Genomic DNA, 72,089 nt, shown 5'->3' on the forward strand with positions numbered 1-72,089 from the left:
GCATTCCAATCACGTTCCAACAGAATCCATTTTCTAGGAAAAACGTAACCCAGAAAATGAAAAACCACAACAGACGACGTTCGCTATAAATATGCTAGAACTATTAAGGCCATAAAATGATATTAGTAACGCCATTTTACATTTAAATACTTGCCGTGTACGTTCAGGTCCAAATACTTTTACGTAGATGTATAAGGTACATACATAGATGTATAAGGCTTAGAGAGGATACATTTTATGAATCTCTCACTGCGGTTCATTCTCCACGTGTATAAAGGTCCATGCACCATAACGATCGAATTATTCCGTGTCCACGCTTGATTTTCCGTTAAACGTCTCCATTAGCCTTCGCGCGACTTGCACAGGTTGACCACATTTAAAAATCATGCGAGAGCTGCGGTCCAGCGAATCACAAGCGTTATAGCTTACGTGCACCATAACTATGTACAGAGAGATATATTTATATATGCATGCGTGTGTGCATGTATGTGTACATGTGTGTACATACTACGTGCGTTTTCGCAAGAGCACCGCGCGAGGACGCCCGGATGACGAGTCCATTATAAAATTAATAACTATAAATCTTGGCGGGCCGGGCGCGAGTTCTACTCTCGGCTCACAAATGTTACACACCCTCACATGCTCACTCACATGCATACCGTATGGAGCACAAATTCCCCCGTTCTCCATCTTCCTCTCGCGATGCGCTACGGTAGCACGTGGCCGGCCATTTTTCATACTCCGGTTAATTATACGAGGAGTGTAAATTGAGCGAGACCAAAGTAACGAGGGGCGTACGTGGCAGAGTGAGAGAATGAGAGAAAAAAAGAGACTGCGTGGAGGATGAAGCCAAGAATATTCGCTATATGTGTACGTATGCCTTCGAGCATTTGTGGCTGTGTTGCGCTCGCGCGCGGCTGTGTGTTTGTGTGAGAGTGTGTGCGCGCGGACGAGAGTACATGTGGAAGAAAGAAGATGAGGCCTGTGAAGTTGCGGGCGGAAGGGCAGAAGGTCCAAACCAAGACTGGCCTCTCACAAATTTTCATTTGCTGCTTGTACTCGTTCCGGATTCAACATTAAAATAGCAATATTTATAAAAATCTGCATTAAGTTATTGAGAACATTTTTCCCCCGCTCATCAAATAAGCTTAGAAATTCGTTATTTTTTTATTCATCGTGCAAGCTGAAGCTCAGAAAAAATTCCAGGATTGGATATTATTTTATCGCCAACAATATCATTGCATGATTTGAAACTCACAAGCGATAGCGTCTTACGTAGTTGATAAAAATGTTTTTTATATACGAGTGTAAATATATACCTATTTATATGAAGATATAGACTTGATCCACGTGTGGGAAGACTGTGGTCTCGATCCATTCGGGTTCGCGTGCCCAAAAGGCATTATCGTACTTGCTCAGAAAAAGAGAAAGAGAGAAAGAGCAGGAGAGAGAGAGAGAGAGAGAGAGAGAGAGAGAGAAGGAGGGAAGGGGAGACGGCGAAACTGTGCGCGAACATAACGTCAGCCAGTTTGAATTTCGAACGTTACTACAGGGATAATTCCATCGACACGGGGTGTTCTAATTGGCCTCTCATTACCGATGCTCGCTTATTTCGTACACTGCCAATTCATGAATACCACGAGACGCTTCAATCTTTCGACCAATGCCGCTTGGGTTAAAGGCGTAATCGAGTCAAATTAATATAAGACGTCTTATAACGACCACGGCCTTATGTTACTCAACGATCAATATCAATAGGATATTCCAGAACACATCAGCATCGTTCATCAATTTATGTTCTGATTTTGTTTCATGCCAAGTTGAAAATACTGTTCGTACACGAAAAAGTAATGATTCGTGAACCAAGAAATTATAGACAAATTTGATATGCGTATTTTTTTCACGCGTTATGAAAAATATGCATATAATTATTTTAATAAGGTTCCTTGTAATGATATCACGAAAATTCATCGCGTCTGCACTGAATTTAAAACCTGAGCGAATTGAATGACTCAATATTATAGGTCAAATAACCAGAAACTCTTATGAAAACTTCTAACTGGCTTCGTCTGATGTAAAAAACCTTCGGACATAAAAATTTATTCAACCCATGCTAATACAGATCTTGATTTTTTCCTTTAAACTTTTTTAATACAGTTGAAAAACGGTACGACTATTCAATTGACGTGGAAGGAAAAAAATCATTTTTAGAAACTTCAATATGTGTTTTAATATCACATGGAAAAATCATTAGGTACGCAGCAATGATGTCCAAATGAATAGAGCTTTTTTCAGTAGAAAATGTTCAACTTGAGCTTGTTAATTATTCGAAAAAAATTATACGTCATTGCAAGGCTCGAGACTCAATGCGAGATGATATTTTAAGTTGATAATGTTGAAGCAAAATGAATTCGCTCCGGAACAGCCCATAGAAATCCGTATAAGCATATTTGCTGTTTGTTGGTCGTGTCCCACGATCAACCGAATAACCGGTGGCCCAACGATTATTGCTAGTTATTATCTACCGCGGGACCGTTCGATTTAATGGCCAATTGTTTCGAACGCCGGGACGGCCCGGGCGGGCCCTTAATAGAAATTTACTGGTGGCGAACCGAACGCGAAACGCTGTCCTCTAACGGACAAATTCCAAAGCTTCGTATATAAACACTCTCCCTTCTGCATACTCTGTCCATATTCTGTATCATTTCGATTGCGCATCATTAATTTTAACAATCACACACAATATTGCTTTTCCCAATCAATTGCCATTATCCATAAATCAAAAACGAATAATAAATATCTGTTCGGAATGAGGGAATGAGTTATTTTTCCATGCCCATTTATCCCCAATATCTAATTATTACAATATTCTAACTATAATTAAACACATTTTTTTTCGTTTGTAAGAAATGTTCCTTCAATGTTGTGAAATTCAGATACGTTTGTTTCGAAAATCATATGGAACTAATAGGGAAGGTTAAAGTAACTATAAAAAAAAACAAAAAATCACATAGTTTTGGTATTGAACAAGCGCGAATAAAAATCATCCGACGTGAAAATATAAGATCATTAATTTTCATATTGCTATTCTTAAAAAAGCATTATAATAATACACTATATAATAATTCTAAAGTAACATATTATAACATACCATATATGTGGCTATTTCTTACGATGAAAACGGATCGATATAAAAACCCTTGTATATAGATAGATAGAAAGGCATGTCTAATAGAGAGTACGTAGTTGAGAAAAGAGGACAAAACGCATGGTCGTCAAGATTCAAGGGTAATATAGTTATTATCCGCGAGAGGGTGCCCTCCGGGGCCCCACGAAGAAAGCGACGAACCCCGCATTAAAAACCAATTTTTAGTCCCGAAAAAACCCTCCGCCTCGTACCGTAATAACAGGCCCCGTAATCTATAGTAGGTTTTCTGTCCGCTGTAGACCCTGAGGACCTTTCTTTCGCCCTCTCTTTTTATTGTTTATTTTTTTCATATGTATCTACGATGAGAATAATGCAGACATCTGAAACTCTTTCCGGCTCTCTCTTCCTCTCGTTTAACATCCGCGAACCGAACTCATCTCTTGACTGCTTGAGAGAAGATAATCGAGCAAATTGATGCTCCTCGAACGAGTCCATCTAGAGAGAACCAAATCACAACTTTTTTCAATTAATAATCAGCCCCTATACATCTAAACGAACAGCTGTCAAACGTTCTCGTTTCAAGGTGTTGAGGAAACCTGATTGTATTTCGAGCCTCTTATTCTGATAAATCACGTTTGTAGTTCCCTCTATCATGACCAATCTCCCCACACATTTCACAGCTAACTAAAAACTTTTTTCTATTAGCAACGTTATGTTTGCACTATTGCCCTAACAACCTTTGTTATCTAATATCATTCTTCTTTCGTTTGTCAAAAGAATCACACGCTAATAAAAAATTCAGGAAAAAATGAATAATACCAGCGATAATACAAGAGGAAAAGGCAACGAAAAACGATTAGAAGAAAGGATCAAGAACTTAGAAAGACTGGTTGCGGCTGAAAGACATTAGAAAAAGAGTAAGTGATTCACTTTTTTCAGATGCATCGATTCATCGTTGTCGTCCATCCGTTTTTCATCCCTGACTCCTTCGTGTATGCTCTAACCTGCACAAAGATGAAATATTTCTCAACGCACAAAAAAGATGAGTAGAATCACCGCGAATAGTTAAAGGATCTCTTTGCGTATCGGTTTTATAGGCGGAAAGAGGATGACGTTTAAGGAGTCGACACGATACAGAAATTCCTTCAAACACTTCGATTAGTAAAGTTATAGAAGAGGATGCACAGTATCACTGCTATGATTTTCAAAATGCGAATAGACAGCAGGACATCATAAACGAGTTACAAGGAGGAAAAAAGAATATGGGGGAATCAACAATCGAACCAGAAGTACTCGAAATTATGGGAAAACGTTTCCTTGAAGATCGGACTTCAGACGAGGACACAGCGAAAGAAATATTGAAGAAGGTTTGGCCTTCATAGGAAATAGATAAAATTATTTTTAGGTATCCACATTCAAAAATTGCAAGCTTTATTAACCCTCCTTGGATGAATACTAAAGTTAAAGCCGCTTTGTGAAAAGCAATCGTGAAGTGAGATGAAAAATACAGGTTTTATATCTTTCTTTTTGGAAAAATGTAGAAGAAAAAAATAAAATCGCAAAGGCTCTTAACAGTGCATCAAAAGATTTGAAAATAGTGAAAATAACACCTTCGAATTAAAATTTTTTTAAACTGGAAAAATCCCGATAGAACCGACCTAAATAAAGGTACCAATCATAAAAAAGGACAGCGTGTCGACGCAAAGAGGCTCCAATCTTCAGAAAGGCGATTGAAGCCATAAAACAGACGATTCGTACCGAAAGGGCCAACAGACGAGGTGAGAAAAATTGGAGACAATTTAAAGAATTTTAAAAATAAATGGGAAAAAATTACATTAAAAAAAAATGTGAGATGGATAAGAGGTTATAAAATTCCTTTATTGAAAAAACCTTAACCCTCACCTTAACCTTTTTACTCCGAGAGAACGTTGTCTTTCCAGTAACGATAGAATAATCTTGAATAAATTGGTTCAAAAATTAATACAAAAATAAGTCGTCGAGATATATAAAGCAGTCTCTGATCAATTTTTGGCAAATGTTTCGTTGTCTCAACAAAGAATGGAAGTCGCATCGTCTGGTCCTTAATCTTAAAAAATTGAATGTGTCTATACACACTGAACATTTCAAATTAGAAGACCAAAAAACCGCCGTGAATTTAATAAAAAAGATTATTTTTTGGCAATGATAAATTTGAAGGACACTTATTGTGCAATTCCTGTTGCAATGACAGATAGAAAATTGTTAAGATTTCGTTTTGAAGGCAAATTTTCGATTTTACGTGCCTTCCTTTTGAACTAGTCTCGGCACCATACATTTTTACAAAAATTTTAAGGAGTTTCGGTACAGTCGATACAATGTTGTCATGCTAAGCCATGTTAAGAACATGAAAAAATTCAAAAAGTTCAGAATTTTATAAAATTTGGTGAACATATTCTTTAGTACCAAATTCGACAATACATATTTTTTTTAGATTTTTCTTCTACACCGTTATCGAGTAATTGAACTCGAAAGATCACCTGTATAAGCATAGCGTTTCAATATATATAAGTATATATTCCGGGCATAAGAACTTTGCTTTAATGCTTTATTACTCGATAACTATGTAGAAGAAAATTTCGAAAAAAATTGAGCTTTTGCACGTTATGTTGAAGAACATTATCACTAAGTTTTATCAATTTCTTAACATTTTTAACAGGTATCGAAACCCCTTAATACGTTTAATGTAAAATTAAATAACGAAAGGTTTCGATATTTAAAAAAATAGAGAATGCTTCGAAAGTCAAATGTCCATACTAGAAGGGAAACAGTAGAAGAACTTTGAACAGAATTTGAATAGTTAAAAAATTCAATAAGAAAAGCTCAAATGTCAATAAAAACTCCAAAATTTCGTCTTGAGATCCAAAGTGATACTTCTACATCTAGTTCGGCTACAATATGTGGTAACAAATAGATTCTAGGTTTTTATACTTTAGTAAAAATCGCGAATTTTTTTAGAATTGACTGCGGTTTTTTACGATTGTTAAATACCAATCGTATGCGAAACTGTAACATTCTATTAAAATTATATAATACAACGGTGATAGCTTATATTAATCGAATAGGAGACATGCGCACTGCGAACTTATAAGTACACTAGAAAGATCTGTTTTGGAGTGGTGCGAATAAAGAAAGATATTTCGAATCGCGTCACATATATTAATAAGCCGATTATGAATTGAGAATATTGGAGGAAAAACGAAATACGAGTTAGCGGAAAAGGCAATTTACGTCTTGAGTCAATTGTAAATATAAACAATATTCTTCGTGGACTCGTGATCCAGAATGCATGGTTGTCGTTCCATTTACGGTGAATGGAATAATTTTACTTTGTATCGCGCATTTCTTCCGACCGTTATAATTTCTAAAATTTTGAGAAAAATCGAATAGTCATTGTTGTGGTCCCTTAGTGGCTAGCACAACCATGTTACCCCTGATTCCGATCGTTATTAATCGAAGATTCTATAAGCTTCGATCTGTGCAGAAATCTGGTTTCTTCCAGCCCTTCGTTAATAAAACAATATGAAAGCGAGTTAAGAAAATACTGGAAATTTTGTAAGCTGCATAACACTTCTTGCCTCAGTCACTGGCAATCGAATTCAGACCCTTTCACTGATAATAAAGCGAATATGCACAGAAAATAAAAGAGATGAAGTATTAATTCGTATGGAAGATGCGATAAAAACGTCAAGAATGGATAAAGTTCAGCCGTTGTTAAGACTGCCACGATATCGGACTGATGAGAAAAATATGTCGTAAATACGTTGAAAAAATATATGGAGCGAACAAAGAATTTAAAAAATATCAGAAAATCCGAACTTACCCTGTGGTCATCGAACTCTGGCCTACTCAAAATTCTGGCAATACTTTCAAATAATTATAATAAACAGCAGCAGACATTAAGGTACCATTCCTAACATAACATTGCTAAAAGAAAAAAAAAATCTTAACTGTGAAATGTGCGAAGAATTTGGTCATGATAGAAGAGGCGTCCCATGCAATTACGATCGAGTTTCACTTGCAGGTAAGTTCCTCTAATCGTTCAGTTATTTTTTCTTTCCTTATCAATGTATAGGAAGTTTTTACGAATCCTAATCAATCAGATATGCATAAAGAAAAAACAATTATTTTTCACATTTGTGCATCAGTACAAATGAAGTATTAGAGGAAAACGATTTGATGATGTATTTCTAAGAATTGGAATGAAATGTAGCAATGGAAATCCATTTAAGTTTTTTTGGATTTTAATAGAATTCGTTGTATCGAGGAATGTTGATTTGAATAATTGATTTGAATCTCATTTCCTTTTTCTCAAATGTTAATTTAATAATTCAATTCGAAACTCAATATATTGTAGTTAATCTAATTTCAATGTAACAAAATAGTCTTTAGAGAATATCTCTTTGAGACATTCACTTGTCAAATCCGCAATATAAATTTATGAGACAGCGATGTGAATTCTCAATATCTTGCGCAAAATCTTACATTTCAAAGCATGGAGCACCGTACGGACTACTACAAAAACAGAGGCTGAAAAACGATATCCATTCTCTTAAAGATTAAAGATACGATTCATTTGAAAAAGGGTATATACGAGCGCTAAACTTTCGCCAAGTAATGTGCCAATTACATGTACAGTTACTAAATATTCTTTCCATCCAACCAACCTTTGGCGACCTCGTGATAAATTCAATATTTTTCGATTCACATATTTTCGTATTGAAAATAATTTTTCACGTATTGAGAAAGCGCACGTGAAAATACAGCAATAAAAGTGTGTCATGATATAACTCAGTCATACTAATATCCTTCTCGCTTCATTTCTCTTAAGACTCAGTGAACAAGATGCCCACCGATACGGAATGTTTATTGGACGGGCACCTTTCTTAGTCACCGCTACTTCATTTCCAAGTATTTTCTACTCTGTGAAATAATTTCGAAATATAATTGTCGATTTAAAGATTGCGGACATCGACGACATTCGAAATTGATCAATCTTACTTGATTACCATTCATTGATTTATAAAACAGTTACAAAAATTCAAATGATTTCCTTTTTTCATGTTTGAGTTCCTCGCAGGATTAGGGAGGGAGAGTAAACTATTTCAAACCGGGGAGAAAATTATCACCTTAGCTGAAGGTGGGGGGGGGGGGGGAGGGGAAGCACGTGGTTTCAGATTTCAGTTTGCTCTAAACCACACGACGACCTTTATTTGAGGGTGGTTCCTTTGACGACCTTTTTGATGGCGCTTTTATCTACCTTCAAAGCGACTAAAATTTTGTCTTCGTACTATTCCAATGTCTTAGATTAGATGCAGAGAATATTTAAATTAACATATAATTTGGAGACACGACAGCATCATGACGCCAAGTATATTAGAAAGAATATCAGTGAACTTATTCTGATCGCGGAAATACGTAAGCTTGTGATCGGAACCATTTCAAAGTTCTCTTCAAAAAAATTGTCAAAAATCCGTTTTTTACCTCCCACCCCGAGGGATACCCTTGGAGATGAATTATCAAATCGAATGTGAAATAGTATTATTTATAAAAATGATAAATCTACGAAAAAATCTGCATACGCAAATCAGTCTATGAAGAATTAGTGATTGCATACAGCGCATTCGATATCGTATACTTTATGGGTTAAGATATTCTCTATACATATGTTTTACGCTGAACAGACAAAATATGAATCAAATTTAGTGTGATGTAGAGATTAGAAAAATTCTTCATGAAACAGTAATTTATAATTTATGATGCCACGAACGAACTGGTTATGGCCGATCGTTTGTTACAAACCTTCCAAAATAAACCAGCACGGAAACATTTAAAAAAATATAAAATATTATTAAAAAATGAGAAAAATTTACGAAAACAGACCGTTCAAAAAGGTTCTTTAAAAATTAGCAGAAATATTCATATCGATATTTCGAGTTCTAGCAAAGAGTAGCTTGCATTTTCATGACCAATTCTCCATATCATGATCATAGTTGAGAACATTTTTGAGTTACTCCGTTGAACTATGTGAACGTATACATCTCAAAGGAGAATTGTTGTGCCTGCGTTTGGGAGGACGATTTATTATGAGAATATACCGAGTGGCTAGACGAGACAGCTCTCTTACACGCTGTAAACCCTGTTAAATCTTACACACTTATGCATACATACATAGTTATACAAGGAAGTCTGGAGAAAAGTCTTTCAAGTTTACCTTGATGGCCGATGCTGCTGTTTCTGTGCTATGTGAAACTGCACATTTTATACGAGAAGTAAATCCCTAGTTTCATATGATGGTTATGCATGTATATATCTTTATGTCTATATGTACATATTTATACATATATACACATATATATGAGTATCGTTCATTTGGGTGAGTGTGGTGTTACCAAAGAGTTCTCGAGGAGGTGCTAGTAAGAGGCGGGTACTGCCTCGTAAACCTTAGATTTACTTCTGTGGCTTTGCTTGGACGCCATCGAAGTACCCAAGAAAGAGAAAGAGATAGAAAAGTGCACGATGTAGATCGTGGATGTGCATCAATGCATTTTTTTCCTCTTTCTCTTTCTCACTCTCTCTCTCTCTCCTTCTTCTCTTTCTCTTGGCCTTACTTTATCTCTCTCCAACTCATCCTATGTATGCACATTTATACTTTTATATATACATGTAGATTTATACTTTGTGTACCTCGAAGAACCGTCTCGAGATACTTATCAACGATATTGCGAGGTTGGAGAATCTCTTGGCGAAAAAAAAAAGAAAAGAAAACTCAGCAAGTCTTGGCCCTTGTGCTTTTTACCCTATCGCATGTACCCGCTGTTTAACGTACATTTTTCCGTATATCTATACGTATAGAGTCTTTTTACTATACTTTATACCACGTCTTCGAACTATTCAACTCGTCAGTGAACTTGCAGGGACTAAAGGCTTCTGAATCATTTTCTTCTTTGGGAACGTTTATTTTTTAAAGAATCGAATTTTCATTTAGTTATCGATGTATATCGACAGAATCAATTATATGCGTTGGATGAAGTTTTCAATATTTTCGTTCTACGACTTTGAACACACTATTGTTAAAATAATAATGAATTTCTGGAAAACTCGAAATACTAACGAAAATATTCTGTTCGATCAACGAATTTTTTTAAATTAGAAAATGGGTACAAAGATCATTCATTTAATAAGAGACTCTCCGGGTGATTCTACAGTAAAAATTTGTTTGAGCATTATCAAGAGAATTTTTGTTTCTCAAAGCATAGCTATCGATAAGATCTTGACTGTGTACACGAATGGGAGGAGGAATAAAATTCGATAATAAAATTTGTTCCCGCCAGTTAAGCTCCAACAAAGTGGGAGACCAAGGATCTCTTTCTCTTTCTCCCTCACTTGGTCCATATGGGCCCGCCAAAAAGCAGCTATTAATTTTTTTATCTCGCATCTACGCCCACTCCTCCCTAAGGCTTGAAGGAAATACGAGCGGGAAAAAGAGAGGGAGAGAGAGAGAGATAAAGAGAGAGGAGAAGATTTTCAATATCCGAGAGAGTTTAAAAAAAAATCCCTTCCTTCCTTTGTATACGTTCCGATCAGTTTCGCTCTGCCGTTGTGAGAGATGTATCTTATCATCACAATGAGAACTTTAAATCAAAAGCTCCAGTCTGGGAACTTTTTTCTCTGTTGCTAACAGCACGAGTATACTTCCAGAAAATCGATAACGTAACCCTAACTAAGCACAATTATTCATATAGAGTGACTAATTACTCGTACCCAATGCCAAGATCAAGCAGCGAATGAGTCTATAATTTTACAAGTTTTTGAAATTTTGAAAATATATTCACACTGATTCAATCATGCTTATTAATGCGGTGACTCTTAAATAGGTTCCATATCATGGAGAATCGTCTGATTCTAAGGTGGAAAGTTCCAAACTTTTTTTTACTGTTGATACGCCATTATTTAGACACATATGGATAAACGCAAATTGAACAGTTAACCTGGTACGGCATCAAAGATTGGAGCACGTTTGTCTGACTTCATGTTCCCGGTGAAAAGCTCATTTGGCTACATTTCACTAATATGCCATTTCATCTTCGAGAATATTCCTGTACCAGTCGATGTTAATGCAATCGACTTTAGTGCTAAATTTTAGATTAAACAGAAGATTGTACTAATTTTTCCACGTGAATGTCTAAAAAACAAATGCGAATTAGTACCAATGATGTATTACCGAAATTTTCTTGTCAAATATTCCTCTCCTTTGTCCTTTTCATTCGATTAAAATATTATAACTTGAAGAAATTGGTGAAAAAAACATTACCTTCGAAAAGACTACTGTCTGGGTGTTTATAATGTTTTTCGGTAAATTGATATATAATTTCAAATAATCAATGACATGTGGACAAACTACCAGAAAGTTGACACGAACGATTCTAAATTCATTTTATAAAAAAGTTTTTTACATACGAAAATGCCGTTTCATTTAAATATCTCATCAACAGTGCGTCAGGAAAAATTTCGGTTAGTATTCTATGATCTATTGCCGTCTGTAAATTTTTGACGTAACTTTTGGGATACCCTGTATACACGCATATAAGTGAGGAACGGCAATGAAGATCCAGTTCGATCGGTTAGTCTGATAGATCAGTCGTTCGGCAGATGCACCATCGATCTTGCTCCGTGAAAAAGAGTGAGAAAGAAGAATGCACGGAGAACAGTGTCCAGTTATTACAAGGGAGGTCAAAGGTGCCTCGTTCGCATAAACCATTTGGTGGTGCCTCACGTCGATCGGGTATCGATACCACCGTGCGATATTTCCCAGAATATTTTTTTTCTCATTTCCTTTTTCATTATCGACCAATCTCCAAGAGCTCCGATTTTACGTACTCGACAAGAAGGCAATTGTTTTTTTCCCCCTCTCTCGTTCAACTCGATGGCCCCACCCACGAGGTCCGTATTAAACGTTTGGGTATCGTTTCTCCCCTTCTTTTCCTTTTCCTACCACCTCGCAATTCGTTTTCATTCTTCTTTTTTCCCATGCTCTTCTCTCCTCTTATTCGCCCATTTGCACTCACTCTCGGCGGCTCTTTTTCTCTCCCACACATCATTCAACAAGGGCTCTCACACACGAGCCTTCTCTAAAGGGCCTTTGAACGAGTATCCGAGTCATATATTATCATTTTCGCTGTGATGAAGAAATTTGGGAACAAAAGAAGTATCAAAATGGTACGTTTCTTGACGTATTAACTTATTTGATTCAGGAAATATCCAATGCAAACGGAAAGCTCAATTTTTATATTACCAGCTATACTTATAACGAATGTGATATCAATGAAAAATATCATATATCATTTTTTTTCGCAAAATTATAGTTTGCTCACTCATTCATTGCTACCTTCAGCAATGAATTAATTTAATTTAGACCAAATTCTAATTACTATTATAGTCATAATAGCAAGTATGTAATAGTGGGTATTCCACATAATATTCATATTTGCAATCTTTGATTTAGTTAGTTGATCAACAATGTTATAACATATAAAATATGAAGCTCAAAATTTTGATGCATCAGGCTTCTTCAGGGCTCACAGCACATTTATTTGTTGGAACCGACGGACAGCGATAACTAAGAGGTCAGCGAGTGGCGTCAGCAATCTCCTTTTGTTGAGGATATAAATCAATCACCTAACCTCACTTAAAAAAATTCAAGTTGACATTTTTTAAAATGATTTGACTTATTTGATAAAAAAAGTATTACCAGCGAAAGCTGGACGAGTGCTCGGTTGGATGACTGCGATGTAATCCATTGATAAGATGCCTTACTGAGCAACTGATTAAAAACATAATTCTGCAGTCATCAAAGCATTGTCAAAAAATGTATTTATTTGTATTGCTCATGTAAAAAATGGAGCTATATTCAATTTCGAAAAATTCAAGAACTGAATCGTTCTTTATATCACGGCAGTGGAACTACGAATGACAAATTTGAAATCGAATTTTCGAAGAATACCCAATAATTCCTGTTAAAAATCTTCAACATAATAACAATAATTTCATCACTGTTATTATATGTTAATAACACACTTAATATAATTGCACATAAGAAAATAGAAGTTATGAAAAGATTGTTTATTCATTTCGGGGAAGCTAAGAATGATAGAGAAGAAAAGAGAAATTTGACTTTATACTCACGAGCTGTATAATCGGATTGTAGCTTTAACTGAGTCCTGAGAGTCACAGAAGAATACAGCACCGACTTAAAGAAGTTCGGCAGTTCTATGACTAGTCAAGTTTGCAACTACTTTATGTTGATTAATTATATGTGTAAATGATTAATAAAATTAATAAACACTTGCATTGAGAATATTTTTATCATAAGAATGTAATAAAATGCTTTAAAAATATCATCAAAGATAAAATTTATACTTCAACTTGAATAGTTGATGATTGAGTCGGCACCGGTTTTGAAATACACATAACCTAGGGAACATTTTTATTGCGCGAAAGAAAGTTTATATCGATGTAATGACACCGAGAAAAAAGAATGGTCAATTCATTTTAAAATCGCGAAGCTACTAGGCGAGTGAAGCACGTGGATCAGTCACAAAAATAAATTTGATAAAATTTCCGCGATTCCCGAATTTACTAGCAGTTCAACGTAATATGACTGACATCCCCTTTCGACACGTCAAAAACTTGATAAATTTTCTTCAAAATATAAACTTTTCTCAAGCTCGAATACCGTACAATTTTTTCACAATTAATATTATTGTGAGGTCTCCAACAGAATACCGTGTTAAAAACTCAAAATTTTCGAATAAAATAATTCAAAATTTTTCCCCGTAAGAGGCCCCGGAACTGTGCTTCACGTTATCAGGGGACCTTAAACTATCATTTGCCGCAAAAAAGTAGACCTTCACCGTACTTTATCGAACAGTCGAACTACTTTAATAACAATCACTTTCAAGAAAACCCCCAACCCAATTAATTACTTAACACCAAACTTTGAAATAGAATACGCAAAAGATATCAGTGTTCTTCAAAAATAACTTCTGAAATCTAAGAAAATATAGACAGTACCGTGAAATCACACTTACTTTTTTCGATGTGCGTCATATTGAAAGCCAACCATCGCCCTTTCGAAACCCCAGTTTTACGATCATGTCTCAGCGTCACGTATCTTTGGACTTTATTTTCTACAAATCATGGTACCGTGATTTTCCTTAATATAGAATCCATTGAATCCAAATTTGAGTAATAATGAATTTTGAACCCAGACTTAAATCAAAAGGCATCGGTAAGCAAGAAAAGCGAACCACCTTCGATATAAAAACCAACAGAAATACTGTATATGAATCTACGAAAACAGGAATCTTTAAATTATGTCAAATCATTAACCAGAAAAAAAAAACATTGCAGCAGAAGTTTTTTATCAGCAATAGTAATGATAAATCTATTCTTTTCCGGTAAGACATTGCCAATAATGTATTAATGTTGTGATACCACAGGAAATACATTGAGGAAAAAATACGATCTCGAATCTGTAAATAATAATTATGAAGACGAAATACGAATGGGATTTCAATAATAATACATTTTTTACTATTTTTTGAGAATAAATTAATATATTTTGAATGAATATACGGTAGATAGTGTTCCGGACGTCGAATTCTCAATCAAGTCTACAGTTACCAGGATTTTGTTCGTTTTGTTCATTTCTCTGGGCAATTTTAAAACAATGAATTCTCTTGTTAATTTATTATCATTATTCAGCCTTCTCATCTATCTCATCTATATTTACAACATACTTATATCATTCAGGCTTTCACTCGACTATTTCACGCACTTAAACACACAAACGTACTGCATTCTCGTCTCTATTGCTTTAAACAAGATATTTTGCTCTACGAATTTCTCGTGAAACTGAAATATATATGTATGTATTTATACATGCATATAGTTAATAGCATATATATTTATAAAGTGAATTAAATAATTTCGTTTTCTCATCACTATTTACATTAAATACATAATCCGATGGGTGTTCGATCACTCTCAAAACCTCATCGCTCTTTCCAACTCTCGCATTACTTAGGACAATTACTAGGACAATTATCCTTAATAAATTGAATGAATTTTTTTCAATTATTTTTATTGCACACCATATTTCTTCGGTATTTTTTCCCTACGCTCATAAATTCATACTCTTCCCGTGGAAAATCTCAAAGTTTATTTTTTTTCTCGATATGTCGACATTTTGATATAAATTGCCTCCAGGGACAAGTATTTGTTTTTTTTTGTTTAGTTATTTCATTTCTTCATTCATTCTGTGACGAAGCAATAAAAAAATTCGACTCAACAAATGAATAAAATTCAGTATGTTTCTGTGACTTGTTTAAATATTTCCTCCGATTTACCTCCCGATCATTCTGTCTCTCGCTCACCCAACGCTATTTTTCAATTCAATTTTATTTTTCTTTTGATGGAATGAAATTCTGAGGACTAATCGCTTCATCATTTTTCACTTGATTTCGTGCTGGACTTCATCGGTAAGTTTTTACGAAACGCCTAACAAAATATTATCCCCTCGAATGATCGAAGTATTTTGAAAAAACGTGAAATTAATATTTGCCTCGTTAAAATATGTTTCGAACCATACTGCTTTGTATTTGGTTCCTTCCAACTTATTTTACTGAAATATGATTCGGTAATTTTTATACCAAGGTAATGGAATTGATCGCCCAATATTCGTGCTCCAAATTCGCAAACCAATCTATAGGCTAACGAAAGATAACTTTGAAATTCGGTTATACACAAAACTAATATATATAATTTCACCGGGCCTCCGATTGTGGAAACAGTGATGGGACTGGCTCCGCGCGTAACAATTAAAACAAGTAAAGATTCCGAACGGTTCATTTTGTCGTTGTGGGCAAAGTTTCATGCATCAGGGTTTAAAAAATCAGAATCCGAACGTGCTGGGTACATGTTCAAAGGAAAAATGAATCGATGATTTTAAACAAAATAAAATGAAACGATGTAATTAGAAGTGGTACATGCTGCTGGATTCTTCAACTCATCGATAATCTGACTTACGAAAAAAAACGAAGGGGGGAATTAATTTCGTACATGGATCATATCAATGACTACGTGGTTGAAGGTGAGGTCGGTATAGAGATCGGTGAGGTCGGTGAGGCTGCTGGGCTCGTGGATTGTCGACCATTCGACAAAGTCGAGGGTGACGAGGCACGATTATTATAGTTATTGTTAGTGCTATTGTTGTTCTCGTTATTATTGTTACTACTATTATTGTTATTGTTGTTAATATTATTACGATGATTATGATGATTATTGAAGTCCCTTTGACCAACGGGAGTGCTTGATCTCGTGTTACCAAGTAGACTCTCGATCGAAAATGGATTTAATCGTTTTCTTTCTTCGCGACCTTTGACCGACAGATCAATGCTGCCACTTTGCGGCTCATCCTCGTTACTCGTCATTTCCATACCGTGGCGCAACATCGATGCTCGGTTATCATGATTTTCGACACTACCAGCTCTTCTCAGTGATGGATTTACCAGCTCGCGTCTTCTCTCCGTTAAACTCAAACTCCAATGACGTATACCCTGTTGATGATTCAATTCCGTCTGATGGTGATTGCCCGACGAAACAACGAGACCACCAACGCTTACTTTCGTACTCGAAAGCCTCTGATCACCCACCAACGATACCGTCGATGAAACAACGAGACCACCGACGCTCATATTCGTACTCGCGACGCTCTGGTCACCTAGCAACGATACCGTCATGACACTCGGACCATTACTGTAACTTGAAGAACGCTCGATCCTTGGATATATCTCACCATCCACTGAACCATCCGCTATCGACTCCACTCTGTCACTTTCGCTTTCGCTACACGAGTCCAAGCCCCCCACTACATCAATCTCTTCATTCGCGTCCGCACCCGAGCCCGACACGCTGCTACCCTCGTTCATACCGCTCAACTGACAGTACGACGTACTCAGCTGATTCCCCAACTGATTACCACCCGTTGCTGCTGCGCTACGCGACTCCCACTCTGCTCGTAGCGTTGACAGGTCCACCGAGATACCCTGCAACAACCAATACGTCTTTTAAACTTTTGTTCGTTATATGCTTTTCTGTTCTGTTCCGTTTTCACGTGCGAGACCCCATCAGCACACTTTGTCAAAACAGAGACATCCTGCCAACACCCTGCGCTATCACGTAAAGTCTTCATCAGATTTGCTTTGATGCGTTTATTCAACACGTGACTGTTCGGTTTGAAGAGGCCGATAATTTGCAAAAAATTCTGATTTTATTCCAAATTTTTTATGATAAGAAATTTTGATAATTTTTTTCGAAAATTTTCATACACTATTTTACATTCAAAAGAATTTCTTCGTTTCTTTGAATTATATTATCAATTTGTTTGATTTAATAATTAACTCAAGCCCTGACCAGGGTGCCCAAGACCCACAAGATTTTTCAGTAAGTGTAAAAGGGACGCTTGCGACGAAGACACTATAGGGATTTCTGAAGTTTTTTCATTTTTATTTACATAGAAATATTCTACTCTGACTGAATCAATTTTTGTGGGTTTTCAAATATTGGAAAGGAAAAAAAGTTGAAAATTCATGGGTTGCAAAATTTTGTAACATTGGAACAGAAATTTGTAACGTTCGTTCAAAATGTACTATCGGTAATACATTACATACGATTGCACAGTGCTTTGACATAGAAAAAAACTTTTTTTAGTGCCTTCAATATTCTTTTTATCTCGAAGAAAAAAAAATCCAAAAATCTCATGAGTACGAATAAAAATTCTGTTCTAATCACCTTAGCGGCTAGTTTCCGTTGTTGTCGTTCGAGCGCCTTGAGTACTTTCTTGTGCCTCCTCTCGCGTTCCTTTCTTCTCAGTTCTTCAGGGGGTATCGGTTCGCCGCTACAACTTTGTGGGTGAGCATTGTGCGCAGGTCGACCGGGGCCTTTTTTTGTGTGCTCCTTCTTTCTCCATTTGGCTCGGCGATTTTGGAACCAAACCTTTAACAGTGAAATAATAGAAATGCAAATTTCAATAAATTTTATTTACATTCTTTTCTTTTCTCAAACAAATTTTTCCCCTCCAATATTAATTGTTTTCATAGTTGAACGAAGACTCTTTGCGAATTCTGAAAATTTAATCAAACTTTATGTGCGAATCGGAGCTAAATTTCAGTGGCAGCATCCTTTAAATACGAAGTTAAAATTGATTTTTACCATTTTTCAAATAACTATAGATTAATGGTGAGATTTTTATCAATTTCTAAAATGATTGTAAAAAAAAAGTGAAAAATGTATTGGCATCCATTGAAGAGCATCTATAAAAATAGTCAATAAAATCGAGTAATAGTGATTTTATCGTCATCCGTATCTCCGTAAATGTTAGAGCTCGAAATGGTGACCATTTGGTGTTTTATCTAATCTCTGAACTTCTCTTTTCGATGGTTGGTCCCTTTTGGTACCCCAACAAGTTCGACGAGCTATTAAGGGTGTCGAAACTCAATGTCACGTGGCCATCTGTATTCCGCATTACACAGTGATAAAAATATATCTCCTCGGATATCTTTTTTCTCGATTTTTTCTTGGTCCCGATAAAGAACACGTATAGGGGAGCAATTTGCTATGGCCACCGATGTTCGGAGGGTAATTTTTCCTTGAAACCGAAAATTCACTTTATTATGGATTACCAACGATATGTTTTCGTGGGTTGAGACATTTTTATATAGGAACAAAGTGTGACGGTTAAGAATCGTGTAGAAGCGTTTGTTGACACCAACACTCAGATATTAAGGGATTAGAGTAGTTCTAAAGATCCTCCTCGCAACCGGTAGTCCCACAAGACTTTGAAATGCGATCTCTTACTTCGGTTCATTTTAGGACGCTCATTCAGCCACCATGTTGGTCAGTGATGTATCGCTGACTTTCCCTTTTTTCTTGCCGTCATTTTATCTCTTTTCTTCTCACACCCGTTGCCCGTTCTCTTTTCCACTTCCTCGGTCTTTTTTAAATTTTCCTTTCGCCTTTTTTTTCTTTCTTTTCAACCGCATATCGGAATCTCCACAGGAGCCTAAACTCGCCGAGCATTATCCACGTTCGATGAATATACAAAACCCCTCGTGTCAGATTTTCAGCGTCATGTTGATCCCTCCTCAATTCCCGTCCTTCACACTCTACGGCTGCTTGCCCAGGCGTGTCTAAACGCATAAATATAAATACGTGCCGGTTCCTATATACTTGCATGTGTATTTGCGTCTAAGTGTCGACTCGCATGTCCATATCTCGATACTCTGTTATGCCTCGTATGGTGTATTTCCAATGTCCATGATCCACGCGCTGTTACATCTTTTTCTCTTGCTCTCTCCTTTTCTTCTTTTTCTTCTCTTCGTAGCTCGTTCAGCAGTCCGTGAAATTGAGGGTCGCCCCTTTTGTCTATGACTCGAACTGTGATATTTTTTGTTTTTACATTGCTCCCATTGAGCTTTTGTGAAAAGAATATTGAAAACTTATGTTCACTAGGGTAAACGAAAATTATGAGGAAAAATTGTACAGTGATCAGAAAATTTCACACTTTTCAGTGTTTGAAATGAAATTACACTTGGAAAATTACGCTGGAATAATTCGAAACAATTTCCCTTTTAATGAAAGAGAAACTAGCCACTCAGAGTTATGATATTGAAAAAACCAATAATCGATATTGAATTTTTCAATTTTCCATAACTGATTGACATGATCGAATAAAAATGATCAACTATTTTTGTAGTTTATTCCATAGATATGTAGCCCAACGGGATTTTTCATTGCCCGTTTCGCACTAAACGGGTTCATTAAAAGATGCGAACGTCGCTGGGGTTGTTTATCTCATTGCATCGTAGATCAACCCAAACAACATTCGAATTTGAATGAATGAGGGTTGAGACATGTCCGGAGAAACAAGAGAGACGCACACGCTGGGGGTTACTTCCACATTTCGAATCTTGAACAGACGTTTGAGGGTGGATTTCTCGAATGGCTGACCCTTGACCTGAGGCCCACTCTATCCTTCACTCACTCTCACTTTTGCCACGTTTTCTTCTACCCTCTCACGGGTGCAGTTATCCCATCTGTTATCCCCTTCCAGTCCGAATACCCCTGTACGCGGGACCCAAAAATGTACACACACGCTTCCTGGAAAGTTACATTTGTCTCCCGATAATTATACTCTCAGTTCAATCGTATTGACGCTTCGTGTCAACTCATATCTCGTACTTCAGATAATTAATCAAGCACATAGGATTTTATCACTGACGACTCTATGCTGATTTCTACGTAAATATTTTTTGAAAGTCCTACACACCTGTCAGACGAGCTATCCCATTCTTGATAGCGTTCAACACATTTTTCACTCTGAACATCACACATTCATATTTACTAAATCGTAAGTAGTCGCGCAATTTACTCTTTAAAGTTGATGGCGCGAACAGAAATATATGATATAATTTTTTTTCACTTAACAATTAGTGTCAATGAATCAATGATTCCGAAAAGTAAAATAAATCCATTAAATAAAATCATGTTTCGTCACATACTAAATAAACAACCGGCAATATTAATGAATATTAATTTAGTTTTCAGCAATGTTGTACAAAAGATTGTCAAAACTCGATGGCATAAACAATAACGTGAAGAATTTTTCATGCATAATTATTTATTTACATTTATGTAGATATAATTCTAGTATGGAAAAGCATGTTGAAAAATATTATTCCATCGATAGGTGCATTATTCATATGGATAGAAGAAAAAAATCTATGCCTTATTTTCTTGCGAGGCTAATGCATAAAAGAATATGTGAAAGTTGCTTTTTTCGCAGTGATCTATACATCGAATATAAAAGTTGTGACAACAATGAGCGAGAGGAATTAAATTATTGTTATTGTCGCTCCAGCCACACCCAGGTCAACCTCTCTTATGCATAATCGTGGTACATCGATGAATTCAGGACAAATTTGTATTTTAAAAATAACAAAACTAATGTTCTCGCAAATAAAAAAGATAACTCTCATTACTGAAAATACTGCACGATGAATAATTATCTCGAATTAGCCCAGTTGAAATGAAAACAATATAATCGTTCGAAGAGAAATCGAATTTTCGAAACGTTCTTTCATAATCTCAAAATCAGAAAATATCGAGAAGGACTTACAGCGACTCTGCTTTCCTTGAGACGAAGACTTACAGCCAAAGCCTCTCGCATAAAAACATCCGGATAATGACTCGATAGAAAAGCTCTCTCGAGTTCCTCTAGTTGTCGGCTACTGAAATTCGTTCTGCTTCGTCTTCGCTTGCTTCCACCTTCATCAGATTCTCCGTCAAAACCTGAAGAAGGAGAAAAATCGAAGATAAGTAAAAATTGGACGTGTGGCATTTTCAATTTGAAGAATCTCCCTAAGATAGCAAATTCAATCATCTTTATCGGAAGAATCAAATAAAAAGTCATTGAATTATGTACGGATACTGTATTGATTTATGTCTAATATGTATTATATCTTTCTACGTATCTCCGTATATGTGCATATTTTTCAAGATATGTTTACTTCATCGCCCTGAATTTTCGAATAAGAGAGGACAACTGAAGCAACAAAGCAAGCAGATAATGTATACATGTGATATTGAATAAGCATGGAATATCGAAATTTCATGGGAGACAAAAAGAGAGAAAAATCGGCATTTTCAACGTTATCAGAAATGGGGCATCTTTCCTCCAGTATAATACATACATATATGTAGAGACATAAAGTCATATGAATACAAATATATTAACAATAAGTCTGACAATCGAGAGGGGGGGGGGGGGAGAGGGATGTGAACAATGAGTGAATTTCTATTACTGATCTATTTCTGGTATAGTAAAAAAAGTGATTTCCTCAAATTCCTGTTAACTAAGCTTATTACTGGATCCGATAATACAACACCGCGAAGAGAGAAAGAAAAAATTGTTACTTAAATCCAACTACTTCACTCCCCTTTTTTCAGTGGATCTATTTCTGTAATCAATGGTAACTTTTACAATGGTAACAAAGTACGTAGGCCGTCCGGGTATTTGGCAATTGCTCTAGTGACGAATATCCAGCATGAATAAGCTTGTCCATCGTTATAGAAAATGTAGTTTTTCTATGAGATTCTAGTAGTGATAGGTGACTGAAATTGTGTCGAAATATCGCCAACTGTTTTGACACAAATTTTCCATTCATTCCTTGCGCGATTTTTCACAACCTTCTAGGGCTTTTGAGCATCGTACAAAAAATATAGTTAGAGAGTGGATTTGGGAGTAAAATCAACAAGGGGATAAAATCGTCGAAACGTGAAAACTTTATTTGGGAAACATATCAAAACGAAGGGAAAATATTTTTAGGTATTCTATAGGCGACGGTCGTATCCATGATGATCGATAATAATAAAATAAAAAACATTAGTAATTGCTAATGTAATCTTCCGAGACTTTTGAATATAATCTGGAGACCGTATTTTGAATATAATCTATGATCGTATTTGAGTCGTCTCCAAATATACAAAAATTAAAGAGTATATGATACAGCTTTAAACATTTCATTAGAATACAAATTTTGATCAATGTAAAGATAAGGGTGAGAATTGACACCAGTTTTTATATAAGCACTTTTGTGCTAAACATAGGGGAAACCGTGGCAAAATGGGATACCCGAAAAATTCAGTAAGTGTTTTTGATTTTTTTTCTCAACTTTGATATTTCTCCGAAAATGAAGAAAAAATATATTTTTTCCAAAATATCATGTTTTTTCTTTTTTTAATTTTCATTACTGTCTACGACAGTAATCGAAAATATAGAGAAACATGGCAAAGTGGATACCATAAGCAACTAAGCTAGATGTGTCGGTTTACATATGTGCTGTCAACTACTGTTGTGCTGAAAAATTGATTTTTCACAGTAATTTTTCATATTCTGTCAAAAAAAGCAATAAGGTAAAGTAAAAAATATTCTTCTGACGATTCTGACTAGATGTCTCGCATGTACGGTGAAATTGAATGAAATTTGAAATTATTTTTAAAAAAATGGGGCAAAGTGAACTTTTTGAAAAAAAAATGTTATGTCCACTTTGCTCAATTTTTTTATAAGATTCAGATTTTATTTAATTTCACCGTACATATACGAATGAAACAAACATTTCAGTTTCTTAAACCTTCTTAAAGACACATCCTGAGTTTGAAAAAAAGTTTTTGAAAACTTATATTATCTTCTACTTTTGGCACACTCCTTTGCCTCAAAATTTAAATTTTCAGAAAAATCCACTTTGCCTCGAGTGGCCACTCGAGGCAAAGTGCTCCCCTATTTTGGAGGACCATCATCGGTGGTTACACCTGCACACAGACCATGTGCCCAATCCGCACAACTTTAACACCGAATCTATAATTCGGTGAATGAAGGATACAAACTTTTATAAAATAAAAACACACCCAAGGTGCATTGAATGAAAATTGTAGTAAAAACAAATTTCACAAATTTTTGAGGGAAATTGCCCCGGTAAAATTTTTTTTTTTTTTTTAAATTGAAAAAAATTTCAGTACATTTCTTGGTTTTTGGGAGTAAAAAATAAACGGAACTTTTCAAACTCCTGAAAAGTTTAATATTTCCTTAGGTATCCCGTTTTGCCCTGCGCTCCCCTCTATATTTCTCTGTATTTATTATGGTGCAAGGAGAAGAAGAGATGAGATAAAAGAAGAATCGCATTGATGGCATATACGTATGCTAATATGAGCCTCGTAGAATTGAATAAAAGATCCGGAATTATGATTGACTCTTCATCCCTCCACGTTGCTCGATCTCCCGTTGCCGCATATATAACCAGTGAAGGAAAGATATGAGTAGATGGGAACGAAATGCCCAGAAGCAGCAACTGACTTTATCTTTATGGTGCACATACGCTGTATAAATATATATTGTATAAAATTGGCCCACGAGCGAAACAAGAAAATGGAATAAAAAGTAATGGCCACATTGTTTGGGCACTATCTCCTCTGAAACAATATCAGACTCATTTTATATATTATTTTTTTTACGATTTTATTTTTATCTGATTGCGCGATTGATTAAAGATTGCCGTTAGAAAATTTTTCTCTCTTCTGCTCTTCTTCTGTACCACGAAACTGACTACGATTTTGCAATCCTTGTAATATAGCGCGGGGAGCTTCTACACATCGTCAATTTGAGTATTAATTCTAATTCCAGCTTCAACCAACGGATGCTGCGTTACGACTTTTCTATAAAGAGAAAAAAAATATGGATTTCGTAATTTCAGTGAAATGATTCTCTCATTTACAAAAAAAAAAAAAAATAGAACGTCAGCATAACTAGAAGAAGTTGGAGAGAATTTGATCATTCGCATTTTGATTCAAAGACAAAACAGCCGATGCCGTTATGTCCACGCCGTCGGTAAATCACTCACACGATCATACTTGACGGAAACCTGAAAAGATTCAAACCTTAATTGATGATAATGAAAACGAACCAAAAATTTTGGAACAATTCAATCACAACTACGTAGAAACACCATTTGCACTTGCTGGTCAAACACCTTTCACAATTGATTATATATAGTTAAAAATCAAATGAAATACAAATGTAGGGTGGTTAGACCTTAGATATGAGGAAAGATATGTGGTTCCATTCAATTGATATCTTTTTGAAAATACGTGTTGTACAAAACCAAAGATATTTTAATCTTCGTATATTCTGTCATCAGAGATTTGGTTAGATGAAAACGCAAGAAATTCCAAATTTGGATTTTTTTTTCATTTTCATGCGAAATTGAAGAAATGAACTTGGAGATGCACAAAAGCGGACGGCCGAAGGTACGATTCTCGAGGACCGTTGACCCACACTCTTGAACACTCCTCGGAGTCATCTTTCGGATGTCTCATAAGGAGAAATCTTTTCCTTCTTTTCTCCATGTCCTTCACTTAATGGAAAGAAAGAATGAACGAGCCAGAATGCGCGATGCTTACCGGAGGCGATGAAAAATTGCACGGTTACCATTAATCTACGTAATTAGCTGGGATTTATCGGTGTCTGCCCCGGCAAACCGAGCACAAAAAATTATATGACGATATCTATACATGTATATTATTTATAAGCGAGAAATGCGAAACATACAGAGTAGATACGTCCACATATATGGGGGGATATGAGAGCTGCTTGAGAGAGATGGATATCGATTGGGTCGCTCATTATTGATAATCCATAATCCGACAACGAGAGCTCGATATGGTCGTATGCCCGCGAGTCTCGTTTTTCTCGGGCACATACGGTGGCAGCTTGAATGATCGTCTCCCGGTCTTTTTTCTGCTCTATATGCAGATATATATGTGTATCTGTAGTACATACGTCTGTCGATATAAGTACATGAGTAGTTGAGATACATGTTAAAAACGAAACGAAAAGGTTCATAAAGAAACGCCGATAGCCCTTCGGCCATATTTTCACATGAAACGATTCGGTAAATCTGTTTACCGACTCTCTGCATCAAAGAAGATAAGATACATCGATAAATTTGCATTGATTTTTAATTCGAGAAACGTTGAATTTACTTCACACAAGAACCTTTCAAAATGATTTCATAATTGTAAAAAAAATGGAGACCAAAATCTTTCCGGTATGATCCCGTATTTTAGTAAATTCATGTTTAATTGTGTTCCGCGATATGCTCCCTCAAAAGTCACGTTCGTGATACTACCATTGCATTCTACACACATTTGTCATAAATTTTTAGTAACACACATTTTTTGTCCGACTCGCTACTTAAATTTAGACTCCCGCCCATGCCAATCCCCAATAATAAGATCTCCGTTCTATTGTATTGTGTCTGTTAGGCAGAAAAAAACATTTTCGGCCAATTTAAAAAATGTAAAAAAGAAAACTGATGAACAATGATAGTTCATTTTCATAAAGTAGCGAGAAAGAAAATAAGGAATTATGGAAAATAAATGAAAAGCTTAGAAAAAAAGACGCAACGGAAAAGGAGTTGAAATCAGTACGAGACGGTCATGTTTCTCGTTGCCTTCCGCGCTTTCTTGTGTTCCCACGGGAAAAAGGGATGATTCTCATAGGAACAAAATTGGCATGCACTCAATTTTACTCGTACCGCGTATCGCAGTAAACTCCAATTACGTGCACCGCAAATTCAGCTCTACTTTATCAGTCCATCCTTGCTATTGAAGGAAAGCCAAGTGACGTTCTGTATTTTTCACATTGATCGAAAAAGACATTGCGCCCTTTCTGTTTCGATTCCATTCCAGGCAGCAAGTGGTGCTCAGAAAAATATCTTTCTCAACAGATATAAGAAACAGTTAGTTTCTAGAACCTTAACAAAAGCTCATCGAAATAGGACATACTCAAGCTATTCGGAGTATTGAAGGCCTGAATTAGTTACTCTGAAGGAGGCAGATACAAATAAAATCCACCTTGTCCTAGAAAAGAATAATGAGGCACCCTCGGACGGCATAAGCTTACCAGAGGTTGAGAGACACGATCATGACTTTGGCTCCGAAGCAAATAACTTATCGAGTACTCTCGATTCGAAAATAGGTTTCGAAGAAGTCACAGGTCCCCTAATATCCGCTAAAATGTCGCGGTACAATAGGCCAGAATAACTGACAGGGAATTAAAAACTGAAGGAAACATGGATTCGATTGAAAAATAGATGCTCGCACATTGAATCTTGAGCAGATCTTCAATTCAGCATATCGTCCCTGTCACTACCCTTGAAAACATTGACAAACGGCCCAGCAAGGTTTCAGTACCTAGACAACAGTACTCAACCATCGGCCCACCATCGAAAAATGTGCTGAAACTAGATTGGGTGAAAGTCTGAATGATAACTTGGGTCCAATGGTGAATCTCACAGTTGGCCCAGGGTCGTCTTCAATATCTGCCCATTAGTTCCCCAACAGCAAGCCAATGGCCGGATGTATCGAGGTCGTTCGTTGGCCCAAGATAATTTCATTGGTTGACCGGTCCTCGGTCACATGGTGGACCGATCATGAGTACCGGTAGAAGGATGTAAATTTATTTTTTTTTAAATATACAATCGTATCATTGTTAATGCAGATATTTATTTCAAAGCATTCTTTCATAAAGTAGCAGTGAATGGCATTATTTATTTTTTTCATCATCCAGAAAAATTTTCGGGATTCAACAAAAACTTAAAAATAAAAGTAATAATATTAAATAAATATTTATGAAGCCAAATGTGTGCAAATAAGCCAACGAAAAGAAAATATTTTTTTTACGAAATTACACTTTGTTCATATGAAGAATGTATATGAACTATGTATTACCGATTTTCGAAGTACCAGCAGAAAAGAAAAAAAAACTTTCAACTGTATCTTTTGTTAATCTTAAAAATAAAGCAAAAAAGAACATAGAAAATTATTGGGAAACGAAAACTTTCTTAGCAATGTAAGAAACCGATTATTCTATATCGGATGTCGCAACGGGTTCAGTGGTAGGCGTAGGAAGCTGATTGGTGCGTTCACGACGACCACCTTCTCGGTCACCAGCACCTGCGAACCACCGACTTAGTTTCGTTGAAAGCCCGACAAGCTCCGGACCATCAGAATACTTTTCTCGCAAAATTTCTGCAATAAAACAAGAATACGTTGATAAAACAAGAACTAAGATTGAAGAAAATGTAAAATTTTTCTATCACTTTACCTTTCATACATTCAAATGTCAATGTTGCGCTGAAATTCAATTTTGTTTCGGCGTTCTTGACTTTTCGGCCGCATCCACTGTATTTAATTTGTACAGCTTTACTCATGATCGTTGAGACCATGATACCAATGTCTTTTTGAATCGAAGTTATTCCGGCTACAGAAGACTTTAGTAAGATAATCTGCAAAGTGAAAAAAAACCTTTAATTTTTTAACTATACTCACAAGCTTGAAAATAATCTCTGAATCATTTTTATACTAACCAGTGCACTTTTTGTTTCTGCATTTTCATCCTGTAGAGACTTGTCGAATTTCAAGAAATCTTCCAAATTATTAATAGGAAGCGCGGTAGTAATTACTTTTCGTGCTTCTGACCCATGCTTCAATGCTGATTTCGACGAAAACATGATATTATTATTAATTTCGACGATTTTTTTGTCCAAGTCGTACTGGAGACTTCTTTTTGCAGAATCTATTGCTCGCATCAGATCTCGTTTGATTTCATTTAATTTTTCGTCAATATGACGCTTTAAATCATCTACGAAAGAAATTGTGTAAACTCGCAAATGATACAATAATAATAATGGCCGGAAAAGCGTTAACATTAGACCTACCATTTTCGTTGCGTTTCGAATTTCCGTTTCCATCTGATAATACACGGTCGCAGTTGATGGATCTATTTTTATTTGGCGATGGCATCCCTTGCGTATCACCTATTATTAGAATCTATCGTTAATCAATCCGAAGTACAACTGCTACACATTTTAGAATAAATAAAACATACCCAAGATATTCGATAAATGGAGACTATCATTGACAGGTAGAGGATTTTCTTTATTGAGATACGACAGTAGTTGTTTTTCCGAAACGGAATCCAAAAGTGTCAGGGTTGTTTCGTCGTTGTCAGTGTCAGTGCTTGGTGCCGTTTCAATGTTTTTTAGGCATCTTTTTAGACGTCGAAAACCTTGTTCATAGTCATCTGTAATTGGATAAAACATATAATAAAATGCTGAACCAATACATAGGATATTGAAAATGAAGTGAAAAAAGGCAAGCAATAAAGTTCGTGTGATCTGCTGACGAAACCATAATATTGTGTTCGCAGCATAACTACGGGCGTATATCGGGAGACTGTGCGGGTACCAACGCTAGATCACGTGACCACCGAAAATTTTGTTTATACCCGATGCGGGCAAACCTTGGCGAAACAATGGGCCTGAACGTTTAGATACGTGTTCATGAGAAATTTTATGTAATATATATGGTCACGGACACATAATGAATCAATGAAAAGATACTTGTAAATGATTTATACTTACGTGCTTCAAAAATGATGCGAACAACAGCATAATCCATCCAATTCGAACGTGGTTCTTTTTGGTTTTTCACCCATTTCTGAATTTTGCTGGGACTCGCGTTCGGATATTGACAACGTAGCCCAGTGGTCGTCGATACTACCCATGACCGTGGAACTAAATCAATGACCGGGAAATTTTCTTCAGTGAATTCGTCGAATTCAACGACGAAAAATTTCACTTGATCTTCGATATTATCCATCCTGAAACACACAGAAAAAATGCAAAATTTGGTGATCAAGAAACGTGGTAGTGGCTGAACGGCAAGTATTAAATCGCTATATTAATAACGGATCATTCTTACCTGTAAGTTTTAATACTGCGAATAGTATCTTTCCGGGGCGAATGACACGATTCAACACGTTCGACACGTTAGCACGTAATTACTGGTCTGGTCACCGAAAACACCGAGTGAGGACTGACACGAAATCTTGAATTTTCGAGTACTGCGCATTAATGGGCGCATATCGGTAGAAACGAAGAAAGCCGACGATTTTCTACGGAGGGCTTACGTTGGCGAAGAAATGGGCGCCGATGCTTCAACACGTACTCGTATCGGGAGTCTTTGAACGGAAACCAACTTCATCATTTTTCGTTTGAATTAATTGTGAAGTAAATTAACAGCAAATCGAGCAGAATTTGTTCGTATTTCAAAACATTTACAATAGATTTCTTCTATAGGCACGACGATTGATTTGTCGGAAACTTCCAGAATCTCCTTGAAACCAAATTTCTGAGATGAATCTGGGCGAGAGAACAGATCACCAGTTTTTATTACCGGAAATCCTTCCACAGCAAATTTTCTACTCTGCTCATTCGTTAAATCATTCTGTTTTTTCTCCACAATGTTGTTGATTATCATTAATTTTCCGTCTTTTAATTCTACAACATTATCTGGTCGTTTTGATTTAATAAGCATTTCTCCCACCATAACTCCTTTAATAACGGCCCCTTCGAGAACCATGCTATTACATTTTTTTCGAATACGTATTTTTTGGCCGGGCAGACAATCGACTTCCGTTAGTCGTTTTACCACCTGAATTAAGGGATATTTCGGAGTTCGTATCAATTTTTTAAGTTGCCCCAAGAAATTTTCTGCCCAAAACGCCGAGATTTCGGTTAGTGGCAATTTGAAGTGTTTTACGTCGTCCGAAATATGAATTAAATTATGGACATTCAACACCTGTGAGCCTGGTCCATATAATGATGGCATTAGGGATACAAATTCTCGTAGTAAGATATTCGCATAATCCGCATACGGCACAGCAAGTTTTTTACTGGAAAGAATACGACTTGCCACTACCAGCAGCAGAAAATGTTGATAATATTTATGTGGCAATACGTCACGAAGAACCACTGCACCAACATACAGCAGTATGGTCCTGTATTGCGTTGCTTTCCATTTTGCCACTTCGCGTATTTCAAATATTTTTCTTTGGAATTCAGCAGGTACTGAACCTTTCAATAAATCCAGTAATTGCTTTAAAAGGTTCAACTGCGCTCGTGTTAGACGTTGCCGACTTTTTCCCTGTGTCCACTTCTCTAAAAGCAATTTCATGACGCCTAAAAGCAGTAAATGCATCGAGTCCAATGGCACTCCTTTAATAATATCGAAATCTGTAAGACGTAATAGTGGCGACAAGAGATTTGGCAAATGATGATCGCCGCCTGTGTGCATACGGAAAGATTCATTCGTGTGCTGCTGACAATAAATTTCAGGGTACACACGTTTATTCTCAATTGTGATTCCTTTTACAACACATCTTTCACATGCGAAAAATCCGGTAGCGTTCTTGCAACACTTTATATACGCTCGTGCTGGAGCATCACAAATCATTGCTGCAATTTCGAATGTATATTTCTTATCGTTGAGCACAACTCCATTTTGAGTCAAGTCTTCGGCTTCAGAAATAAAATCTGTCATGAAGTGTTCAACATCGTTCGGCTTCGAGTCTCCTAAATAAATCGCCACAACAAACGGTAAAATATCAAAGTTTTCATGATAAACTTTACATATTATAGGCCAAAACTGTTTATTGGAGCTGTTATAACATTGTACACCGTCAATGTTCACGAAAACTTTAATATGACTATCTTTGTATATTTCCGGTAAGATTGTCTTTTTCAATTGATTTTTTATACCAATATATACGAAGCTTCCTTCGGTTTCCTTTCGGCTAATCATTGTCTTTTTATTGGTGCAAGAAACGTTTCCCAATAAAGTTTTTGCCGTTTGTGGAAGGTTACTATATCCTTCAGATCGTAAAAGCCGTAACAAATCGGTTAAAACATTGTGTCTCAACGTTTTCGCATGTTTTAGTGCGAACATTCTTAATTTGTCTTCGAACGAAATTTGATTTTCGTCGTACCGTTGCTCACTTTGTTCATCTTCGCTATGTATGCTTTCATTATTAGTACTATTGCCGTCGCGTAAATGATCTCCAAATGCTCTGTTTTGATTACTGTTTCCGCTGTTTTGACCACTGCAATCGGGGCTCATATTCATATCAATTTCCTCATGATGATTTTCCAAACTTTTTTCACTGCAGTCACCGTCACTATTGCGATCTGTATTAATAGAAAAACTTTTCTCATTTTTCTCACGCTTACGATCATCGTATATTTCTGTTTCTGGAATTTGTATATTTTTTTCCGGCACTAAAACGTGAGGATCAGGGAAGTTTTTCAATGCTCGATTTTTTTTAATGCGATAATATCGTTTTGACATTGTGCTGATATATTACATTACAATAAACACAATTCAAAAAACTTTATTGCTCAAACGTGGGCCTACATTGGAGAAACACTGGGTAATAATCTTTTGCCACGAATACGCGTATGGTCGTTGTCGAAGGATTCACTTCAAGAAAAATGAAAATAAAAAGACAAGCTGGCACTAAAACGGTAACTCGCAGATTAATAATACGGTTGTAACATATGTAAGAAATATGTCATATCTCAAACTCGCGAAAAGTGGTTATTTATAGCTTATATGAGAGACTAACAAAATCACGAACAGTGCAGGCAAGACTATTACGAAAGACATGACCATTCGCGGAACGTAACACGCGTACAAAGCAGCTCAAGCAGTCAAACGTACGAGGTACTATACAAAGGTGACTTTGTAAATGTATACATAAGTCGAATAACTAACAGAAAATATATATGTTCGAAACACTCATAAACTACGGTACTGAAAAAATAGTTGGTTCAAAGTTGGGCCATACATGCGTGCCAAGGTTTATTAATATTCACGAGATAGCAGTGGCCCAACCCTGGGGATTCAATAATTCCCAATTCTTCATTCAGTCATCGGTTATGAAATGATGCAAATGATCGGCCCATCGTCCGGCATAAAATTCGACACCTATGATCGGGATCAATTATGAAGCCAAAAGTGGCGCATCGTCAGTCGTCAGTAAAACGCCAATACTCGATCTAACAATCGGCTACATGGTGGTAAGTAAATATGGCACAAAGTAGGCTCAGTCATGGGTTTCAATGGTCGGGGGTTCAGTATTGTCACGGGAGTCGGCCATATTGTAAGCATTGGCGATGTTTTCAAGGGTAATGCACGCAATGACAGGAACGATCAAATCGTTGAAAGCTTGTGAATTGCGGTGTGTTGAACAGGCGTTAGGCACACAATCTCTGTTAATCTTAAAATGTAATCACCAGAAAAATTGGAGTTCCTGAAACATCTTGGAACAGTTGGCTTAGTTCGCTCGATCGTTGAATCAGTCCAGTGGAGCCATAATTCGAAAAAGTACAATCCAAGCTCGCGTTAATGGTTCCTTCACATAAACATTGCCGAATGTAAAATTGAGGAACATAAAAATCTACGTCCAACGTGAATGGTATAATCGAACGATTACGACAAGTCGGAAATCAGATTGAAGTTCTTCTTTCCAGTTTCGAAATCAGATCATTAATCACGATTTCAAGCTTGAAACGACTGAAAATGTATGCATCAAGACTGAGCATTAGAAACTGGAAATTGCTGAGCAATTACTAACAATCAATTCTTCCATGGACACACTCGATCTCGAAAGGAATCAGTGCATATGTGTAAGTGCACTCAATGTTAGCTCCGTCGGTTCTCCAATTCACGAGCGCGTTTCCGACATGGCAATTTATTTGGAGGCATCCCGTGTGGGGTAGGGAGCGTATTGCAAAGGTCGGAGCAAAGGCATGAAGACTAAAAAATGGAGGAAACCGCATATCAATCAGTTAGAGTTAATCGCCGTATTCTCAAGGTCGATATATTTTGCAACCGACTGAGAAAATTGCGATATATTACTTCGAGTTGACAACGCAGCAGGTTTTCGCTCAGGGATGTTAAGTAATTTTAATTTAAAATTTTGGGAACCATGTGAATCCCGAAATATATGAATCTTGCGTCGTACACCCGTTCTTATTGTTAGTGAGCGGTTCATAGCGAGACGCAAGAGGTTGATGGAGAATCTCAAACTGCACAATGGGAAACGGGATACGAGTTATCTGATAAGGATTTTCAATTAACTAGATATCGACCTTTCCCATTCACAAAACAAATACTACGTGTGAATGTAATATATTTTATGTTGAGAGGCTCAGAATCATTAGCAATTGATTGGAAACTCTGATTTTTTTTTTTGCCTTTGTCGTTCTTTTTCTTTACGTTCTAAAGATTTTGCGGAAAATTGATTGAACGAAATCAAAGTGCTGTGGTTTCATTTTAAAACAATTCAACCGTAGTTCCCGCTATCCTGTCAGTCATAAATATGAGATCCATAAACTTTGTACCAGATTCAAATTTCCTTCGCTTCTTCTACAGAGAATCGTACCCCAGCGATCAGCGTCGTGTACCCGACTGCAGGCAGTTGGTCCGGGAAGCGTTCCATCGAACAAATATTCCAGAAGGGACCATTAATATCATGATTTTTCCGCAATACAATTCGGATCTCGAGAGTGGTGAACGTTTGTCTGAACAAAAGAGTCGCGACCCGCGAACAGATACGACACCTGATGTCTGATCTTTCTGACACAAGAGTTTAAGAAAGCAGGTAGATTCAGTGATTTTCCAAGGTGGGGAAAATTAACGCCTACAAAATCTCAATACGACCCCACCTGGAATCACCAAATCGCGTTATCGTGTCTATGAAAATAGTATCTTCACGGTCAGATATGTTCGAAATGAATACCAAAGCTCCGGTCACAGGTAAGCATAGGCAGGCTCTGAAGAAAAATAGTTTCAAGTTTTTTATAATATTGGTCTTTCTCGCCAATCCGTGAGAAATGGACATGCTATACTCTGGAGAAGGAATACTGTTGCTGTAATGAGCTCGCGTAAGCATATGAATGAATTCCATAAGCAAAAATCCATCTTCTACACAATTTATCAAAACGCAGTCGGTGGCGAGAACAGTTTTGTTTACAGGTGTATTCAGAACGGACAGAGTTTTTGGTCGAGGATCAAAACAGAATGGAAAGCGACATAATCCATGAATAAGTGCGCATTGCAAAAAATAGACACAGAAAAAAACATAGGACAGAATCTGATTTTCTTTTCAGGAATTACCCTAGTGTTGGTAATAATCGAACAGCTCGGAATAGATCTCATGAAAAATTTCTCAAGCTCATTCGGGGAAAAACGTTAGTTGAGAAAAAAATTTAAGATGTGTCATGCATGTTTGATATGAAGTTTCAATGTTTTGACTTAAGAGTAGTGCAAAAAGAGACTGACTGAGTCATGACTTATATCGTGGTCAGTGTCGCGTGCATGCACGCGAGCATTCACTGGTAAACACTCCGTGCAACCAGAAGTTCCCTCTTCCAATGCTATTTTTCGCTCCATTCCTCTTGTTCGTGGCCTCAGAACTTTCGCTCATTTTCTCGCTGACTTTGCTACACTTGTACAGTGCACACGAAACAATCGCTCACTTGTCGCCTCGCGATTAGTCGATTAGAACGAGCCAATAATTAATTTTGACACCTTTCTTTGATGATTTTAGACATTCTACTCGCATCTTCCTCTTTCTTCACTATCATTATTAGAATGCAATTATTTTTTCTTGCTTTCAACAAGACGAATTTTTGGATATAAATAATGAATTATAATTTTGATCTTGATACCAAATACATTACATATGAATTTAGATGTGCGAATATTAATAATGAACTAGAAAGAGGAAGATTTTTCTGGGAATTTTCTTTCTAATCACTGTTCGCTCATTGCTTTGGAGTGTCTGAGTTGCAAAAGAGGATTTGGCACGAATTCTACGGAGATAAGCTCTCGCGTAGGGTGGTATAATCTCTGATTTACGCGATTTAAAAAAAATATATACTAAAAAATCGTACGAGAGTGAATCAAAGGCAAGAGTTCTGAGTTACAAGCTACACGGAAGCTGGCGGTGGTTAAAGCGAGGGGAAAAGATAGAGCTCCGTATTTGGCAAAGTATTAGCAGTAGTCGCAATCCCGTTTAAATCGAGGGTAGTCTTGTTAAGCGAGGGGCCAACAGGAGTCATTAGCGAAGAAGCCGAAACGACGTTGTACCAAAATCGAGGTCCCTGGGTGGCCGCCATCGCAGTTTTGCCTCTTCTCTCTCCGACTCTATTACTCTCGCCTCCAGACTCCCCATAAAATGTATCTCTCCCTTCCTCTTTCCCAAAAGCCTCTTACCATCACACCGCAGAATTAACCGAAACAAGAGAACTAGATTGCCGAGTGAATTTTTCGTCCCTAATTTCCTCTGCTCGCCATGGAGACATTCTTCATTGTAAAAATCGGCTTTTCCGCCAATTCTTGTTCATCAATCTACAAGAAAATATTTATCAATCATTTCGAAACGTTGCAAATTTTATTGGCCACTCTGCCTCCTTCCATACTCAAGCTTCCGTTCTGACTTAATTTTGTTAATTTAAAAAAATATTAAAATTACGAGGAGATGTAGTTGCAACAAAAAACACTTCATACAGCGTTTCATAATCAGTCTGATGAAGAAATTATTTTTCCGTTTTCCAAAAATGTTTTGTTGTATGAAAAATATCTTCAAGAATATTGAAATAACCTAGTCGGCATTATTTTTACAAAGTGCAGCGATACATCAATGTTCATCTCATAGAAAATCAGCATTCACTAATTATTCTTAAATTGCATCGGATTTATGAAACCACAGGCCAGATTACTTGAACAGGTGGTATTCTAAAAAGCAAAGAAAAAATTTTTAAAAAAATTTCCGCAGAGTGCACAAATGTATATTAATATTTCGAATGCTCCAAAGGTTGTCAACATCGGCCACGGATTGATCCATGTTTCTTGTCTTCTGGAATGAAAAGTTGAAATATTTACGATAGTCCATAATATTTTTCAGGGAGAAAAATTGCTCCAACGAAATAAGCCATTGAGTCCCCCCAATAACCTCCAAATTCCACCTTCTTTTTTCAGATTTCGTCTTTTGACTTACTTTCACTACAATGATAGTATGTGATCGCTTCGATAATACTGAAATGCGAATATCTTTTTACAATAAATTTTCTAACGACTATTAAAAATGGCTGGTGATTGTCTCCGGTAAAATAGTTGATGAAGTCGTTTGGGAAAATGATTTTCGGGTTCAAACGTGAGGTTTGGATTGAATGTAGCAATAAAAAATATTGAGCATATAGTACGAGGCAAAGAATAGAGACATTACATCACGTAGCATATAACACATTTGTGTATACATGTATGGAGACTCATTGATGCACGGATACAGGTTTCAAATTCACACTAATGCAAAAGAGCTGAAGTACAAGGGTTTATTAAGCTGTAAGGCGTTAACTGGCATAAGGCGTCGAATAGGTGGGACACACACTCAAAAACAGACACATACGAATATCAACCTATACGAGACTACATATAGTGATATGTATGAACATTTCCTTCGGGTTTATATGCTATCGAGCTCTTGGTTTGCGTGCAGGACAAGCTGCATTTGCATCTAGACGCCATCAATCCTTCTGACGCCCGGTTCGCGCGCGAACCTTTCCACCCTCCTTCGTCCCTCGTCTTTCCCTCTTTCCCTCCGCCTCTTCCTCCTCTATTTCTCACCGACTGTGGGTGCCCCCGTAGCATCACCGACTTCTCCAGGCCCCCTTTTTTACTCCCAAGAAGCCCTGCAACAACACCCCCTTTGCTTTATACTCTTTCACCTTGCCGTCTACCATACTCGCGCCAGTCCTCTTCGTCAAAACCCAACCACCTCCGGCTCCCGTCGGACGAGTTTGAATTAAATATCTTCGGTAATGAGAGTCGGCTCGTCGACTTCTACCATACCATATTTTCCTCTCACTCTCTCTCTTATTTCTCTCTGTCTTCGCTTTTTGCTTTTTTTTTTGTCTTGTATATTATAACTTTCCTTACACTGTTGTGAAGCCCTCTTTATATCGGGCTATAAACTTTTTTGAATGCTGCAGCGCCTCTAATGGTCAGTTTTCTCAATTATCCTGGTCTCGTGTATTCGCCTCGGTACTCACGATAGATTGCGTTCAGCTCTGGAAAATCGGGCTCGGAGTAAATAAAGCAATTGTAGCGTGGAAACGAAATGCAAAGATATGAGGATTTACTTACATCAGCCATAAAAGTAATACAAAGATGAATATTTAATTAAAAGTCCTTTCCGTCTCATTATAATGCAATAATTCATCCGTTCATTCGAAACGAAGAGAATCAAAACGATCTCACCAGGGGACAGAAAAATCTGAAACGTGTCGTTTCAGAAGCGACAAACACAGGATTACATCGTGGAAAAATTATGACGTTATAGAGCGAAAAGGAGAAAAATTTGAAATATTTTTAAAAAAGTGGTTATTAAGAGGTGATTGTCAGACGTTAAAGAGGCTATCGTTAACCCTCGATGAAATTCAGTGGGTCCCGCAAACTTGTCGTTACGTTTTGCCATGGAAGAGAGGCGCGAAGGTAAAGAAAATGGAGACGCGGTTGCTTTTGCACGCCACACTTCACCTCTCTGGTTCTCGCTCTCCCTAAACTATATACGTCAGGATTAAAAGTGAAACTGAAGTTAAGCTCAACCATTGTACGAGCCGTCAGGTTGAAGTGAAAAAAATTGTTCAAATAAAAAAAGAAAAATAAAACAATAATAATAAAAATGATACTAATAATAACAATGATAATAAAAAAGGGGTGAGAAGGGAGGCAAAAAAATAAAGACTAAGGAGTCGTGTGTTGCGTGCCGGGACACGGGCACCCCAATTACTAACCATGGGTTGTTACCCCCTGGCGTGTCATTTCCCAAAGAATATTATCCGCGTTGCGTGTCCGACGTTCAACGCGCACGCCGCCCTCTTCTTCTTTTCTTATTCTTCTTCTTCTTCATCGCGTCGCCACCACTAACACGTTCTCGTTTTTTTCAATATATGCACAAATACATGAGTATATTTCTAAGGTAAAAGTTTAACGTCTCAAAGCAACAATCCATTGTTCTTAAACCCGTGGTCAAAATTAGATCCCTTATTTTTTTTTCGGTTTGACGGAAGTTGTGTATACTTGAAGATATTTAACATTCTATCGTTCGAAGGGCAATTTTTTTTTTTTTTTTTTTTTTTTTTTACAAAAGCCGGTTTTCTACAGCCTCTTCGAGATCGATCATTTTCCTGATTCAACTGACTTTCCTATTTCCTCTTTTCTCCTCGTCACTATTTATTGTATATTAAGCGCAAAGAGGAGGGGAAATAAATCGTGCGAATCGCGATCGGTACTCAACGGTGCTCGACTTCCAGGTCTCGTTAAGGTTTTGCGAAATATTACCAGCTGATAGAATCGAACCTGGAGGCGTGTAAACAGTTTTTTGTGAAAGATCGAGTTTTATTGAATTTATATGGCTGATTAAATTCTTTTTCCATCTACGCAGGACATTCGAAATACCCGTTATTTTCTGCTCAGGCGAAACTCTGATGTCTCTCAAATTGTAACACATTTTGATTGCACTAAAACGTTTCCGTCGTTGAATGGTTTTGTGATTTAATAGATTAGTTTCTAAAAATTGCTGCACCTACCTTAATTTCATTAAACATATAAAAAAGCATAACTGCCCCCAGAAGGGAAAAAAGTTTTGAAAAATACTGATATATAATCATGAAACTTATTTCGTTCTCATGAAATCAGAAAAAAGCTCTTTTAGCGGCGGCTCTGGGATATGCGCAGAGAGAGAGAGAGAGAGAGTTGCCGGGACTACCTCTATTCAAGAAGTGACATTTCAAAGTCTGAATACCATTTTCTAGACAGCACCTGACGAATTTTTTCAGAGGCAACCTCGTTGAGATATCCTTTTGACAGGGATATTATTAAAATGAACTTTTATAAAAGCGTTCATATACGATGATCCGGATACATATCGTTTTTGTTTGAAATTTTATTTATTTAATTAATGTTTAACTCACGATACATTTAACGCATACGTGGTAAAAATAATGAATCGTTGAGCGCTCATAATCATGAGTAAATGAAAAAAGTCTTGACTTCCAGGTCTCGTTACGATCTTGCTGAATTACAGGAAAGTAGCAACAAGCGTGCAGCATAGACGTTAACGATTATATCGGTATATTAAAGAAGCCAAAACGTGGTAAGGGAGGGCTGTTGACGTTGCTCGCTTAAATGGATATTATTTACATATACCCAATGTAATACGCTTGGGGATCCTTATTATTATATCTTGGCGAATTTTAAACGGTTGTGCGTGAGCCTTGCGTGTATGCACTCATCACTTTTACATCGACTGTATTTACTTATTCTTATAGATATATACACATATTTCTACATGAACGTAGAAAATGAAAAGAAGAGAGATTGGCGAATCACGAATTCACTTCGTTCGGACCTTCGATAATTGAGTAATTATTCCCCATAAAGTTTTTTATACGATAAAAAACAAAATTCGTGTGACATTTATGGAGCAAAAATTGCAGCACCATTTTTACTACGCGCTTTCGATATTTATATCCATGCTAAAAAAGTTTGACGTTTTTCAGTCTTGTTATTTTTATTGCTTTGTCGCCACAATACCTTAAACGCAAACCGTTTTAGGTCACTTCGGTCATGTGAAAGTGATGTGTCATTCTAGTTTTCTTTCGGTTTTTTGGGTTCATTTTTTATCTATTGTTCGTTAGAATTCATTTTATATATTCGTCGGGAAAACTACATATCAATGCATAAGTGTTTATAAAAAAAAAGCATAGATGTTGAATCACCACGACGCTCAGTATACATTCACCAATTTTCTTTTCACGAACACGCAAATCACAACGCTATCAACTTCACTTTTATTTTATAAATTGAAACGTTCTACAGTTAATAAAAATTTTTCCTGCGATATAATCGCCAAAAACCAAGTACGATTTTTCTTCGGGGGATTCATTTTTCATTTATTACTTCTGTGCAAAGCCCAATTGTGATTCATAAAATTCATTTTGTTTCTTTTTTGCTACTTTTCTATAATTCGATGGTTTCGCTTTACAAATGTCGCCAAGATTATCGTCTACGCGTCTCTGCTCTTCTTTTCCGTGCTTATGGAAAACTTGTGGAAACAAACGCAATACGTAATCGAAATTCAATAAATTTCTCGTAACATCATTGAGCATATTTTGAACAGACTAATGAATGATCTTTAAAAACCTGTTCCCGTGTTTTTGAAAATATAATATGAGTATAATTATGCTAAGTTATTCGTTGATTTAGACATATTTCTAAAGAAAGTCGTGTACAAGTTTTTACGAGCTTGATGGATATTATTGCATAACGTAACTATTTTTAAAACAACTCATCAAAGTAGACAGCATCAAATTCATAACAAAAAAAAAGAAGGATCCTTTTTTGTTTTTATTTCGTGTATCAGTGTTGTGTTGAAATGCTAAATTACTTCTACAAAAGTATTTTCGCAGGTTCGTCCCAAATAAAATATAGAAAAATAAAAATCCGATTCCGTTTGCACTAAAAATAACTTGAGTAACTTATGAGTAATGATAAAATGAGTAAAATTATGAACGAAAAATTCATTGATTCCCGGCATGCAATTGAAGGTTCATTGAAACCTAGATAACCATTAGTTTCATACAGCGTACAAGAAATAAGTGAAGCATACGATAGTTCACAAATAAAATATGCATCAAATTAACGAAAGTGCGCAATTTATTCGCTGCTAATGAATTTTCGTGTTAATCGTACAGAGTGCATTGCAAATCACGTCTCATTACTGTCGGCCGTCGTTTCAAGCGCATTTGTTAAAGCCATTTTTCATGCGACGGGTGCAACTTCTTGCTCCTAGTCAGATGCGGTTTATATTAATTTTCCATAAATTATTAAGGAACATATATTAATGCGTATCAAGTGCGAGGGCAGCTTCTTGACGTCGAGAGAATTTATATCGTATGGAGCGTTCTAATAAATTATATTTCTCGATAACAATGAAGCCCGAGCAGTGTTGCCTTCTGAAAATAAAATCCATGCATCCGACAGTTTACATGGAATTATGTTATCAACGTGAGTATTATATACGTGTAATACATACGAACGAACGTATACATGATACATAAGGGATATAATACGAATGTTGGAGCGGACACGCGACATCGTTATACACACTAATTAATATCTTTACGTGGGAAATGCTGTTATTGCTCTTGGGCCATTGCTGTTCATAGGTATATCACATGATACATAAATGTAATAGCACGAAACAACACAAGGAGAGCAACATCTTGTATAGTATTACAATACATGTATATATAATATATAGACATGAATGGTGCTTGGGTTATAGTGAAGAAAATGAAAAATTATAGTAAAGGAGATCATTATCACCCGAGACAATTAGCGGGGCATATAAATACCCGGTATCTTCGCTCCGTCGGGCGTATCAACCCCTCTCTTCAATAATACACCCTCACAACCTTTTATATTCTTATCTCATTGCACTCGCGCATTACACGAATTACACATATATATTTGAATATAAACACCCATGTGGTAGTGAACGAGTGTATCGTTTTCCTCCCCCCGTAGTTCTATATTACGAGATTACTTCGAATTGTATAACTGCATGATCTCGGTTTCTCTCTCGCGCGCTTCTCAAATAGACATTTTTCAGATAAAAATTCATTTGTTTCTATAGTTTTATGACGTGTGATAGGTACTCACAAATTATTGTGGTTTCAAATCGTCTATTCGTTTGGAGCTCGGGTTCTGGGTTCTGTACTCATGTTTTCTTCTTTTTAGAATGTTACAATCAAGAACAAGCCATATATTCGTATTTTAAGAAACTGTACTTCCAACCTTTTAAAATGTGTGAAGAAAGCTCCATATTTGTAGGATTCAAGAGAGCTCGATCAGAATAGAATATTTTATAATGACGAGATAATCGAGATTTGAGAAATGAATATTCGAAACTCATTGTAAAATGTATTGGAAATGTATTGGAGAAGAGTTTGTGTCAAATGTTGAATACTAATTTAAGAGTACATAAATATTTTAAGAAGTTTGTGAAAAAACTGATGAATTATTTGTGCTTTCAAAGTTCTGGCATTTTTCCCGGATAATTCAATTATTAATTAGCAGCTTATTTCCGTTACGAATTAATTAAACAGAATGATGAGAGAAAATTAAAAGCCAGCAGCATTCATCACCCCCGTCGACCACCCTCAATATTTTTTGTTGTATTTTTTTATTTTCCTCGGAGTTAGTGCGCAAGGACGTGGACGCTACTCAAACAGGATCCTATCATAAAACTTCGAGACCCAATTATTTGCTTCGTGCATGCCATCCCGTAGTGCAGATCTTTCTTTCTTTCTTTCTCTCTATCACGTTGGACTGGGTAATTATGACGCTCGGGGGCAGTCCGCGCGAGATCTGGTCCAGCGGCAACTGGAACAGATCGTCGTAAGAGAATCGTGTCTGCATGGATTTTGCACGTATAAGCAGCATGAGCATATAAATAAGGGGGTTTTCGAATTTTATTCTCGAAGCACAATATATTCGCAGATATCAAATCTCTGCTTTCGCATATATATTCGTATACGTATATATTATACAAGTGTATTCGCATTTATACATATACGTGCTTTATTTCGCTCCGGGATACGCAAAAGCCCGTAAATAATAATCTCCAAACTATATAAACACAAAACTCTCTTTATATATACATGCGGACGATCATATTTCTCATTAAAAAGAGAATAAAAGACGAACACAAAAAAGATATTCAATTTAACTCGGTTCGATTGTACGACGAGAACCGCCGATTGAATTTTATCATTTTACACATGCTAAGGGGACCGTACTTTCCGGTTTGTTTTTAATTCATCGATTTCTATATACATATATTCGCGTATATAAATATATATATGAATGGCCGAGTGTGTGGGTGTGTGTTTGTCCGCGTTTGTTTCGAAGCCAATGGGCACCCATAGAACTGCATAATACTTAAGGAAGTTGTAATTATTGACCAGCATTCATGCAGCAGAGGCGAAATGAAAAATAAATGTGAAAACTTTCCCGAAGAAGTTTCAAACTGGAACGAAATTTTTGTAAACATTTGTCAATGTTAGACAAGGATTTATCACTAATTTTTCAACTTCTTCAAATTTTGCACATAATTTTTTCATCGTTAAAGTATTGAAACATGGATATTATTATAGTTCTAATAACAGGTAGAATTTGGGGTTCCTGTTTTCTTGTCAATTAACCGTCAATCTCTAGTTCAGTAAAGGAACTTGTCGCATATAGGCTCTCCCAGAATTGCAATTTTTTTTAAATTTACTTAATAGACATTCAACCTTCATGTTTCGGTTTTATCTTTTTTGTTTTTTAAATGGAATTTCGTAATCGGAATGCAGCAACCAGAATAAATTACAAAAGTTTACAAAATTGTCACACAATTGGCGCTAGTATCGTGACAAAAGATTTCCTAACATCTCCCTTCCTCCTTTCACTCATCACGAATCTGAGAGAAAATAATATCAGAGCCTGTCAAAATGTTTCGTGATGTTGTACGACCGTTTGACACCTGCTACACACCGCATATCTTCGCGTATCATAATATAATTTAGTTAGTCATTATATTCGACGAGAACCCAACGAGAAGAAAATAAAATAAGAAACAGAAAAGCCAGACTGACATTTCGTGACTCACACGTAGAAAAGTCATCGAAAGCAGCTGGTTGAGAATATATATACGGATGTGTAACAAAATCATGTAAATTTGGTCTAATTTGGGGCTACGCTTTTGGATAAAGATTCTGTCGGGAAAAAAAAAAAATATCCTCGGAGGCCAGCCGAATTTGACAAGATAAAGAAAGGTGTTCGAAAGCTGGTTAATTTACAAATAAAATCTGAATGATCATTACATCCAATTCATCTTCATCCGATGAATTTGATATCTGAAATTTCAGTCGTGTTTGGTGAAAGAATTTTCTTTCGGTAGTCGCGACGCGCGATTAAGTGAAAATCAGTCATTTATTTCCTTTTGTTTTCTTCCAAACTTCGCCTAACAGAACAATGATTTGACTGGTTCAACATCCAAATTCGCGAGCTGCAGATTTGTACAACGACCCAACATTTGGAGCATAAATACACATAGGCCCGAATTCCTGAAGACGGGAAGTTATACCAGGATAAGTCAACAAAGTCGTTAGTACAAATGGTCGGGAGTGAGGAATTTGGACGTTTCAATTTGTCGATAGTCGTAGATTGAGAGAGCTCGGAAGGCCCATCTCGAGCGTCCCGCGCTGAGCCGCAAAAATACGGGCCCCGGAGGGCTCGTCTCGAAGGCACGACGACGACGAACTCACGCAAATATGGCGCGAATGAGCGAGACTCTCAGGAATTAACTATTGGGTTGGCGCGAATGTATGCGTAAATACGGGTGTATGTGTAGGGAGGAAGTTTTACGGAGAGGCTTCGAATGTATGTTGATTCGAAGAGGAACGCTGAGATAGAAAGAGGACGAAACAGGGAAGGCATGGTGTATGAGAGGATACACCGAGGAAAGGCCCAGAGAAGATCCGACCGAGCGAAAGAAAGAAGTTTTGAAAAGGGACTAACGACCAGCAGTTAACGGCGGCTCTTAAATTGCTGGTTGCCCCAGCGAGAGAAGCCGCGCTGCATCTTCTCTACCAGCCATGGAGGATATCGGCTCTCTTGTCCATAGCATCACAGAAAGGGAGAACGCGCAAGTGAGCTGCTGCTCCTACTGCTCAGAGGGATCTCTCTTCCACTCTCTGCTCGAGAGAATTATTAAACTGTAGTTTAGTTTAAATTAAGTTATTACCCCCGAGCCGCCTCGTTGTGTTCTTTTTCATCTTTACCTTCGTTCTCACTAGCTTTATCTTTTTCTCCAGCTTAGCTAGTGTTTGATATTCTATATAAATTTCTCTTTTATTTTTCACTTCATAATCACCGGTATATATTCCGTATATGATGTATTCAGAATTCATCCATCATTTATTGTATTAAATATTGAACATTTTCACTTCATTATTAAATAATTCGCAAACGTTAACGGTGAACTTTTCGACTGGTAACGTTAGGCTATTTTTTTCAACTTATACATTTTCGCTGCAGATGCCTTTGGCAAGAAAGCAATAATGCGTAGATTAGCTAGCAATCGGTGAAGATTTTTTTTTCAGCCTTAACTGAATATTATTTGCGTGAAACCAGGCTATGAAAATGATTTGGTAATTATCGCTGTTATATTATTACGTGAGAGAGTTATTATCAACAAGAATCTTGATGCAAGCGAGTTTTTGCCATACGAAGAGAATAGCCACAGGCTTCTTTAGCCGCATCCCGTCATTATTTAACGATTAGGTCGAAGGGAGACAACAAAAAGTGTCCAGGTATAACATCGTGATTTCCTTTTTCTGTTTCCTCTTCGCATATTTATGAAATACTATGTGTAAGAACGATTCTCGAATGACATATAACGCAGAGGGTTGCAGTGTTTTACGTACAACCTGCCCTATATGGTCCAGATGATAAATTTCATGACCCGAAGTCAAATTGGTGGGCTCAGTTTTGTTTTTTTTTTTGTTTCATTGTATACCAAAAGGGATAACATATTTAGCTACAAAAAAAGTCATAAAATTCAACTGCGGAGCATTGGAAGCTTATGGACGATCAACAAACGAAGGAACATTTTGGAGAAAATGACTCTATTTTCCGGCTTCAGTCTAACATAATGATCCCTCTTTTGGAGCAATTGTTGCCATCAATCACAGGTAAGAACTAAACCAACATCTGGCTCTTATAATCCTTGAACCTATTTCATTTATTCCATTTTTTGCTAGCGATCATCAAATCCTCCCAGCCTTGTTTAAAAAAATCCTAGTGTCATAGGATTGATCTTACAATCTTTCATCGAGACAGGAGGTTATTGATTAGCTCGAACTTGATGGAGCTGACGATATGCACGAGGAAACAAACTCATTCTTCGTGCGGTAAGTTCGCTGTCTTTTTTTCACTCGTCACATATGCTTCGTCAAAAAATCCAATACCATTTGCCGTTTACGAGTTTCAAATGGCCTTACATTTTCGTTGTAAACTTTTCTTCAGAAGGGTAGTTTTTATATTCGAATCCCCAGAAGAAATCTTAAAAAGTTATCCTCCTGTTCTGTGCGAAAGACGAAACGATCAAGAGAATCATGATTCTCAAGTCTGGTTTAACAGTCACGTAACATACGAGCACTATATATAGCTATATCGGATTGCCGTGAGCGAAGGTATAAACAAGAGTTAGGGGTGCGAATGGGATCACGTAAAAAACAGATTTTCGCACCCTCTATCCCGACCGAATTGCGGTGCTTCGAGCTCGGTCGAGTATTTTCGGGACCGTCGGCCGCCGGTGAGAAAGAGGAGAAGGGTGTGTATAGTAACTCGAAACGTCGAGTATATAGACAGTATCACAAGGCGGATAATGGGGAGTGGCGTAGCTCAACCCCTAAGTGATCCCTCGAGATTCGTCGGAATGATCTTATGATTGACCGTGTTACACTGAAGCGTTTTCCTTTGGTTCATTTTATTCTTGCACCGAGCTCACGATTATTTTCATTTTTTTTTTTTATAACGTCGTCAAATCACACCCTGGACTGATGGCCGCGTGTATTAAAAAATATAAACGATAAAAACTTTTTTCGCAAGAAATAGCTAAACTAAATCTAAGATTATCAATCAACTGTAGCTTCTTATGAATTTTAGTGATTAGCGAATACCCCATACGGCCACTATTCTTATTTGTCAAGAATACAAAAGCGGTTTACTCGAATGATGTACTCGCGTTCCTACCTTTCTTGTCTTCGTCGTCATCCACGTGATCGCTGCCATGATGAAGATGATGAGCACTTGTATGATGAATATTTACACCAGGCATTATTTGATGACTTCCAAGAGCTGGTAGAGAATGATGTGGGAAATGGTGGCTTATAAAACGTGTAGTTGCAGCAGCCTGATGCTGCATTTGCATCGATTGTTGACTCAACGACTGAACTTGCCCAAGTACCGCATGATGAGGAGGCCATCCTGCTACGTGAAACGGAAATACTGGGGTGGTTCTCTGAAAGATTCTTACCGGTCCGATAAGAGATCCGGCGGTAGCTGCGTTACCACTAGCTCCAGGAGGCGGTGGAAACGACAGACCACCTCCCGGTTCTAGTACCATGTTTGGTAACAATGTGGCGACGAGCTCGTCGAGCACCCCAACAGGCGCCCAATGCCGTCGTTCCCTTTATTATTTATAATTATTTTCAAGAACAGAATATTCAAGCATTTAATCGGCGTTGGATGATTTATGAACCGATGCAACCCACAAGATCTGGAGAAGTTGTTTTCGATCCGACGGCGAGCGCAATATACAGTCTAGTCTTTTGCGAGATCAAGTCACTTTTTGTAGCCTTTATAAATAGAGCGAATTTTCACTAGAACGCACTGATCGTCATCGATACTTTGATCTATTAATTCTGTCGTTAATCCCAAAATAAATTGTTTAACACATTATTCAAATTTCATGCTACCGAACTGTCACTGAATCACAATGGTCTTGAATATCAGTAGATGCGAAACCTTTTTCGATTGAAAAAATGAGTTTCTGTGGAGCCTTTTCTCAACGGTGACATCAGCGCTTAAGCAGCACCAAAAAATCTCAAAAAATTGATCGAAAAATGAACGAGCGCCGGAGCTGATCTGTTGATTCGAGTATTCCTTAACACTGCTTCAAATGTTCCTTGAACGAATAATGGAACCTTATGATATCTTGATCAATTGCACTGTACAATGTTTAAGGACTTACTCCCCAGACAAATTTGAGCAACATTTGAGATATTCACTACGCACAAACACACGCGCACAGCGATCCAAAGATCAGAAACGTTAGTAGCACTAGTTCACAAAAATGAGCATTAGTCGTGAGTGATGACTCGCGAACAACTGATCGTCCTTGTGCTAGGGAGTTTTTCGGAGTCTCTCGGAGTCTGGGGGTTCTCGACTGTCATACAGGGTGGACCACTACGGTACGGGCCAACGGCACAACACTATCTGCTGGCCAAGAGTCATCGGCTCGATGGGATCCCCACCAGCGAGACTGTTTGCAATATAAACGACGCAACGAGCGAGCTCGGAAACCAGTCTGGTTCCCACCCAGCATTGATTCCATTGGCTCGGCGCAGCTCTACTCCCGGGAGTCCACAGAGAGTTAGGCCAATCCCTTCTATCCGTTTGCTCCACGAAAACACGCCTATTCGCCACGTTTTTTTCCCTCGAATTGAACGCACCGTTCACCCGCTTACTCAAGCCCATCTCCACCATACATCGCCGGCCTATACCGAGAGCTACATACATACGTATACACTTCTGCTTCTCATCCTGCGGAAAGTTTTGCCTGGTGGGGGTACTAAACAATTGGCGGCTCGCTCTAACCCCACCGCAAGATGGCTCCTCCTTTTCCACTTGCGGTGATGCAAAGCCATGCAGAGCAAAAACTACCCTTAAGAAAGATGGTTCGAAAAAATGCTGGAACTTCGTTTCTGTCACATTTTATTATGGATTGTTGCACGTCGTCACTGAATTGCAGTCAGGACGATTTAGGTAGTGAGAAGAAAAATAACGGAACCATTGTAGTTATCGTGAAATTTGCTTCTTGTTACCTCCATTGAAAGGGTACTGCTGTTCTATCAGATGTAACGAGATTTCTAGAGAAGTATATTTCTTCCTAGTGATGCTTGTAGCAGCAGGGTAATACGATAAAATTTGAGTACTCAGATGGGTTATTCATTTTCTAGAAATTTTATGCACTAGAGTATCAGAATGAAAAAATGTATGCTGTAGCTAAAAAATATTTTTGTAATTAGTAAAAGGGACAGTTTGATCGATCGGACTATAATTTATCAACTCGGATCAACCTTCGATTCCGTATGATTAATTTTTTATTGCTCGAGCGATCCAAGGTTACCCGTTATAAAATTCTTTCAGACGTTTCAGTATGACACCCCGGCCTGAGTCACACGCATTCCTTATCTTCCTTTCTTCTCCGTCATCCGTCGTTTCAGCGTTAAAAGTGGGGAGGAAAGAGAAGATAAAAGTTGTACTCCACCCTAGAGGCGCAACATGGGGCGTGACCGAAAAGTGTAGCCTACCCCTCCATTGCTCAGTGATCACCTCACGTGGCAGCTACGGAGGTGGCGGAGCTCTTGCAACCCGATGCTCATTTAATAAGTGAGGGGTTTCTGGAAATAGGATATAGAAAAAGAGTGAGGGAAGAGGTTAGCGGATGTGTACTGGTTACCAGCAGAGCAGGTCTCAGAGGCGTTAAGTAATTACGTCCTCTGCTCTTCTACTGCGAAAATGACCCGCACCTCGAGCGATCTGCCCTCTTCGCGTCGGTGCAGAACGGGCGTCAGAGAGGGATGAGGAAAATTAGGAAATTAAAATTAAGACCCGTGCCTCCTCCACGCTGCAACGATCCAGCTACTGCCCTCGAGCCAGTGCGATTCCCAGCTTTCGTTATGTTCTGCTCCATCCCCTCACTAATCATTCCCACAAAGAGCAGACTCTTCGGATAATTGGAATAAACCTACTTTTACTTAAACTTTTTTATTTCTCATAAATTCCAATTGGGGGACGTTGCTATAACAAAGTTCTTAATCTACATGAGGGCTGAAGCCGGAAAAAAATTATCAGAAAAAAAATTCAGTTGACACAAATTCGGAGGAATAAAGAAGTTTTGCACAAAGGAAAGATCACGGATGCGCCAAGTCACCGCAAGAAATTCACGAGGGAGAAACTTATTCATAAGATTATTTCCCATTTCCGTCATGACGCTCGTGTATCGTTATTTAAGTTTTTATATTAAAGGAACGCTGGAGTATGTTAGCCCGGAGGCATTCGCTCCCGTACCCGGAGACACACCAAAGAAGGCTCCCGGGGATTTGATGTATGGCGAGCGCGTGCCCTGCTTCCTTCAATCCTCTGTATCTTCTCTTCTCCTTCTCTTTTGTCTCCTTTTTCATCGCCGTCATCTTTCTCTTCTCTCGCCTCACACGCCCAACCCTATAACGCGACTAAACGTGAAATATCGCGCTCGATCAATTTTTCATAACGCGCTCACATCAGGCCTCGCCATTTTCTTTTCCGGTTTCTCCCCAGATGATCCTGAGTTTCCGACCACAAATGAGAAATCTTTTGAGACGTATCGCTACGTATTCGTGACTGTCACCTCGCGTACGTCTTTACAAAGCCAAAAAATAAATTCTCCTGCTCTTTCAAGACGCTATCCTATTTGCTATGTCATCATTACTCCGAACTGATTCAAGATTTTAACGAGCAAGAGAAGATCTGTAAGTTTAAGCCGACTTGTTCGTGTATTCACTAATTCTAAAATCAATAAATTCAAGCCTTCCTTTCATATGTCTTTTAGATTTTTCATTTACAGCGAATGGCGTATCAGAGCAGGTTCTTTTCTATTTTACATGTATGTGCGTAATTGAACACATCTGCCTTTTAGGAAGTATATGCAGTGACAATGGGTGAAAATTAGAAAACATGTGTAAGGTAAAGAGTCCACATGGAACGTGAGAAAAGAGAGGGGCGAAGGGAATCTCGAGAGATGCAAAATACCAGGGAAAGAGTAAGGGCGGTATGAAGTCCTGGCTGAAGGGTGGTTGGTTGGATACTGCGCGGATTTGGAGAGGGTGCGAGGAAGACTCAGTCAGATCCGCTCGAGCTGAGGAGTTACCGTGGCAACGCCAGAATGAAGAAAAGGACAGAATGGATGCTTGCAGAGGGAGGGAGATGAAACGTATAGGTTGTAGAATCAGAGTTGCCCGGGCAACCCCTGGTGCAGCCACCCCTAAATAAGCGAGAAACATGAGGCGGCCGAAGGAGAGAGAAAGAGAGGGAGGAACTTTGAGGGAGAGAGAGGAAGAGATGGACGAACTGCTCGCCCGGAGGAACGACGAATTTTACTCTGCGGAAGTTCAACCGTGTGAGGGAGACAATTCTTAATGCTGAGAAAGAGAGAGGAAGTTGGAGGACCAGAAACCGGAGGTTGTATGTGTCGGCAAGCATTCTAGAGGCAACTGAAATGCCAGCTCACGCTGTTACCGCATTTCCTCTCTCTCTCTATCTGTTCTTCTACTCTTTTTCTCCCCTCTCCTTCGCACTTGGTAGGTGAGGAGACCTAGTTAATTACTAAAGCGTTTTAATCGTCGGCAAAGTTCCGTCGGCATTAGTCGCTTGGGAACGAAATGGCAACCGGAAGAATATGTACGTATATATATTGGTATATACAGAAATATATATATAAGTGTGTGTGAACACAAATATATTGCATACTGGGAAGAAAGGGGCTGGACGACGTTGAGGAAGCTCACAGAAAAGCAAAACGAGAGTATCCAAGACAGCACATCGAGAAATGCGGCGGTGTGTAAATTAGGTAACTTCTATCCTACGGCTGTACTCGCTTCGTCTGTGGAAACTCTGACGCTTGTTTTTACTCCTGCATGTCGTTCAATCTTCTCACTTTTCTCATAACTATAGCACATGTATAAGCTTCATGTCGTCTATTTTTCGTGGACTCTTATTTTCCTACCACTGGATTGAACCCCTCGATGTTGCTCCATACGAATCCTTGTGTGTATATATGTGTGCGAATTATGTGGGAGTGAACCTCGATGTTCACCGAGGACACGAGGGATTTTCGCGAAAAGCCTGAGAAAATTAACTTTTACAAAGTGGGACATTTACCTCGAGGTTCTTCGTGATGACAGTCCCCCGGAATTGATCATTGTCAGCTTACTATCAACTTCTAGTTGACTTACGTCCGTACTGGAGAATTGTCAAACGACTTTTAGTCTCTTCATATACGGTAAGGTTACTTTTTTTCTGTATTCTAATTACTCTCATCATAATACATCTGAGCTTTACACATGGAGTAGTAGCAACGAGTAAGGAAAAAATTCAAACGGAAGAAAAAAAACAATAAATGATAGATAAAAAAAATCCACTGCACTTCTCATTCTCTCGAGAAGTTTTGTAACTCAAACCACGTACGGAAGGGGAGAACGGGAGAGAGATTCTTGCATACGCGAGCGCGCGAGCTACTAATTAAGTGCCGCGAGAATTAATCGTGACGGCGACTTGCTTCTCACTTGCTCAGGAGAACTTGCTTCTAGCAAGTGAGAAGGAGAGGAAAGGAGAGAATGGAGAGTCTTCGCGAAGAGGCGACGTATACATTTTGTGCTGCTCGTTCTATGCTCGTTGCCAGAGAGAAACGTTAAACTATGTAAACACCAGGCTAATTAGCCAGTTACTTTATCGTATTCCATCTCTCTCTCCCACTCTTCAGCTCTCTCGCTCTCCGTCTGTCCAAGTACAGTATATATGCATCACATTATACTCGTCGTCTACAAGAAAAAAAAGTAATTTATGTATTCACGATCGAGTGTACACAGTAGAAAATTGAAAAAAAAAATAGAGATAACAATAATATTGACACAGAGTCGAGAGAGCGAATCGAATGATGATGGAAAATCTGTGGAGCAATATTTCATCCCGTTGCTCTTCAACTGCCCCCTCATCGAGCTCCTCGATTTGATTATTAATGAAACGTGATTGCAACACACGAGCGGGAAGACAGGCAGTTCTAATCGCTCAGTTTCTGGCCATCGATTTTTTTACTAAACAAGGACATACAACTGAGCTGAAATTAAATCGCAGGCAAACAAAACAGATCATTTTTAACGGAGAGTTAACTGTGAAATTATTTAAGTAGAAAAATGATCAACAAACAATATTTCATAGTCTTTTATTACTTTATGAATATTTTGTTGGTTCACTTCAACTCCTATACTTAAAAGTCCGCATATTATTCGTTAAATTATCATCCTACACTCTTGATTTTCAATCATTCATTGTTTATTCCACCATTGTTGAAGATTTGCTGGGAAATCGATATTTTTTTTTTCAAGAGAATCTCGAATGTGGTGAATCGGCGATAATCGACTTCCGGTTATGGAAGAGACAGGCGCCAGTTTACTGTAGGTTTTCACATTTCTCATATATTTATTCACTCATTAAATGCGCATCATACACGCAAGGAAACGTCGATCCTCAACGTGAAGGGTTGCCGCGAAGGTTACGATGCCCCTGCAAAAAAGTATGCATACTCCTCATTTCTATAAAGATTAAAAAAACAACGATGAATTTGCAAAAACTAAAGAAAAACGTCTGCCTCAACTATAAACGTTATTCGTGTTTTATGCTGTTGAATTTCCGAGGGAATATTTTCTACCATTGCAATTATGTTCTTTTGTATGAAAATTATGATAAAATAAAACCAGAATATTCACTGTGGGCCCGTCTCGAGTATTAATAATTTCCCTACAAAGGAAAAAAAAAATGAACGCTACAAAGTGCTGAAAAAAAAAAAAAAACGGATAACAAATTAATTACGATGCTTACGACCATTCCATATTGTGCATGTATATACTCAAGTCGTATATATTCTACTTTTTTCACTATCATTCAGAGTCCGGTACAAGAAGCTAGTCAATCTCCGTTCTTTGCTTGTCGTTTGTCTGCGAGCTTCCTTTTTGTATAAATATACGTCCCTTACCCCTATGTACATCTCTTTAAGTCTCTGCGATACTTATATGCTTGCACATAAGTGGAATATAAATATATACACTGTATATGTGCATATAGAGACTGTAGAGGGCGGAAGAAATATATATATTGGTGGTTTTTCTGCGATGCCGCGAAAATTCCAGTCACTCTTTCACGAATCCCGAGCACGCAGCAGCGGTTAGTTCTGATTAGCGGCAGGGCGAATGACGTACCACTGGCGGGGGATGACGTGCCTCGAATACAGGATTGCTTTGCACCAAGAATAAGAAGAAGAGGACGAAGTAGAAGGGAAAGAAGCAGCAGAAACGCTGGAAACGAGGATACCCGAGTAAAAAGCAACCGCAAACCATCCCCCAAGTGTTTCTCCTTTCTCAACCCCCCGTGTACGGGCTTTGTACATGGACGTGTACAGAACTTCGCTTTCCTCCTCCTCCACTCTTTCCCACTCCTCGCCCGCTATTTTCTTACGAACGCCCCCGACACTCCAAGCGAAGCTGTACCAACACAAACGAAAAAACACTCCTTGGAAAAAACGTACACAATACCTTTTACAATATACTTCTGTAATACACAATCGCACTTTGCCTGCAACTCGATCAAAATATCGTTATGCGATTTTCAGAAAAAAGGGGACAGAGAACGATAAAAATGTTACCCGTTCCCTCGATCGTTTAACGAGTGAAATATACTCGGAGGCTTTCATACCTGATAAAAAAATTGCAACCTTTTATTTTTTATATATAGAAATTTTTTTTCTGTTACACGAAAAATTTGGATTTTCACTCAAAGCTTTTTTTCAGCAGTGAAATTCTTGTCCGACGGAATGAAAGGAATGGAAGTGCATGGAGAACTTTTCGATGATTTGCGACTAATCTTATTGTGTTTTTGTACTTCATTGCGGGGCCCGAAGCCAACGAAACAAATTGCTCTCTATTTTCATAAGTTTGGATTTTGAAAAATGGTATATGCCATGTATGGAGAAAAATGATACGCTGGCGTTTTTTTAATACTCGGCGTCGAGCCGATAGCCCATCCCCCCTCAATATATATGCTCTGCTGATAATCAATAAATAACTGATATTAGAGCAGCAAGAAATTATATCGCGTATCGGCAAGAGAAAATCATAGGAAAAAATAGACTTTGGTTGCTCGGAATTTCTATCTAATCTCAAGTATATTACCTCCAAGACTGCAATATAGAGCGACATAGTCTTAAAGCTGAAAATTATTCGGAACTAAATACCCCATATACGTATGCATGAAGGATTTGCGTTTTTGTACCCTGTCATGTATGAAAGCATAACGCGTTTCGTGTTATACTCGTCACTTTTCTGATTATACGGAATTGTAGGACTCTCACATGATGCCATATAACGCCAATCTGCGTGTCTTCGTATACTAGCTTCGCAGTATATAGTGAAGGATATACAGATATATCGGTTTATATACATATGTAATATGTATGTGTATATAGGAGGGTCGTACTAGATAGATAAATGACTGAGAGCTATGCTACGGAGCAATTTGGAATAATATCGAAGAGTGTGCATGTAATCGCGGTTGAATCATCGACCGCGCTTTATCGACCCGGAAAATTACACCGATGATGATGAGAGACGCCAGAACAGTACCTATGTACTCGAAAGGGGCGACGGAGGAAAAAAGTGAAAGAGAGAAAGAAAGAAAGAACGAAAAGGAGAGCGAGGAATAAAGTCGAAAGCCAGTCTCGCAGAATGCCTTCAAGGGAAAAGCTAGAATATATATATATATATATGTAGTTGAGAAAAATGTGTTTTACATGGCAAATTTTATTTCTACTCCCTCAATGGTGTCATAGAACTCGGTAAAATACCGAAGGAAAGTCAATTCTCAATCATTCGGATGGATTAGTTCAGAAAGTTGTGAATTTTCCACCCAAAAACACCATTCGTTTCGTTCTGTTTCACTCCTCCGAAATCATCACCGGATGATCTCTTGACTGGTTCACTCTTCGGTGAGAGCAAATTTGAAATGGTCTGTAATGTCTCTGTCTCCCTCTGGCTTTACAGAATGCACTTTTTTCCGAAGAAAATGTCTTTGATGACGTTTTTTACGGCAGCAAAACGGTCCCTGTGATGTTCCCGCGTACGGAAAAAATAAATGTATAACATCACAGCCATTTCCAGTACGAGATATCGAACCCTAGAGACCTCCAGATAACACACAGTACTTCGTTAGATTTATGGGTTAATAGTTAACCGCTCGTAAATAATGCTAATCACACTAGTATTATACGTTTGCCGGACGTCGGGCGTGCATCGCTCTCAACCGGAGAATCTTTTGTCCGTTGAGTTATATTTCTCTATGCTTTCTGAACGCCATAACATAAACTGATGAAGACGTTCGGTGAGTCAGGTCCAACTCATCGCTACAAGTATTACACCGCGTACTTTATTTTTTTCTATATCACCAATAAACCTCTCGAACGATTTCTCTGTTATTCTTGCAAATACATTTTACTTTTTTTTGTACATGAATTTTTATGAAATCCAATGACACTCGGCGCGCAAAAGTATAATTTATATTTGTACCGGTTCAAAGTTGTTTTTATAAATGTGTACTGTAATGAAATTCTTAAAAATATAATCACATGTGATTATTGTCATAGTCCGAAAGCGGAAATGCGAGAACTTTGATTTCGAAGTTAAAAGTCGAAACTCGCCAAGTGAGTTATGGAAAATTGCTTGGACATTTTTTCTTTATGATGCTTAGCGTTAAACCACTGGCGCATTCCTCGAATCATGTTTAATGAAGCAATAATGACGAGGAAAGGAAAATATTATTATCTTTGTATTGTGAAAAGGAATTGATGAGCGAGGTTGGAATTTCGATGTGTTGCGTTAGATTCCTTTGCAAAGCACTTTATCGAAGTGAGTAAGAATTTGTCGATACAAAACGAGACTCTGTACGCTTGTGAAAATGGCGGATTCCGGTAAAAGGCAGGTCGAACGAAACGCCCGGTTGACCAATGCCGTACGAGAAAAGTAAAATACCCAATACAGTTTATTTTACCGCTGGTGTTCATTTCAACCAGAAAACCGTCCAGACATTTCTCTTCCTTGCTCGTTGCTGACTCTGCACACTTTTTTACTCGATCTCAAACACCCACACAAACACACAGGACTTGTCTTTATTCGCAACACAAAATGTCTCTCTTTTTCTACTTCTCCTTTTTCTTTTGCACTTTTTCGCGCTCGAATGTTGAGCTCGAATATTGAGAGACTCGATTTCTCAATTCTCTTCATCCCTTTTTCGTTCACTTCTCGAGAATTCCTGCCCCCCAAGATGGAAAAGCATAAAAATAAAATTCTGAACGAAAATTCTGTATCAATCACGAAAAATAATTAACAATATATTAAAATTCATGCTCGTAATGAACAGTCGATTGATTAATAATTAATTAATTGCCTGGTATATAAGCTGCATAAAAATTCTAGTATCATCATTCTTCAAACAGAATTTTTACGTTGGATACTTTTTCTTCACGAACGTTTGGCAGTGAAAAATTTGGCACGATCAAAACAGGAGAGAGATAAAAATCAAAAAACGAAAGAGTAATCGAGAGAGTCAGAGAGAGATGACGTATATGCGTGAACCAGAGGGATATTGATATAAACTGGGGGCAGGTCCGAAGCATGTAGCGTGCTTTGTAATCAGGCAGCGATTACCTATCGAAGGTGGTCAATCTCAGGTTGATGTTGGCTCGCTGCGCGTCCAGCAGTCCTCCCTTCGATCTTCCATATTCTTATACAGATGTCTATACACATATGCATACATTCAAATGAGTGGTTCAAAAAAATGGTGGATTAACCTTTTTTCTTGATAATTTATTTACAAGAGTATTAACTAGAATTCCATATTTTCGGTTGACTTTTAGTTCGGTATCGACATTAATTGTCCTCCTAACAATTGCGGGTAATAAATTTTTGAATTGTTTAAGAATTTTTCATCAAAAATTCAGATACGAGTCGCGCAATGTGCTATACTATTTGCAGTCGCTGTTTGAAATAGTTAGACATGAACGGTAGAAGTTATAAACTGGAATTTAATACGGAGTTTGGTTGACCAATTAATATTTTTCTTTTGATCTCTGCGATATTTTTAAAATTGATCAATCCTTTCCACGCATTCTCCCGAATGTGAACAAAGTTTTCATTGCCCCAATTTTTTTTAACGATTTCTTCCCCGACGATAATTCGACTTTGCCAAATTGCATTGAAAAAAAAAAAAAAAAAAATAGAAAAATTAAATGCACAAATTGAAGAGTAGAACCGGATGATGAGATAAGAGGGACAAGCCGTCAACATCGTCGACGATATCCCATCGAGATATACTTGCGTGAGTAAGAAAACCATTGGAAAGTTATTCGAATGTGAATTAAAAGTGTTAACGAGAACTAAACCGTTTCTTATTATTCTCAATTATAAAAATGACGTGTCTTTATTAAAAGGGATAAAGAAGAGAAAAAAAAAGGTTGGGGCCCGGTTGATCGAAAGTTGTATCATCGGAGAAATGGATAGGTCCGATACATCGATAACGAGACTTTCGTTTCTCTCTCATGGTCTCGATCTTTCGTTCCACATACATAAAAATCGAGTCACGTAGATGTATCCTTTCCTCCTCGCTCATCTTGTTCATCGAATGAAAGACTGGACATATAAATATACAAATATACATGCTCATGTATAGAGATATAGAAGAAAAAATACGAGGTACGATGGCAACGGCCGATGATGAAGTTATCCAGCGATAATGGCTCCATTACCGGAGCATCGTGCGTCCTCGTGGCCACCATTGGATCCTCTTTCTTTATTTTCATCGAGCTCTCTCGTTCTCTTGTACATAGGATATTCCGGTAAGGTTTGCACATGATAATCCATACGGAAGAGAGGAAGAAAAGACGGAGAGGGAGAGAGAGAGAGGGAGAGTTGTTTATTTCGCAAGGAAGAAATACAAAGAGAAAGAGACCGAGAGAGGATAAGAACGACGATCAGAAGACTATAATGAGGAGGTAAAGGAAAAGGGAATTGAGGAAAATGACGAGTCCAAGGGACGTGGACGACTGAAGGATATTCGCAGGGCAAAGAAGAAGTAGGGAGGGGCGGGAGGGTAAAGGGGATGAAGTGGATAAGGGATAAGGATATATTCTTAACCGTATACTTACCACGGCGATTGTTTATGTTGGCTGATGGCCACTTATGCCTGCACACACATCGCATTACTTGAGACACAAGGAAGAAAGAAAGAAAGAGAAAATAAATAAGTGTGGGGAAGAGAGTGAGAAATGAAGAAGAAGAAGAAGAAGAAGAAGAAGAAGAAAAGACGGAGGGAGAGAGAGCGAGAGGACGAGATTGCTGGACGCAGCCGTTTTGTTAGCCAGCTCGAGTGTGAGTATAAGAGACGAGAAATCGCGAAGCACCTCTCGCGCTTTTGCGACCCCTCTTCTTTTCCTCTTTGGATCGAGCGCTCTTCCTCGCCCGAGCCGTTACTTAGCCCGTGGCCTCGGCATTGTAGGGTAATGGCGAACACGTTACGGATAAAATGTATACTTAGTCGGGGCGTATACACTTTACGTATACACATATATGTGGATATCGATGTATAAATGAATATGTGTGTATATGTGAACGAAGACGATGGCACTTGTCCGTTTTGTTGGCCACGAAAGATTATCCGGGCAACCAGCCAGACGAGAAGCAAGAGCCAAGCCACAGAGATAGAACAATCCTCACATTGACGAAATACCAGAGTAAAAAAAAAACATTACGAGTATGCATATACGTTAGTCTCGAAAGAAATGGAAGGGGCAATATACTCGAAAATAAAAAATTCTTATTTCTTTGCTTTCTGAGGGAGACACGAGAGCTGGTTGTTACTATTCAAAAAGTTTTCATTGAAAATATATTAAACCGGCGGAAAAATCGAAGACATAAAAATTATCGAGAAGATTCTTCCGCATAGTTAATTGATTGAGTAAAAATTTAAACGATGACAGTTTGATCATTTTTCAACTCGTTTTACCAGCCTCGTTAAATTTTAGCATTCTCAATGATAGAAAAAAGCACTTATATTTGACATGGAAATGCGCTCACTGAATTGCCAAAAATTTCGCTAACAGTTGCTTAAAATGGGTGGGGAAAAAACATGTAAGTTTCCGCAAGACTCTTAATTTCACTCTCTCGATCCGCCAGACGCGTGAAACGACTTCTTCGCACGAGACTCATCTCCATTCGTGTACGGCACCTGCTGCCTTCGTCTTTGCCTCTCCCCTCTCGCGGTCCGACACGCCCAATCGCTGAAAATATTACTGAATTACGAAAAGTTTCACGTGTTCATTTATTTTCAATAATTTTTGGCAGCATAAAAACGTTCGTCAATGAACTCTTTAGAAAAAGACAAGCAGACTGAAATCAGTTTATTTTTTCATGATAATCAATCGTATTTAAAAAATACAATTAAAAGAAGCTGTGTAACTAATAATTCACTCATTGTTTCACAGTAATAAATTATTCCCGAGCTATATTTGTTCTTATCAAATAATATGCTTCGAAAAAATTGTTACAACAAGATTAATTAAAAATCGCACTATACAATTGTATTTTATAATTCATTTTCTCTTCCTCTGCTTTCTCTCGCTTTCCCTTGCGAAGTCACCAGACAGTACGAACCCGAGTCATATCACTTTTTTCGGCTCCTTTCAAATTATACGCATAAAATGTAGAAATAAAAACAAATGTTTGAAAAGTTTTAATCGTATATTTTATGACGAGCAGCTCACGATGTTTATATGTACATATCGCGCGAATGCGAGCGATATAATTTTATTTTTTATTTTTCGTTCTTATTGCATGATAGATATAGAGGCGGGATTCAATAGTTATTCATTAAACTCGAATTCAGCCAGGCAGGATGCTGGGGTCAGTGGCGAGCTGATCCCGCGGCTCTTATTCAAAGGCTCTTATCGCATTGCTGGACCCTTTTTTTATATTATTTTCTTCTACCCATCCTACTCTCATTCTTCTCCGTCGCCTTCTCCGTTCACTTCTTTCTCTGCTCGTTCTCATTGCCCAGCTTCTTTCTCAACTCCAATATCGAACGCCTACGTTCGCGGTCAATATATGACTGAATTTATATATACATACAATTTATGAATATCAACGTATTTATGTACAGTTCGTTTGTGCACAGACGTGATGGAATTTGACAAGATCTTAAGGATGTAGTATGTAAAAAATATCGACGTGTCAAACTTTCCATAAATTTGAAATATTTAATAGAGTTGATCACGTTGCATCGATTAAAAAAAAGAAAAAGGTACTTAGCCGATGGTTAAAAAGAAATATTTAAGAATTAACGCCGCATTTAACTCCGTGTCATTTGTACCGGAAGTTGACAAAATCGAATTAAAATGATAAAAAAGTATATGAATCGTTGTCAACGCACGGCCAAAAAAAAATTTTTAGAAACTTCAAACTTTTATCGATTTTTTCACGCAAAAAAAACCGCTGTTTCCAATGTCGTTGTGGAGATGTTTGGGGTTAACTTTTGACGTTTCAGCGACGTTCTGTAGTTAGTACGTCCGCCATATTGAACATGTAATTTGATTGGCTCGCTTGTGCATAACCACAGTTATCAAATTGGATATTAATTTTATTAAAAATTGTAAATTATGATTCAAAATGACATAGTTTTTTTATTAAAAACTATAAAATGCAAACAGAAATGATTCGCCAGTGACATTTTAACATATAATACAAACATAACCTTAAAAAATAAATAGATGTACTGCGGAATTGACCTTATATACATCCTTAAGGAGTTTCGGTACAGGCGATACAATGTTGCCATGCTAAACCATGCTAAAAACATAAAAAATTTCAAAAAGTTTAGAATTTTATAAAATTTGGTGAACATATTCTTTAGTGCCAAATTTGACAATACAAATTTTTTAAGATTTTTCTTCTACACAGTTATCGAGTAATTGATCACTAAAGTTTACGTGTATAAGCATAGCGTTTCCATATATATAGGTATACATTCCGGGCATAAGAAATCTGCTTTAATGCGTAATTACTCGATAACTAAGTAGAAGAAAATTTTGAAAAAATTTGTGTTTTCGCACTTGATGTTGAAGAACATTATCACCAAATTTGATCAATTTCTTAATATTTTGACTTCTGTACCGAAACTCCTTGAACGGTTATCTTGTTTTCACATTTTTTCATTGCTTATATACAAAAATGGTCATTTGTGGTCGTTGCATACTTTTCCATTAACCTTATATTCACTTTTCCATTTACTAGACTTGTTATAAATTAATTATTAGAAAAAAATTTTGTTTACGAATATTGTTGAAAAACCATCGATTAATATTATCTGATAATGCATATTACTACATATATCATGGACTTATTGTAGGTAGAGTTGGATTGGATGCGTACAGCCATATTTTTTTCTCCATGAAATTTAAACGAAATCTTCAACTCGTTTAGCGAAGGGTTTTTAAAAAATGTTTACCTCCAGAATGTTGAAAAATTTGATGTGTAATTTACTAAAAAAAACATTTACTGCAAACTACGATACGTGAACCAGCATCTCTGATGAAGAATCAATCTGTATTCGCTGCATAATTATTACGAAATCACATTTAAAAAATATGCAAAAGATTCCAAAAACGAAATTTTACGAATTTCATTCTGAATAAAGTGAATTTTCATTTTCATTTTCCATTGTTGATTACGAAAATAGACTATACTTGGATTTGATCAAATTAGCCCAACGCCAGCCCCGAATTTGACTCTTTTATTCAACTAAAGTTTTTAGTCAACTCAGACTTTTTAATTTCCACTTCATCCGTCACTGCAACAATGTCATACATCTTGATTACAAGTCATTTCCATATGAATTCATCAAAGCTCGATCGTTGGAGCGATGTACCGAGATAAAAGAATTGAGTTTTTTCACACGGGAGGAGTTAATAAAATTACTCCAAGACCTATTCTTTGTAAGACGATCTGTTTTATAGAAGAATACAAAAAATAAGGAACGAATAGGATAAAAATGATTTGGGGAAAAACTTATTCGAAGCATTTCCCAAATCATTTAACAATCACTGGATCCCTATTGAGCATGACGAATTATCGTACACACGCGATTTGTCACGACTATTGCATTACGTATATGAACGTATCAGGTTCGATGAATCGTGGGAACACCCGCCGCGATACACGCGCTTTAATAAAGATCGGGGGCTAACTAGACTCGCTCTAATTCAAATCGCCGTGAAAATTGTTTTTCCCACCGCATATTCCATCACTAGAATCGACGGGGAGAGAAAAAGAGAGCTCGTATTTCGTTAAGTATTACGCCGAGGATTCGTTATGGATAATCAAAGTTATATTTGCTCTTCGCCATGGTAAACGATCTTTTTTTTCTCTCGTGGACCAGAACCGATGGTCCGAAATTTTTTGGAGCGATACGCCTGATTTCGTACGCTCGTAACCTACGACTCGGCGGAAAGAACGAAAAGCTGTTCAGTTGGATCGGAACCTAGCCTGCCGATGAGAATTTTCGTTGGTTCGGTCATTTCAAAAATACGAAAAAAAAAACATTATTGTTAAAAAAAAATTGTTCGGTCCAATTACATTACAAATTCAGTTATTATTGTGGAAATATAATAGAAATATAAATTTCTTGTTGTTTAACAATTCTACTGGGATCAATGACCCTGGAGAGATTCAATTTCCAGCTGAGTCAATTATGTGTGATTAATTTGAAGCCTATTTGCAAAGAAAAACATCAATTTTATTCATTTCATTTCCTCCTCACCTATTTCAACTGATAAGTTTCCATTCAAATATATTCAATTGCTAACCGAGCATCGCAATAATTCATGTTTTATTCGAAATGATATGCAATCATGAAATTGAGAATGATATCCATTGAATAAAAAATGAATGAATGACTTTTCAAACCAATAAATATTAATCTCTCGGTTTCCGCGTCATTAAATAACGGCGATTTATGGTTTGATTCCTCGTTTCTTGAGGCAACAACGAAGGATGAATGTTTGAAACAATACGAAGTAAAAATGTGAAACGTCGAATGATATTATTTTACGGCACTCGAGAGACAAGAGTCGCGGCAAGGCGATCAAATCCCTTTCTAGGGACTGTTTCGCTTACGAGAAATGTGATGGGTATTGGTGATATCGCGTATTGGGGGAACGAGAGAAGAAAAATAGAGAAAAGAGAACGAGGCTTTGATGCACCTATCACACTAAAATACATGTATATGATTCCGTTGCGGCGGATCTTTTTCCGTAGTCCCATATCGCGTGTATGGGCGCGAGAAAAGAGCAAAACACAAAATCCACTAGCTTTATCGTTCATCGCCTTCTCTCTCCTCCTCTCCATCCTTATTTATTCTCTCCTCCTCTCTTTCCCTCTCTCATCTTGTCCCGCGGAGCGACGCCATCTTTCTCTTTCTCTACTAGCCAGCAGGGTGGTAATCCTATAGGTGCTTAGCGTTAAATCCCATAATCGATAGTTTGCTTAACCCGACGCCACGTGTCGGCACGTGCTGGTGCGCCTCCATTAGCGACGAGAAACGACGAGCTAGAGAGCGTAACACAAGCTTCAAATATATTTCACACACACACACATACACACACACATACGTCGGGAAACGATCAAGAGAGCGAGAGAGGGAGAGGAGAGATAGCGAAGCGTGTAAAGTGAGAAGAGATTTGGGGAGCTTCGTATCTCTATGTTAATACACGAAGGGAACTTTTGGGAGCAGAGCACCTTTTGGGAGCATCCTTGCAAGTAAAAGGACCTAAAACCGCCATCTAGGATCTGAAATGATTTCTTGTTGTGCCTTTTCCCTTTTCCATGTAGTGATGTTAAAGATGGGCTGGAATTTACACTGCACTGTGGATTTTCCAATATAAGGGGGATGATTCTCTGCTACGTCACCCGGGAATTCGACACGCCGTCACCCGAAACACACGCGTTCTCATGCCTCTACTTTTTCTTTCTTCTCTTACCTCTCTCTTTCTCTCTTCTCACCTCCCTGCCGGCCTTTCCCTTTAGAATTATGCCTGATATTATCTCTCGAATCATCTTATTTTCCCTGTTATTTTCAGCATTCATTAGATCATTTTTTTATTAATAATTCCGTGCTATTATTATTTTTATGTTTTGTTTTTTTTTTCCAGTTTTTCATTCCGTTTTCTTGAGATATTTTGTATGAATTTGTTTACAGCGATATTTTCATGCCATCATTTATCAATTATTAAAACTCGACATCACCGATCTTTCGACCGAGAATAAATGCGGCAGCAGTTACACAGGGAGCACTCGCTATCAATGGTTTCTCCGAATTTGTTTTTTTTTTTTTTTTTTCAGTAACATAAAATTTCTCACTCATTTTAGTTTCTCTCTCCTAATTAGCAGCAACAATCATTTATTCGTACAGACAACAACTAACGATACATCAGAAAAAAAAAGTTCGAGCTTCGGCAACGATCTGAAAATTTAAGAATTTCGGTTTTTGAGATGTAAAAAGAGCCCCGTCGGGAAAAGAAGTGCCATATATTTGATAATGTCAGTAATTAGGATATCTTAACCAAGTAATCGATATCTAAATTAGTCTCTTTTTGAGTTACTCGGAATGAAAAATCTCTGGAAGAAAAAATGCAGTGTTTGCCCATGCGTATAATTCGAATCTCGAATATCCTAAAGAAATATTTAACCTCTTTCTCCTTCGCGAAGAGAAGAAAGTGGAGGGCATCACCGATAAAGTTTGAACTTTTTGCCTCTATTGCATATCTTGCAGTTTTCATCTGCTGCTCGACGAGTCAAGAATTGGAGAAAGTGAAGAATAAGTAATGTGAAAGAAGTGTGAAAAGATTTAGGAATATGTAGCCAATTAGCTCGAGGCTATTTCGTATGTTCGCACTTCGTTCAATTCTCCCTTCCTCTCCCTCGCCGACTGCTCTGTGTGACGTATTTATAGGATTTTCCATGAACTATCATATTTGTAAACTCGGGATATCGAGGAAATGGGGAAAAATCATTTGCTTGTTACTCCCACGCTCCGATTTGGAGACCCCAGAGAGGGACGACATGCCAGTTTGACCTCACTTCCTTTACGATAGCGGCGTCTCAGAGTCTGCGCGGCTACTCCATTTTTTACGCTTTTGACGTTATGAACGGCTTCATATTTTGCCCTCTCTCGTGTTTGTCGATCACGAAGAAACATACCATAATCTTTGAGTCGAGAAGAGACAGCTGTTTCTCTCTCGCCTCGCCTCGCCTCGCGTCCATTATTGTTATCAGACGTAACTTCTTTTTATCTTGCTTTGATTCAACATTTGAGGGTAATAAGTTGAACGCTTCTCTTGCGTTTATATTGGAATATTAATTATAACTTATGATAAGAGCTTCCACGAGACTCGACCACCGAACCCTCTTCAATGACGTTACGAGGAGATCTCTTCTTTCGTTGATTAAACACTTGTCGAACAAATCGTCTCTCTTCAGTTACCAGCAGCAGCAATAATCAAACATACGACCGACTCTATAAATACGTGAATTACCAACGAACCGGAAGTCTTCGTCAATTTCTTTCACCTCATTATCTCACTTTTCTCAATTCGCTGGTGAGCATGCTGATAATTCGTGAATACAGCGATGCAGTCAATGACGCTGATACGAGCTCAATGAAACTCACAATAAATTGACCCATATTCGTTGCTCTATTCATAGAGAACACCACAGAGACGATAAATATATAACGAGCCCTGAATGCACACTATCGTGTTCCGTTATTAAATTCAACTACAATAATCGATGTTGCCACGTTTAATATTGGAAATAATATTGAGGTTTTTCAGTGCAGTGACTCGTCTTCGATCATAATGACCGCACTTGCATGGGCGGACTTTATTAACAAGACTCAGCATTGTGCTTTAAAAAATATTCAAAATGAATGATATTAACGGAGAAGATCGTACAAAAAAATGGTGAAAAAATATTGTCGCCGTGTAAGTTCGAGAGAAAAACGTATTTGCTATAAAAGCAGTCAGGTTGCTGTAACGCCATGTAGCTGACGAGGATAGTTGTCAATTGCAATTTCGCGATTTTTAAAATCGATTTGAAATTGTGGAAAAATGTTCGATCATTGTGTCATTTTGTATATTGACAAAATTTTATAAACGAAACACATTAATATTCGTTGTATGTATCTTGAAAATTAGGATTTTCTAAAAAATATTCTGAAACAATTCCGCCTCAAATGATTTGATATGTTCCACGAATATTCATCGTTTAAGACATTTCACGTTTAAAACATAGTCACAACTATAATTTCTTCTAAAGATTTTTCTTTGTAGAGATCGAAATAAATAAAAGGGTAATTGGTTGAACTCGTTGAATCTAAATTTTCATCTTTTTTATTCAATATTTTTAGATTTTTCAGTTTTTAAAAATCAAGTACTTTTCTCTCCCCATGCATATGCGTGATATTTCGTTATTTTTGGAAATTTTGTTATTCCTGATTAATGATACTTACACATAGATGAAGCGCCCCGGCAACCGCAAGTTATCGATAATTTTGTAGCTTCTCGGTTATCATTTTCTTGCGTAGCTTACATACACTATATGACTATTTTTTCCGAGGATTAGGCGAAAAATACTTATTTGAATAACGTATCCAACCATCCTAGTTTTAATCTGGATTGATAAATGTAGAATTTTACAACGTCGCAAGCACGGATAATGCCATTAAATAAATTTTTATCACTGTCCATCAAAATCTCAGTGAAGGGTTATCGGATAATAAAAAATGAAAAAAATTTAATGCTTATGATCCAGCCCACGTTTTACATATCCCTTCTTTCTCACAGACCGCCGGCCGTTTAATTCTTAATTTCCCAATATGCATCCATTATCATTATTTAGTCGCTGAGATAATAAATATTCGAAAAAATAACAATCATACACGGTTCATTGATTCCTGAGTATTCGCTAAGGCGAAGTTGAAAAAAGTCGTTTCGAAGAAAACTCGTTCGAATTTTTCATTACTTTTTCCTTGACATAAAATATACGGCGGTCGCTAACTGAGGCCAATATCCGAATGGGTGACTCCGCTGTCGGCTGGCTAAGCCGACAGCGCAGCATCACTCACGGAGGTTTTCTGGGTTTTCGATGAATCTAACCATCTAAAACTCAGTAACCATACAATTGTCACCGGTATCGTTGAAGTTTTGCATCATTAATTTTGACCTCCGTGCCAATGTGATACAACTCCTGCATTTGAAAAGAGTGGCGAGAGCAAAACTCCGGAGTCTTGTATAAAAGCAGGAACAGCGAAGTAGAAGAAGAACTCATAAAACTCCTAAACGGTATACACAGAAACAATAATAAAAAAAAAGTGATACAATGTTAATTTGATAATTCACTGAATATTGGTACTAACTTTGGCTTGAAAACTTTCATTAATAAATGTTCAACTTCATACTACCAGAAACAGAGAAAAAAAACTACAATCTTTGGACCAATCACATTATTATTGCTCCTCGTATGACTTACTGAAATTTCATGAATTTTTAATTAAAAATAGCATATGCGCCATCGATTCACTATCAATCTTTGGAAGGGCTTATAGATAAACTTTCTACATGACCACAGCGAGTGAAATCGTGATATTCTAAAGTTTTTTTTTCATGTTTTCATATTATTCATGCTTTTTATATTATTCAACAACAAACCGATCCTCAATATTGTTCGCTTTCAATGATACTTTCAATTTTTTTTTTTCACGAATTTCTGAATTCTCCGGTTATTTTCTTATGCAATAAATTTGCGATGGTTTTCCAAAAACAAAATAAATTTTAACTCTTTAGAGATGGTATGCAATTTTGTTTGAACCGCGTGTTTTTTTTAATTTCTTTTTGCATGAAATTTCCAAGTTTTTATAAATTTTACGTTTCAGTAATTCCGTGATTGTTTTTAACAAACAAAAAAAATAAATGTCTTTTTATAACTCGATAAAAAGTAATAAATTTCTTAATAGTGAGACCTATTTCGTCTTGTCTTGAGAAAATGAAAATCAATCTTGAATTTAATTACAAAATGAAATAATTAAAACAAAGCCAAACTCCCACTCAGAAAAAAATAAACAAAAATAATAAGAAATGAGTCACATTCAAAATCTTGAAACAGAACAAACTCAAACTGTTCCGACCCTTCTGATGTGGAAAGAAAAGAAATCCTAACCAAGAATATTGTGGCCAAACGAACCCGAACAGCCACGGCCCTTTTGGATAGAAAAGTATGTGAAAAACTCCCACTTTTGGCAGTACATTGCCTTCTGAGTATTTATCGCGTACTAGTTGTATGTAAAAATTTCGAAACAAGACTGCCTGCCGAGACTTTCGCGCTCCACGTTTTATATCCGTTAAAACAAAGAAATAATGATAATAATTCGACTGAATTTTGACCAGTTCTCTGATTCGCTCTGAAGGTTTAATCTCGCACCAGAAATTCCCCGTCTAAATTCATTCATTGGTGCTTTATTTACCAGTGAGAGTCGCGATTGGTCAATTCGACCAGGATTCAAATTGTGCAAAATAAAATTTTTTTCACAAAATCAATTTGATTTGACTAAAAATGATGTTCCGATTGTTCACCTAATTGCTTAGAAAAAGTATGACCTTAAAATTTTACTTTGAATCTCATCAATAAACGAATTATTAAATTGAAATTCAAGAAAATAATAATTTGCAGAATTGAGAATGCACTTCATAAAGCTCCGCTTTACTAACGCCCCTACTCTACTGTTGACAGTTTCAACATGGCCGCCGATGCCAACAATCAAACCCGCCATGTAAAGTGTTGAGAAAGTATGTTTCGTTTCAATCAAGACCTTGGTCTTAATGCATAACTTAATGTATAATTAAGTGTTTGTTTTCTAAATCTCACTTTTTTATAGATAAGGTTCAGAGAGACAAAATTAGGTTAATAATATTTCATAAGATAGAGCATGAATCTACCCTTTACTTGTACAAACGTATTATATCAAAGCAGATTCACTGAAGAAACTGAGGGAGCTATTTCCGCTTTTCATCCGATTCTGACCGCTCCACCCAAACAATGCCCAAAAATTTTGCAGAAAAGAGATCGCCTATCAAATATACACTAACTGTCAAGAATTCCCGAACAAAATTGCGTCAACATTCAGCGGACATCCGTGCAGTCCTAAGAAAAATATATGATCGAATTCTAAAATATGACATGACTCCGGCGAACTATGGAGTCCGCGAAACACTCAAACAAGTTGCTCAACGTATTGAACCAAAAAATTAAAAAAAATAATTTATAAAAAAATGTAAAAAAATTAAGAAACAAACCTTCGCCTCGTCTTCAAATGTATTTTAACTAGTGGAAAAAATACCTTTAACAATCTTTTATTTAACTAGTTTTAGCCTGGCCGTCTGAGATAAAAACGAGAAGAAATTTTGAACAAACCATTTTACCAATACTGTAATTGCAGAAGTAAAAAAACTGCACTATAATTCTTTAAAACATACCTCAATCGAAAAGAAGTCGTTATCTTGGGAACCCAATAGAAACCTCGATATGGTGAATCAGTTTAACCTTAATACTTAGTCACAGTGATACATCGAAAAGAAATGATTACAAATACAATTTCTCGTTGGAATTTCCTTTAACCAGGCACCTGTAGCGCGAGTCCACCATCTCGCATGCCGTTACGACGCCATTTTGTCGACGCGTCGTTTGCGCATGGTATTGCGTTATTCGTTTACGATCGCCAAGAGTGTATTGCGGATAAATGCAATCGGTTTAATGGTTCGAGTTCAAATGTATATATATCCGATGGTTAAACGGAAACACCCCAGGGCTTTTCGGAATATCGTATTTGTACGATCGAGAAGTCTTGTTTGGGCAAAGTCATCGGGAGTATCAGTGCATCTACGACTTAAATACCTTTGCACATGTACAATAGTTAACGTCAACTGCAAATATGTATACATATCCGCCTTTCAAGTGCTCCAGCACTTACGGTTTCTCAACCGAGTCTTTAGCATGTGCTATCCGAGAAATTCAAGTTCCTGTGGGTCTACATATACGTGTATCTTCATATACGATACAAGGGAACTTTGAGGAGTAAGCGTGCCAGAAACTCGTTGGAAGATTATCGTTCAGTCCCACCCGCAGTTGTCCAAGCAAAAGCATGCACGAGGCGACTGAGAAAGCAACTTTGAGAGGATATATAAGAGCTCACTTCTGGCTGCTTCTCAACGGTTCTCCGCTCCGTATCCTTTAACCCGAGGAAACACGTACCGAAGTCTCCAGGGTGCCGTTCCTTCACGCTGTTACTTCCTCCTAGTTCCTTATATTTTTTACCTTATTTATCTCTTCGATACATGTACCTAAGCACAGATTCACAACCGGGAATACTGGATATTTGTTCTTTGCGAGTGCAGGTAGGGCCTATTATTCAAGCTATTTTTTATTTTTTTCACTATACCTAATAAATTATTAAGTAAATTTTACGTTAAGAT

The 72,089-nt window shown here is 37.4% G+C and overlaps 2 protein-coding genes across 3 annotated transcripts; both read right to left on the bottom strand.

Moving 5' to 3' along the window:
- Positions 1-14,920: 14,920 nt before the first annotated feature.
- LOC122414836 (homeobox protein unc-4-like) lies at positions 14,921-48,850 on the bottom strand. Of its 2 annotated transcripts, XM_043426439.1 has the most exons (5): positions 47,630-48,850; positions 21,423-21,595; positions 18,038-18,241; positions 17,043-17,292; positions 14,921-16,967 (listed from the first exon to the last, which is right to left on the bottom strand). In XM_043426439.1, exons 1-5 carry the CDS (start codon positions 48,000-48,002, stop codon positions 16,324-16,326), a joined length of 1,644 nt encoding a protein of 547 aa, XP_043282374.1. In that variant the 5' UTR covers positions 48,003-48,850; the 3' UTR covers positions 14,921-16,323. The 2 variants fall into 2 exon arrangements, with proteins under 2 accessions (XP_043282374.1, XP_043282373.1); XM_043426438.1 differs by having other exon boundaries at positions 14,921-17,292.
- LOC122414837 (uncharacterized) lies at positions 27,608-30,979 on the bottom strand. The gene is made up of 7 exons (XM_043426440.1): positions 29,624-30,979; positions 29,284-29,522; positions 28,749-28,943; positions 28,579-28,677; positions 28,228-28,502; positions 27,966-28,146; positions 27,608-27,889 (listed from the first exon to the last, which is right to left on the bottom strand). Exons 2-7 carry the CDS (start codon positions 29,519-29,521, stop codon positions 27,723-27,725), a joined length of 1,155 nt encoding a protein of 384 aa, XP_043282375.1. The 5' UTR covers position 29,522; positions 29,624-30,979; the 3' UTR covers positions 27,608-27,722.
- Positions 48,851-72,089: the final 23,239 nt, after the last annotated feature.

Source organism: Venturia canescens, chromosome 8, assembly GCF_019457755.1.
Source record: "Venturia canescens isolate UGA chromosome 8, ASM1945775v1, whole genome shotgun sequence".
NCBI lineage: Eukaryota > Metazoa > Arthropoda > Insecta > Hymenoptera > Ichneumonidae > Venturia > Venturia canescens.

Bases quoted from the DNA above. Each gene is read 5' to 3' on its own strand.
- LOC122414837 (XM_043426440.1), bottom strand. From the start codon at position 29,521: ATGGATAATATCGAAGATCAAGTGAAATTTTTCGTCGTTGAATTCGAC. The intron at 28,503-28,578 runs GTAGGTCTAATG...TTTCTTTCGTAG, and splicing joins TTCGAAACGCAACGAAAATG to ATGATTTAAAGCGTCATATT. The intron at 27,890-27,965 runs GTAAAGTGATAG...GTTTTATTGCAG, and splicing joins GACATTTGAATGTATGAAAG to AAATTTTGCGAGAAAAGTAT.
- LOC122414836 (XM_043426438.1), bottom strand. From the start codon at position 48,002: ATGGTACTAGAACCGGGAGGTGGTCTGTCGTTTCCACCGCCTCCTGGA. The intron at 21,596-47,629 runs GTAGGAACGCGA...CTCCTTCTTCAG, and splicing joins TGACGACGAAGACAAGAAAG to GTTTTGACGGAGAATCTGAT. The intron at 17,293-18,037 runs GTGATTAGAACA...TGGTTGTTGCAG, and splicing joins AACGGAAACTAGCCGCTAAG to GGTATCTCGGTGGACCTGTC.